A 70,174-nucleotide genomic window follows, 5' to 3' on the forward strand; every position below is an offset into this window, starting at 1 on the left:
TAGACACATCGGGTCTCTCCAAGGCATGGTGGGGGGAGGCGATATTGACAGCATGTCATGTCCTGAACCGAATCCCCACAAAGAACAAAGAGATAACTCCATTTGAGGAATGGGAGAAGAAAAGGTTAAAAATCTCTTATCTGCGAACATGGGGTTGTTTCGCGAAAGTCAATGCTCCAATTTCAAAGAAGCGGAAGCTTGGACCAAAGACTGTGGATTGTGTTTTCCCGGGATATGCTTTTCATAGCATTCGCTATAGATTCTTGGTTGTAAAATCTAAGGTACCTGACATGCATGTCGGTACGATCATGGAGTCGAATGATGCGACTTTCTTTGAAGATATCTTTCCCATGAAGGATATGGCTACCTCATCTAATCAGGAGATGCCTAGTTCATCGAATCAGGAACCAGTTACAATTACCAAACCTGCCATTTCAATAGAACACTTTGAAAGTCCTGTGGAGGAGAACAATGAAGTTCCTACTAGGAGCAAGAGAAAGAGGATTGCAAAGTCCTTTGGTGATGATTTTCTTGTGTATCTCATAGATGACACTCCCAGTTCTATTTTAGAGGCCTATGCATCTGAAGATGCTGACTACTGGAAGGAAGCGGTTCGTAGCGAGATGGGTTCCATCTTGGCGAATGAAACTTGGGAGATAACTGATCGTCCTTATGGGTGCAAACCTATAGGATGCAAATGGGTATTCAAGAAGAAGCTTAGGCCTGATGGTACTATTGAAAAGTACAAGGCTCGGCTCGTGGCAAAGGGTTATACCCAAAAGGAAGGTGAAGACTTCTTTGATACTTACTCACCTGTGGCTCGACTGACCACTATTCGAGTTCTACTTTCACTAGCTGCCTCACATGGTCTTCTCGTTCATCAAATGGATGTTAAGACTGCTTTCCTAAATGGAGAGTTGGACGAGGAAATTTATATGGAACAACTAGATGGGTTTGTACTAGATGGTCAGGAAGGAAAAGTGTGCAAGTTGCTAAATTCTTTGTATGGACTCAAGCAAGCACCCAAACAGTGGCATCAGAAGTTTGAAAGAACTTTTACAGCTGTAGTCTTTGTTGTAAACAAAGCTGACAAATGTGTGTACTATCGCCATGGTGGGGGCGAGGAGTTATCCTTTGCTTGTATGTTGATGACATACTGATTTTCGGAAAAAATCTGAATGTTATTAAGGAGGTCAAGAATTTCCTATCTCACTGTTTTGAGATGAAGGATTTAGGAGTGGCTGATGTCATTCTGAACATCAAGTTGTTGAGAGACGATGATGGTGGGATTACATTGCTTCAATCTCACTATGTGGAAAAGATATTGAGTCGCTTTGGCTATAGTGACTACAAGCCCTCTCCAACACCATATGATGTGAGTGTGTTACTTCGAAAGAATCGAAGAATTGCTAGAGATCAATTGAAATATTCTCGGATTATTGGCTCACTTATGTACTTAGCCAGTGCTACAAGACCTGGCATCTCTTTTGAAGTTAGCAAACTAAGTCGGTTTGTCTCAAAACCAGGAGATGTGCATTGGCAAGCTCTAGAGAGAGTTTTGCGTTATTTGAAAGGCACTGCAAATTATGGAATTCACTACACCGGGCACCCAAAGTTGCTTGAAGGGTATAGTGACTCAAACTGGATCTCAGATGCTGATGAGATAAAGGCCACGAGCGGTTATGTATTCACTCATGGAAGTGGCACTGTTTCTTGGAAGTCTTGCAAGCAGACCATCTTAACAAGGTCAACAATGGAAGCAGAACTCACATCACTAGATAGAGCTATGGTTGAAGCAGACTGGCTTTGCCGGCTCTTGAATGACTTGCCGGTTGTTGAGAAACCTGTACCGGGTATCCTTATGAACTGCGACAATCAAACTGTGATCACAAAAGTGAGCAGCTCAAAGGATAACATGAAGTCATCAAGACACATTCAGAGAAGGTTAAAGTCTGTCAGGAAAATGAAAAACTCTGGAGTTATTGCATTGGATTATATCCAAACGTCTAACAATCTGGCAGATCCTTTTACTAAGGGTCTATCACGTAATGTGATAGATAATGCATCGAGGGAGATGGGTATGAGACCCACAATATGAGTTGTTCATAGTGGTAACCTATTCTTTGTGATCGGAGATCCCGTGAATTAGATGTGGAAGACAAGCTGTTGGTCAACTAAGAGGAGAGTATCCTTACTATTCCCAATACCACTCCATGAAGATGCAATACTCTCCTAATATGCATGGCAGGTTGATATATATCTTAATGTGTTCTAAGTGGCTCATTAAAGCAGAGATGTTATCCTGTAGAACATCTTTTGAAGAACACACCTATATGAATATGATTGTCAAACGTCGCAATCTATGAGAGTAGGGTTCTCTCTAGTAAACTCATGAAAGGTCACGGAGTATGACGTATAAGCTCCACCCGCGGGGAAGACCCACGGTAGCCACGTATCGGTCAAGACTTTATGTGAAGCTAGATTCGTAGAAAACTTGCAGTTCAAGGCCCAGTCCACTGTTCCAGTTGCTTACTAGTGTAGCATAGAGTTCTAGGTGGAAGTTCAACTTAACAGTCTCCATTGCAGTACCGGTATATAAAACGGTGTTTTGGAACCAAAGGCAATTTTTGTTTGCCTTTGGGATCTGGTGGGGGATTGCTGGAATTTTGTCTATTTTGGGCCTAGCCCAATAGCAGTTTCAGAAATTCCTAATAAATCCTAGAGTCCCACTTAGCCCATTTTTGCAAGGCAATGGATACTACTAAAGTTTAGTCCCACTGTCAGTGTCAAAACCAGCGGATCTCGGGTAGGGGGTCCCGGACTGTGCGTCCAAGGCGGATGCTAACAGGAGGCAGGGAACACGATGTTTTACCCAGGTTCGGGCCCTCTTGATGGAGGTAAAACCCTACGTCCTGCTTGATTAATATTGATGATATGGGTAGTACAAGAGTAGATCTACCACGAGATCAGAGAGGCTAAACCCTAGAAGCTAGCCTATGGTATGATTGTTTGTTGTCCTACGGACTAAAACCCTCCGGTTTATATAGACACCGGAAAGGGCTAGGGTTACACAAGATTAGTTACAAAGGAGGAGATATACATATCCGTATTGCCTAGCTTGCCTTCCACGCCAAGTAGAGTCCCATCCGGACATGAGACGAAGTCTTCAATCTTGTATCTTCATAGTCTAACAGTCCGGCTGTCCGGAGACCCCCTAATCCAGCACTCCCTCAGTAGCCCCTGAACCAGGCTTTCAATGACGATGAGTCCGGCGCGTAGTATTGTTTTCGACATTGCAAGGCAGGTTCCTCCTCCGAATACACCACGGAAGAATTTGAATACAAGGATAGTGTCCGACCCTGCAAAATAAGTTCCACATACCACCGCAGAGAGAATAATTTTTTCGCAAATCTAATTTGCTGACTTGTTTTGGCAACACGACATTATGTCATGGCCCGGCGATTATTCGAACCGTTTCCTTTAACTAGCCCCGCACATAACGCGAGGCAGTTTTTTGACACGTCTCGTCAAAGCAGAGATCATGTCCCCTTATCACGGGATTCTCATCAATACGGGTGTGGGTAACCCAATCACGCCATCGATTACGGCGCTTGGGGGATAAGCAAGTTTTACCAGGCTAGTGGGGACGCATAGTTTCGTCCGCCCATATAAAGGGATAAGGATTTACCTTTTCATCCACGCCTTCTTCCTCCTTTGCTCATCCATTTTCGCACACTCGAGCTCCAGCGCCCAAGTCTGCATTTCCCACCTCAACCCTCTCCAACCATGTCCGGAGCCGGAGGCAGGTGGATGGTCTCCTCCGTCACGGAGGGACACATCAAGAAGCTGAGGAGAGCCGGATACCTGCCCGGCGACATCGCTCACCGGCTCCCAGAAGAGGGGCAGCTCATCCCCACCCCCAGGCCCCATGAGAGGGTAGTGTTCCTTACCCATTTCCTCCGCGGACTGGGATTCCCTCTCCACCCATTCGTCCGGGGGCTCATGTTCTACTACGGCCTGGATTTCCACGATCTGGCCCCGAACTTCATCCTCAACATCTTGGCGTTTATCGTCGTGTGCGAGGCCTTCCTCCGCATCAAGCCCCACTTCGGCTTATGGCTGAAGACCTTCAATGTCAAGCCGAAGGTAGTGAGCGGCCGCCAGGCAGAGTGCGGAGGCGCCATGGTGGGAAAGATGCCCAACGTCACATGGCTCGAGGGCTCCTTCGTGGAGACCATAAAGGGGTGGCAATCGGGGTGGTTCTACATCACCGAGCCGCGTGACCCTAAATGGGCAGCGGCCCCCGAGTTCCGATCAGGCATCCTCATGCGGCTCACATCCTGGCAAGAGAAGGGTCAGTCCTGGGGTAGTTCGGAAGAGCTGACCGGACTCCAAACGTGTATTCAAAACATGGTGAACAAGAAGCTTAAACTTGTCAACATAGTCAAAGTCATGCTCATCCGCCGGATCCTCCCGTGCCAACAACGGGCTTTCAACTTGTGGGAGTTCGACCCAGCCCAGCACCGAACTCTGAATAGGCTCTTCGACACAACTCACAAAGATGCCTGGAAGGTGCTATTCAAGAGCGCCGAGGTTCCCCCTCCCACTACCGAGGACCGCGGATTCTGCGCGAAGCGCCAAGCCAGCGTGGTAAGCTGTTTTACCTCTCACAGGATACTTGTTTTCCATAGTTTGATTCTATGCGGGATCTAAGCTCTCGTACCTTTGACAGGACTGGCAGGAGACAGCTGGACAGATCGACTGTCCGGCTCCTTTGCCCGAAGGCCCAGCAGATGCTCTCCTGGCGAAGATGCTGACTCCGGCTCCTTATACGGTGCCGGAGAAGACCAAGAAGGCCAAGGGAGCCCGAAAGAGTTTCCGATGCCAGGCGTCATCGGACTCACCGTCTGATGACTCTATGGCACACTCCTCCCCGAAGATGAGGAGGCAGAAGAAGATGCTCCCCTCCAGACGGGGGAGACAAGAAGAGGAAGGTCGCCCCAACTGGGGAGGCCGAAGGGTCCAAGAAGGGAAGGACTCTCCTTCCGGACAGTTCTACCACCGCCGCCGACGGCGAAGACGAGTGGCTGCCCAGGGCCAAGCCCCTGGGGAAGTCGTAAGTATTCGGATACTAGAGTGACTCATAGCATTCCTCTGTTGCACTGCTTCCCCTAACGCCGAATATGATTATGCAGGCCGCCACGAGCCCGTATCGATGTATCGTCGGACGGCTCCCTGGGCTCGTCGGATATGGATAGCGATCCACTTCCGACCGCCACCTCCCCTTACCCTGCGGACGACGCCGAGGTATTGTCTCACGAGGCACCGGGCCGAGGGGAGACAATTCCGGAGGCACCTCAAGACGACCTTCCGGACTCCGGGAGCAGAGGGGACAGGGCCCCTGAGGGCTCCGAATTCGGCCCTCAGCCCAACACCGCGCCGGAACCTCCAGTGGTTCCGGACTCGGGCAGGCAGCCTTCTTCCAAGAGGGGCAAGACGCCTGTACCGGTGACCTCTGCCCATCCAGAGGCATCGGACAATCTGCTGGAAGCGCTTCGCAGCGCTTCCATCGACGAGGAGCACCGTACTATTATGAGTGCGGTGGTCCAGAAGGTTCAGTCCGCCAAGCGCGGACTGACTGAAGCCTGTGCCAGCCTTCTAACAGGCTTTGAGGTAAGTGTTTAAAATATAGGAAAAATATTACCGCATAGACAGTAGCCCCTGATGCTCTATTCGGTGTTCACAAAGAAAAGCCGAACAGAGGATCAAACAATATCGCAGGAGTTTAATATAAGTATGTTAATATGCATATGCAGGCTTCGCTGCTGGCATCTGCCGCACTGACTACGGAGGTCGCCGTACTGAAGCGGGACCTTAAAGGGTCCCAGGACGAGCTCGGCCTTGCCAAGAGGCAGCTCGAGGAGAACAAAGGTAAGTAATACCTAGTTTATGGATATGTATAAAAAGAATGCAATTGCAAAATGACAGGATCATCATGAATTTGCCAGGGGCCACGACCGAAGTGGCGACCCTAAGGCAAGCTCTATCCGAGGCCGAAAATAAAGCGGCCAAGGAGCGCACCGAGCGGGAAAGGCAAGAGGCTCGGGTGGGCGAGGTGCAGCAAGAGCTCCAGGCTCTCGTGACGAAGCATGAGGCGTTGGAGCTTGACTCGAAGACGCGAGAGTCTGAGCTTGCCACGACCCTCGAGAGCGCAAAAAGTGCCAAGGCCGAAGCCCAAAAGGCCCTCCAGGAGATTGACGCGGTGAAGAAAATAGTGGCGGGTAAGGCATTCTATATGCAAAGCAAGCATGTGAAAGTAAATTACTTATTACTTACCCGAATCCGGAGCTCTCCAGGAGCATTCACAGATTTGCCCCGCAGCGTGTCGGATGCCGCACAGTTTTACCAGGCCGGGGAGGGAAGCTCAATGGAGAAGCTATTCTGGTCTCAGTATACTAGGACCGAACACCCGGTGCCTATGAGCGACCAGCTGAAGCAGCTGGTCGAGCTACACAAAGTGGCCGAACAGGCCATGAAGGGCTTTATAGTCCGGTTGTGGCCTGGCGACGCTCTTCCGAACAGCTACTTCGGCCTGGTGAGGTGGCTTGTGGACGCCTGCCCACGGCTGGAGGTCGTCAAGCGGTCTGTCTGCATCGAAAGTGCACGCCAGGCTTTCGCCCGCGTGAAGGTGCAATGGGCCAAGCTAGACGCCGTGAAGCTGATCAAGGAGGGACCGTCGCAGGGCAAGGAGCATCACACCCCCGAAATTTATTATGAGGGTGTCCTGAAGGGTGCCCTTCTTGTAGCGGACGAATGTTCAAAGGATGTAATATTTGAGTAAACTTGCTCGTGTGATCCTATATGATGAAAACTTGTTTCATATGCGCTATGCAATGCTTGTTTGAATTTAAAATATTACCTTCTATTTGGCTGTTTATCCAATCTGAGAGATGGCTAGTCCTTGGCTTCTGTCCCCATGCCGCGAGTGCTGGGGTGTTCGGGATAAACCTGAGCACTCTTGTTCCCATTTTTGGGTCCTTCAAGGGAGGTGCTTAGCACAGCGAACAAGGCAACCGGACTAATAATGCTTTATCACTCTCACTTAGCCATAGAATTCTATAATTTTAAATTTCGGCGAAGCCCCTGGTATTTGGAAGGCCGAATTCGGGCCGCGATACACGCCTTTAAGCCGGACAGGACCGGCTCCTCGCTCTAAGCGGCATAAGTCTTTAGGGACTCGAAACCTCGCCGAACAGAGAGCAGTCTCTCGCCTTATCATGACAGTCAGTTTTAGCTTTCTCTACTGAGGTGCTTAGCCCAGCAGAACCGGGGCACAATCGCAGTAGTTCTCCTAGTGCCACCTTAGCCGATAGAGCGGAACGTAAGGTACCAAAACATAGGAGCCGGGCAAACCCAACATTTGACCAAAGACATGATTCGGAGCTGATGCATATAATGCTATAAGTTCGGGGTGCCGCACTTGTGAAAGTGTTTGGACTTCTCACACCATATTGTGGGGTACTTAAGCCCCTGGTGTGTTGGCCGTACCAAAGTGTACGGTTGCAAGGTGTCATTAATGAACACATATATATAAAACAAGAACGCAATAATAGTCGTAATGTTATGCATTGTTTATTCAAAGAGGTGCGTTAAAGCAGAATGATACAGATAGTGCGATAAGCAAAAAGTAGGACTATGTCCCTTCCAAGGGCAAGCTGAGGAATAGTATTAAAGCAAATATTTCACTCGTTATCGTAATCCACCTGGGAGTTCCATGGTGTGACGTAGCTTTCTGCCTCTCTTGGTTGCTGCATCATGTGTTCGGCAATCATGCTGCCGGACAAGGTTTCCAGAGATTAAAGTCTTGAAAGAGAAAAATAACAAAGCGGGAAGCCCCTAGTGTGGTTTAGGCTGCGTCTTGGAGCATGCCGTAGTTGTGCCCCCCTCCCCACCTGTGCCCATGGTATTTCTAATGCGTAATTATGTACGCGTGGCAAGGATTTCGCCGTTTGGCTGGGACTGGGGTGGGGGCCGCATTGCTACGCGAGCTCAGATCATGCCAGGCGGTCTAGTTGCCGATTACTCCGAGCGCGCTTGAAGGTGTCCGGGTCTTGAAACGTCGAACTGGTGGATTGCCTTGAGAGGTTGCTTTGCGCTTCTGCTGCGAAGGCCGCAGTGTGCTCCTCCGTTCGGAGAGAGCGCTCTGTGTTTCCATTAACTGTAATAACCCCACGAGGTCCTGGCATCTTGAGCTTGAGGTATGCGTGATGTGGTACCGCATTGAATCTCGCAAATGTGGTTCGCCCGAGCAGTGCATGATAACCATTGCGGAACGGGACTATATCGAAGATTAATTCCTCGCTTCGGAAGTTATCTGAGGATCCGAAGACCACTTCCAGTGTAATTGAGCCTGTGCAATGGGCCTCTACACCTAGAATGACGCCTTTAAAGGTCATTTTTGTGGGTTTGATCCTTGAGGGGTCTATACCCATTTTGCGCCCTGTGTCCTGATAAAGCAGGTTCAGGCTGCTGCCACCATCCATAAGGACTCGAGTGAGGTGAAATCCGTCAATGATTGGGTCTAGGACCAGTGCGGCGAATCCGCCATGACGGATACTAGTGGGTGGTCCCTGCGATCGAAGGTGATCGGACAGGAGGACCATGGGTTGAACTTTGGCGCGACTGGCTCCAACGCATATACGTCCCTGAGCGCACGCTTCCGCTCCCTCTTGGGGATGTGGGTTTCCTATATCATGTTCACCGTCCGCATTTGTGGGGGGAACCTCTTTTGTCCTCCGGTGTTCGGCTGCCGGGACTCTTCCTCGTCATCGCTATGTGGCCCCTTATCTTTGTCTTCGGTAATTAACTTGCCGGCCTGCTTGAACACCCAACAACCCCTGTTGGTGTGGTTGGCTGGCTTGTCGGGGGTGCCGTGTATTTGACACGAGCGATCGAGTATACGGTCCAAACTGGACGGGCCCGGAGTGCTTCTTTTGAATGGCTTTTTCCGCTGACCGGGTTTAGAGCCTTTGAATCCGGCATTGACTGCCGTATCTTCAGTATTATCGCTGTTAATGCGGCACTTATGTTTGTTGCGACGTGACCTGCTATTGCCGTCCTTGGTATCCGAAGTACCATGGTTTTTTGACGTATTGTTACTGAAAGTGCAACTATCCCTGGGTGGTTTTGGTAATTCCTAACAACATATAGCTCATTGAGCTAACATTATTCCAAGATTAATATTTCAGGAAAAGCTTAATGAATGGCATGGCATGGATGAGGAAAGTGGATCCCTCAAAATTCTAAGGACAGAAAGTTTGGCTCAAGCTTCAAGATCAAGACTCTACATTTTATATTTTAGTGATCCAAGATCACATTGAGTCTATAGGAAAAGCCAATACTATCAAGGAGGGATGAGGTGTTGCTTAATGGCTTGCTTGCTCAAAGTGCTTAGTGATATGCTCCAAAATCCTCAACTACTCTCCCCATCCACATATGACCTAAACCAAAAGTCAAACTCGGCCCCACCTATTCTTTCTATCCGGCGCCATCGAGTTTCAAATGTCATAGCCACTGCCACAAACCCTAGGCAAATCGGTCTCACCGATAGGGATCTCGGTCTCACCGAGATGGGATTGTAATATCTCTGTTTCCCTTTGTAATGTTTCGGTCTTACCGAGATGAGCGACCGGTCCCACCGAGATTGCAATGTAAACTCTCTGTTTCCCTTTTGTAACATTTCGGTCTCACCGAGATGAGCGAATCGGTCCCACCGAGTTTACCTGACCAACTCTCTGGTTAGCTTATTACCAAAATCGGTCCCACCGAGTTTGTGTAATCGGTCACACCGAGATTACGTTATGCCCTAACCCTAACCATATCGGTCCTACCGAGTTGCATCTCAGTCCCACCGAAAATCCTAACGGTCACTAGGTTTACTGAATCGGTCTGACCGAGTTTAACCATTCGGTCCCATCGAGTTTGGCAAATTGTGTGTAACGGTTAGATTCTGTGTAGAGGCTATATATACCCCTCCACCCACTCTTCATTCGTGGAGAGAGCCATCAGAACATACCTACACTTCCAATACACATTTTCTGAGAGAGAACCACCTACACTTGTGTTGAGGTCAAGATATTCCATTCCAACCATATGAATCTTGATCTCTAACCTTCCCAAGTTGCTTTCTACTCAAATCTTCTTTCCACCAAATCCAAATCTTGTGAGAGAGAGTTGAGTGTTGGGGAGACTATCATTTGAAGCACAAGAGCAAGGAGTTCATCATCAACACACCATTTGTTACTTCTTGGAGAGTGGTGTCTCCTAGATTGGCTAGGTGTCACTTGGGAGCCTCCGACAAGATTGTGGAGTTAAACCAAGGAGTTTGTAAGGGCAAGGAGATCGCCTACTTCGTGAAGATCTACTGCTAGTGAGGCAAGTCCTTCATGGGCGACGGCCGTGATGGAATAGACAAGGTTGCTTCTTCATGGACCCTTCGTGGGTGGAGCCCTCCGTGGACTCGCGCAACCATTACCCTCCATGGGTTGAAGTCTCCATCAACGTGGATGTACGATAGCACCACCTATCGGAACCACGACAAAAACATCCGTGTCTCCAATTGCGTTTGAATCCTCCAAACCCTTCCCTTTACATTCTTGCAAGTTGCATGCTTTACTTTCCGCTGCTCATATACTCTTTTGCATGCTTGCTTGAATTGTGTGGAGATTGCTTGACTTGTGCTAAGATAGCTAAAATCTGCCAAGAACTAAAATTGGGAAAAGGCTAGATTTTTATTTGGTCAAGTAGTCTAATCACCCCCCTCTAGACATACTTTCGATCCTACAGTTACTGCGAGCCAGCCAGCTGTCTTCTCTCGCACAAAAGCGGGTCATGAGTGTCGTAAGGGCTGCCATAGATTTCGGCTTTTCCTGACCAAGGTGCCGGGCTAGCCACTCGTCGCGGATGTTGTGTTTGAAAGCTGCTAGGGCCTCTGCATCCGGACAGTCGACGATTTGATTTTTCTTTGTTAGGAACCGAGTCCAGAATTGCCTGGGCGATTCTTCTGGCTGCTGAATTATGTGGCTCAAGTCATCGGCGTCTGGTGGTTGCACATAAGTGCCCTGAAAGTTGTCGAGGAATGCGGCCTCCAGATCTTCCCAGCAGCTAATGGACTCTGCTGGCAGGCTATTAAGCCAATGTCGCGCTGGTCCTTTGAGCTTTAGTGGGAGGTATTTGATGGCGTGTAAGTCATCACCACGGGCCATGTGGATGTGGAGGAGGTAATCCTCGATCCATACCGCAGGATCTGTTGTGCCGTCGTATGATTCAATATTTACAGGTTTGAAACCTTCTGGGATTTGATGATCCATTACTTCATCTGTGAAGCATAAGGGGTGTGCGGCACCTCTGTATTGGGCTATATCGCGATGCAGCTCGAATGGGTCTTGCCCGCTGTGTTCGGCCCGGCCGAATTTACTTTTACTGTATCCGGCGTGACGTTTATCGTCTCGCATAGTGGCGCGCCCTCATGATCCGTAGATCGATCTTGCATGTTTTGCTTTGTCCTCCAATACGTCTCGCAGGTCTGGTGTGTTTCCCCATGCTTTTTTATTTGAATGGAGTCGGGGTGCCGGCTGAGCTTTTGGCTGGAATGCCTCTCTATCACGGCCACGAGGTGGCCGATCAGCCGCGTCATATGCTTCTTCCTCTAGTCGAGGTAGCAACCTGCATTTTGGGTAACTCTTGGAGGGCGCTCGAGTTTATATTCCTCGGCCATGAGGAATTCAGTCCATCTGTCAGCTAGCAGATCTTGTTTAGCTTGAAGCTGCTGCTGCTTTTTCTTAAGGCTATTTGTCGTGGCCATAAGCCAGCGCTTGAAGCGCTCTTATTCGACGGGATCCTCTGGCATGGCAAATTCGTCATCGCCGAGGCTTGCCTCGTCTTCGGAGGGGGGCATGTAATTATCATCCTCCGCTTCTCCATCTGCCGCTCTCTCAGGAGGGCTGGCTCCTCCATCCTCCTGCTCTAACTCTTGCTGGAGGGGGTTGTTGTTGTCTTCGGCACTATCCAGAGTGTTATTACCTCCTGTGCCGGTATCACCACTTTTGCTTTGGCGGGACTTAGAGCGGCGCCGCTGACGTCGGTGCTTGGGTTGCTTCTTGGAGGGGTCATCCTCCGCTGTCTCGTCGCCATTGCCTTCTTTGGGTGTATCCACCATGTATATATCGTATGATAAGGTGGCTGTCCAGTGCCCTGTGGGCAGTGGTTCCTCTTCGTCTCCCACATCGTCGTCCATACCGTCGATGTCTTCGGAGTCAAATTCGAGCATGTCGGTTAAGTCATCGACAATGGCTACTAAGTGGGTGGTGGGTGGGCCGCGAATTTCTTCATCGTCCGCATCCCAGTCCTGTCGGACATAGTTCGGCCAGGATCCTCCTGACAAGGAGAGAGACCTTAATGAGTTCAGTATATCGCCGAAGGGCGAGTGCTGAAAGATATCCGCAGAGGTAAACTCCATGATCGGCGCCCAATCGGATTCGATAGGAACGGGCGCAGGCGGTTCGGAGTCCGTGGCCGGAGAAAGATCTAGCAGTTTAACAATACGGCTCTCGTGCAAGGTAAGGTCGATGTTCGGCTCGATCGCCGCTGAGGGTAAGGCCTCCGTGGCGGGGTCCATCCACCCGTCCATGGACGGCGCAACTGGCTCCGAATTGAGGGTCGGAGCGGCTGCCGGTGCGATCTCCTGAACACTGTCTGATGGTAGAGCTAAATCGTACTCATCGTGACCGCCTGACGCACAAGGCAGAGGCTCGAATCCGTCGAAGATCAAGTCTCCGCGGACATCGGCCGTGTAGTTTAAGCTTCCAAACCTAACCTGGTGGCCAGGGGCGTAGCTTTTAATCTGCTCCAGATGGCCAAGCGAATTGGCCCGCGGTGCAAAGCCGCCGAACACAAAGATCTGTCCGGGGAGGAAAGTCTCACCCTGGACTGCATCGCTATCGATGATAGTAGGAGCCATCAAGCCTAACGGCGACGACACAGAGGAACTCTCAATGAAAGCACCAATGTCGGTGTCAAAACCGGCGGATCTTGGGTAGGGGGTCCCGGACTGTGCGTCTAAGGCGGATGGTAACAGGAGGCAGGGAACACGATGTTTTACCCAGATTCGGGCCCTCTTGATGGAGGTAAAACCCTACGTCCTGCTTGATTAATATTGATGATATGGGTAGTACAAGAGTAGATCTACCACGAGATCAGAGAGGCTAAACCCTAGAAGCTAGCCTAAGGTATGATTGTCTGTTGTCCTATGGACTAAAACCCTCCGGTTTATATAGACACCAGAAAGGGCTAGGGTTACACAAGGTCAGTTAGAAAGGAGGAGATATACATATCTGTATTGCCTAGCTTGCCTTCCATACCAAGTAGAGTCCCATCCGGACATGAGACGAAGTCTTCAATCTTGTATCTTCATAGTCTAACAGTCCGGCCGAAAGATATAGTCCGGCTGTCCGGAGACTCCCTAATCTAGGACTCCCTCACCCACATTGCTAGTTGAGTGGGAGTTGGACCTCCTTATAAGGGAGGTTCTTTCCCCACTTGTATGAGCATGAGAACAAGAGGGATATCCACACGCGCTCCTCCTCCGCCGCCCGCCTCGCCACGCCACGCCTCGTCACGACGTGCCGCGGGTTGCGGGAATGAGCCGAGCCAATATCTAAATTTTTGCCACGCACTATGGGTATACGAAAGGTCACACGGAAGCTGAAAAGATTTTTGCGAAAGTGGAGTTCGAATGCGAACGGTGCAGCCCTTCGGCTGCTGGCTGTTCGCTTCGGCTCCGTCTCTTCGTTTCACCTCCCGTCGCTACCCTCTCGCCTCCTTCTCTTGTGCCTATAAAAGGGAGGTCGCTCCTCCCAGAGAGACGCACCAGAACCTCTTCCTCCTCTCGCCACAAGTTCCTGAGCACTGCGTTGCTGCTACGATCTTCCCCATCCCGGCTTGCGGCGTGCACCGCAGGTCGGGACAGTAGGCCTCCGAAACCGCACCTTTTGAGTCCTGTACGGGAGAAGGGTGATAAGGTTTTTGGAGAGCGCTCAGCGCGACTACTGGCTGCTTCATCACGGACGATCCGGTCGCCGACGACTACTTCCCCGACGACGACTTCTTCCCCGACGTCCACGATCTCCTCGACGACATGGAAAGCGAGGACACCGACCCCAAGTCCAGCACTTCCACTGCTGCTGTCTCGTACGTGTTCTTACTCTTTCTGTTAGATGTCATGACACAGTTCTTTGCTCTACTTTCCGTCCTACATGTGTTAGGTTCTACTTCATATATGCAATTTCATCTAGTGTCTGTTCTAGATGTGTTTAGTTCAAATTCATATATGCAGATGCTCTTTACCTTCTCTCTGTCCGAACGCTAGATGTGTTTAGTTCAAGTTCATATATGAAATTCTCTTTACCTTCTCTGTGTCCGAACGCATGACTTGTTTTATCTCTACTATATTAGTCATGCTTTATTTAGTATTTCTGTTAATAAAATCATTCGGTAAATTGCTCATATTTCCAACACAAGTGGTGCGGTGATAATGAATTTGAACGCGAGAAATAAATGATTTTGAGTCATGCCATTTTATCTACGACTAGACGTAGAAATTATGAAGCAGATAGTTTTGCTAAATTTTCTCTGTACCTAGATTTGGTAGGCATGTGTGGCTTGGCTACGCACATGATTCTGTAACAATTCCTTTGACCATTGTTGTCGAATGAAGTGGGATGAGGCTTTCTCAAAAAAAAAATGTACCTGATGCAACGAATGGAATAGAGTTACTTACTTGAACACAATCCCCTAAAAAACTTACATTTTTGCAAAAATGAATCAGATCTATTATAAAAATTCATCAGAAATAAAAAAGAACTTATTTGAACACAATGTTTTTCATCTTCCTTCTCTAACAAAAAGAGTTCGTCTTTTGCGGGGCTCACAAATAGTTTGTTTCCCTATTTTGCAAGGGATGAACCAGTAGAGAAAGACAACGTTGGACTACTTAGATTATTACACAGCCAATGGCCCGTGGAAGTGATATATATGTGGTCACTGGCGGAGCTATGTGTTGGGAAAATGGGTCATGGCCCGCCCAACACATAGCAAATACAATGTAGGACTGAGAGTAAACTAGGTCATGTGGGTAAAAATAGTTGGCTTCCTTTGTGCCGGCCCATCCAACTTTTCTTGCATAGCTCCGCCACTCTATGTGGTCATGCATGCACTTCTATTATACCATACCATCACTCTAATAGCACAACAAAACATGACCAGCAATGAGTACAAGTGGCACAGAGTGCAGACTCAAAACTCCAGGAAATGATGACAACGAAGGGTGAAATTGTTTCAGGAACAGGACAAAATTATTCAGAATACAATGATCTAGATATATACATAGCCGCTTATATGGCAACCTCATCAGAAAAATGGACATAAAGATCTTCCCATAACCAAGCAGCACATACACTTGTTGGTCAAAACTATCACATATACAACCCATTATTCAACAAACAGGACACAATTATCCAAAATATCATAATTGAAAAAATACAATGATGTAGATTTATGAATAGCTGCTCATATGGCATATCCCAGTCTTAAACTACAAGTATATAGATGGCGCCAAAGTGTACAATTGTTCAAGGAACAGGACAAAAATTATCCAAATTGTTATGAGTCAAACTACAAGTATATAGAGATACGCGTAGCTGCTCAATATGGCATATCACAGTCTCAAAACTCCCCAGAAGGATAAAGGGCCCAAAGTTGATTAAAACCACATCATCTTCTACCCATCCATGCCCTCGAATCTCCGGCATCTCGTCTTGTTTCCTGCAGTATGCTCAATATACCTAAAAACCTCTGCATTTCGGCAGGAGGATGGTATCCAGAGCGCTGCAAATAAAGAGCAATAGCCAGGGTTACTTAATAAACTTTCAACATATACAATGACCACAATACAGCAAAAATGCAATTTACTCTGCTCTCAAGACAAGACAGTAAAAATGCAATTTACTCTGCTCTCAAGACAATACAGCAAAAATGCAATTTACTCTGCTCTCAACAGGACAAACAATATGTGGTGATACAAAGAAGGCATAATAATTGCAGTACCGCTAACAAGTGTTTTCTGAAAGCACAAGATGAAGAAACTCTTCTTCCACAGATCCAATCGGTGACAGAACTTCCCAGGAGGAATTCAATGGCTGGCTGTCATTCATCTGTCCAAACAAGTTAGTAACTGAGAGAGAATATGTGGGCATGCAACAGGACACTGGATGAATGTCTATCGTAGCACTTCAAATATTGAGTTGTTTTCTGAAGATTCAAGACGATAAACTTCATTCAGAGATACAAGAAGTTGTGGAACTTCCCAGAATTTGTTCCATATGCCAAGGCCACATGGAACATTTGAAACACCTGCAAGCAAAGAAATGGAGGAATTTCATGCTGAGGTAGCTTCAATCTGTAGCTGCTTCTCATGCATTTCATCAAACACTTGACAAACGCACCAATTGCCTTACCTTTGTCCATAGCCACGAGGAATCCCACGAATAGGAAGTAGGCGAGGATGATGCTGATCTCGTCGCGTGCTTGGCTTTGTGAAGGTTGGAGGCTCCATCCGTGGAGCAGTCAGCTGCAGCCGCCGAGGAAGACCAGCGATCAGCGCAGGAGGAAAGCGAGAACTCTGGCCGGCATCTCGCCGCTGCGCTACTTCTGGTCCCTCTCCGGGGCTCTTCCAGCTGCGACTCGTGCGCCGGCGCGGTAGCAGAGGTCCGCGGCCACAAGCCCACAACGGTCGCGATGCCGAGGTAAGGTAAGGATGGCACCCGGCGGCGGGATGCCGGTGCAGACGCGCCACCGCGGGGGACGCCCTGGAGAAGTTCGAGGCGTGGGGTCCAGGCCACCGACGAAGAGGAGGAGAGACCGGATACGGTGCGTCGCTGGTGGCTCCGGCGGTTGGACCACGGGCGGCGGCGGCGGCGGTTACGAGTCGAACTCGGATTGCGTGGTTTCTACGCGACGGGGTTTCGGGGGTCGATCTATATCAGCCGGGCTGCGGGGATAGATCGCACTTTTCCTTCGATCCGACGAGCAAGCCGCCTCCTTGATTGATCACGCGCGACGTTCTCCCGGCGACCTAACAACCCGGCGACGGCGAGCAAAGAATCCGGCGAGCTTCTCTCCTTTTTTTCCGATCATTTGAATTTTAGCATCGCAATTGTTCTAGTATTACTTGTTTTGTCTGTGCAATCACTTGGTCTCTCTGTTCTTTGCTGCGCTCTTTGTTTTGCAGAGATGGCTAGCCATGTCGCTGCGACTCTGCCGCCGCTGTTACCTACCCCGGCGCGCTGCCTCCTCCTGACGCCTCCTCCGGCGGTGTACACGGCTCGTGTAGAGCTGGACACCAAGAAGCAGCAGCCTGGACGTGCCTCTATGAGCCGAAGCTGGATCAGAGACAAGATCGACCTTCCCGGACGTGCTTCCCGGAGCTCCAGCTGGCTCACTGACAAGACGCTCCGCCGTGTCGGGACTTTGAACGGCGGCGTCGAGCGCTTCGCCCGCGGGGAGATGCCGAGGGAGAACTGGAAGAGACCGGCGAACCGTACGCCATCAGTCGACCGGTGCGAGAAGAAGCTGAGGCCTCCGACCGAGATAGTGGCAGCCTCGGAGGCATCACTCCTCGTCGGCCCGGCGCCGTCAGTCGGCCGGTTCGAGAAGAAGGAGACGCCTATGACTGAGATGGTGGCAGACTCGGTGGTGGCATCCTTCGATGGCCCTGCTCCGTCGATCGACCTGTCGGAGAAGAAAGCAGAGCCTACGACTGAGATGGTGGCAGACTCGGAGGCGGCGACACTCTTCGCTGGTCCTGCGGCGTCGGTTGACCGGTCGGAGAAGAAGCCAATGCCGCCGGCCGTGGTGGAGGCATCACCCTTCGCTGGCCTCGCTCCGTTGATGTACCGGCCCGACAAGAAGCCGAAGGCTCTGGCTAAGATGGAGGTGGACTCGGAGGCATCCTTGTTCGCTGGCCCGACATTCATGGTGTCGCCGGACCCGAGCGAGCTGCCCATGCCGACCTTCATCATGTCGCCGGACCCGAGCGAGCTGCCCATGCCAACCTTCCTCTATAAGCACAAGGTGGCTAAAGTGTTAGCTAGACTAGTCGCTCCGATGCTCATTGATCAGCAAGAAGATTGAAGCCGCTTTTAGTATGTAGTAGCTAGGTGGAGTATACTGATCAGCAAGATTGAAACTGTTTTCAGTATGTAACTAGGTGGACATGATTAATACAATTGCCACCATTTATTCCTGAGGTTGGCACTGATCTTATCTGCGGTGGAATGAAATGATCGTGTTCTGCAAATAAGCGTCAGTCGACACGGCATACTGTGCAAAGTGCAAACAGAGACATTCTCGCAAACACCTTCAGGGCGTGAGTACGACAGGCTCCTTCCAGGGCCAAGCTCTGGGCCAGGCACCTTGGGCCGCGTCGCCATCCTTTGGATGAGCTCCGTCCAACTGCTTCATCGCCTCGGCTGCATATCTGTCTCTCTCCCTCCGGCGGTGCTGCTGACCCGGCGCATCTGTCGCCGCGTTCCTCCCCGCCGCGTCGGCGTACAACCGGCGGCTCTCCCCGTCGCTGCGGCCCCCGGCTCACCCGCAGGCGCGTCTCACGTCGCCCAGCGGCCAGATCCCCCCCAACGCCGCCGACCGCCGCTCGCCCTCCTCCCCATCTTCAAGCTCTGACCCGTGGCAGTGCACTTCAACCTGGGGCCAACGACCCAGCGGCCTGCGGCAGCGGTGGCTATGGCCGGCTGCTGCTGCTGCTAGGAGCCCGGCCCGCAGCCACAATAGCACGCCGACCAGCCATCATGTCTGTTGAATCAATGTCTCTCACTAACACTGGGAAACCGAATTATGCAAGTGGAAGGTGAATTTTCCACATCTCCTGACACAGCCTTTACGCCATCCCAATACAATTCTATTCATATATGATTCATGCCATGTTGGAAGTAGGAAATGAAGTTTAACATTGTCGAGTCAGCGCAGCTTATTGTAGGAAGAGGAGATACGAAATTTAACATTGTCGAGTCAGCGCAGCAGATTTTGGAAGAGGGGTAGCTCAACCAGGCATTTCTAGCCAACCACAGTACCTTGCTTGACCTGCTTGAAATCCCCCAACTTATGGACATATTTGTTTTGTATTTGAAGTTGATTGATATTTTTATATGACATTTGGTGCTCACATATGCAAAATTTTCAGGTTCCATGGTACATCTGCTGTCACATGATCTTCTTGATGCATATTCACAATCAAAAATAGATTTTGTGCCTACTTGCTTTCTTATGCACCGTGCTGTTAGCTCGTGGGAGAATCAGTAAAAATAATTCTGACATGAAACTGTATATGATTGTTCTGAAATTAGTGGTTCCACGGTGTCTATATATCTAACGTATTTACTTTAGCAGTTCAGGAGGATGCTTTTGGGCGATACACCCTACTTATGTAGGAAGAAATGAAGTCAGCCTGCACCAGGGGTGCACTTGACAACAACAGGGACACAAAGTTGGTCTGATTGACAAGGCTTCTGGTTAGCTCTTTACACATGGTAATTTAAACATCTGAAAATCAAGATTTATTTCTGGTTATCACTAAAGAGAAGTATTCTTGCTAAATCAGCTTTAGCTAGGAGAGAATGGAAAAAAATGTTCTTTACCTAATCAGCTTTAGGCAGGAGAGACTACAAAGGAGACGAAAAATGGCATTTTTGTCATAAGATATCATTGGAGCGCCTCTTGTGTGCTTTCCCTGTAGATTCCCTTTGCTGGACTGCAGAGTCAAATGTTCTTATTTTCTAAACTCGATATTTACAAATATTAACCATTTGTGAGCAGTGATAACGGTTACATGGTTTTAGCCAAAATGTCTAGCTAAGACTTTCTGATCATATAGGACTCCTACTACAAAGAAAACACAGAAGGCGGTCATAAAGATGATGGCCTCACTACCAATCTGTTTTATGGGGTCAATGGAAACTGAACTTGCTTTTGCCGAACCACAATGGTTTGCAACCATAGAGCCACACAGTTTGGGGTTTCCACCAAAGCTAGAATCCGGAAACGTGCTAAACTGGCCCGCGTTTGGAATAGTGCCTTCCAGGTCATTATTAGAAATGTTGAATCTGGAAAGGAAGTGCAGATTGTTCAATGCAGCTGGAATCTTACCAGTGAGATGATTACCGGACAAGTCGAGCATCTGCAGGTTCGTGAGGTTGCAGATCTGTTCTGGTATCTCTCCAGATAATCTGTTGGAGCTCAAGTTAAGTGAAAATAGTCCTTGTAACTGACCGATCTCCTCCGGAATCATACCAGTGAAATTATTCATGGCTAGATTAAGCTCTTTAGGAAAAGCACTGGGCGTGAGGTATTGCAGAAATTGGTTCTTGTTCCAAACAGGCAGCTCAAAGAATACCTTTGGTGCAGTACTATCTGATTCTAGCATTGGCATCTCCATTAAAGCACTTGGAATTTCCCCTGTAAGGCTGTTGTTTGATATATCTAGAGAGAAGAGAAATTTTAGGCTGCTGATCCATTCAGGTATGGGCCCAGTTAGTTTATTGCCTTGCAAAAATAGCATCCCCAAATTCGGTAGCTTCGATAACCAATCAGGTATTTTTCCAGACAATGAACAATGATTTATATAAAGAACCTGGAGATTCTTGAAACCATCAATGCTGACATCCTCTGGCATGGTCTCATGCAGGAAGTTGAACCCAAGATAAAGGGTGGTGAGGCTCCTGGAACTGCTTAGGATCCGAAGTGTTCTTGTGATATTTGTAAGAGAGTTATTAGCAACTGATAGGAATGACAGGGACTTCAGATTGCCTATTTCTTCTGACAATTGACCATGGAAAGGATTGTAAGATAGCCGTAGTGCAGTCAGCTTGCTGCAGGAGTATATGCTTTCTGGAACTGTGCCGGTGAAGTTATTGGAAAGAAGATCTAGTTTTTTTAGATTGGACAGACTTACGAAGTTGACCTTGGTAAGTTCTCCGCTAAATTGGTTTGCCTGGAGGTCAATTGTTACAAGATTTGTGCAGTTGCTTAGAGCTGCTGGCAGCTCCCCTGACATGTTGTTGTGTTCCAAATGCAGCTCCTCCAATCTCTTCACGTCACCTATAGACTCTGGAATATTGCCGCTGAGCTCATTCCCCCCAAGATCAAGGGTGACCAGATTTGTGAGCTTGCTGATGCCATCAAGAGCTCCTTCTAACCTATTGTTAGGCAATGAGAGGTGCTCTAACGAGATTACCTTGAAGAGTTCATCTGGAAGTGTACCACTGAGGTTGTTGTAGCCAGCACCAAGCAATTTCAGCGCCGAGCAATTACTGAGCCCTGGAGGGATGTTTCCACTGAGTTGGTTGAAACTGAGCTCAAGCACGGCAAAAGATGGGGCGCTAAAACATGGTGTAGTTGGTATCTGACCAGTAAACCTGTTGCTGCTGGCATTAAGAACGACCAGGCTCTTCATCGCCTCCCATGTTGTGGATGGAAAACTGCCTGTAAACAAGTTGCTTGAGATGTTGAGTACCTGCAGAGGCCGCACAGGGGTTGAAGATGGCAGCTCACCCAGGCCTCCTGTCAGGCGGTTGAAGCTGACATCAAGAACAAGGATGCTGCTGGATGATATTAACTCTAGTGGCAAGCCACCGGACAGCGAGTTCCGGGACAGGTTGAGGCGCAAAAGCCCGGTGAGGTTGCCAAGGAACGGCGAGATGGGCCCCTCGAGGCCTCGAGAAGCCAGTGAAACATCAGTAACCTTCCTATCTTGGTTGCAGGTGATCCCTTCCCATGTGCAGCAGTCAGTGTCGTGCCGCCATGACGCCGTGAGGCCGCCGTTCCACGATAGCACGGTGAGGAGCTGGAGAAGGGAGCTCTTCTCCTGCTCGATGCAAGAGCTGGTGGGAGAGACCAAATAGAGCAGCAGCACCAGAGCCAAGCTAAATGGAGGCATGCTAAAATTCTTGGTGTGCTTGTTGTATGAAATGTAGTGGCTGCACGGTATTGTGGTGAAACTGGCAATGGCCTAATGAAGAAAGAGCGTGCAAACGGAACTGTGTTACAAATTATTCTGTTTGTGACGTACAGAAGCATGACAGCAGACTTTGAAGATTGCAACTGCACTCGTACTCCACTTTAGGATTTTGTGAGAGCTCCGGAGCTACTCAAGTTCTTATTGCTTTGTACAAAAAGTCCACCTCACAGAGTCACAGTTTCCCACTTGGAAGGAGACGATCGTCAGTTGACGGGCATGTGTCTGTGAGCGCTTACGTAGAAGCTCATCTCTGATTCTCTTCTTTTGAGTTATAATTATTTGACATCAACCAAAATCTCACTAAGACGACCAAATGGGTGAAGGTGGACTTTAGAAGGAGAAAGAAGGCCTCGAGGAGGGAGAAGAACCCTTTGGACATGGAATGAGAGTGGCTGGAGGCGATTTCAGAGTCAAATAAAGGTAAAGTCAAAATTATTTGCTCCAGCTTATTCTCTCAACTTCAATAGAATGCTGCTGGATTCTCGTGAGGCCGCCATCCCGAGAGAGCCCGGCGAGGAGCTAGAGAAGGGAGATCTTCTCCAGCTCGGTGCAGGAGCTGGTCGCAGAGACCAAAGAGAGCAGCAGCACCAGAGCCAAGCTAAATGAATCCATGTGTTAAAATTCTTAGTGTACTTGTTGTGTGAAAAATAGTGGATGCACGGTGTCGTGGTGAAACTAGCAACGGTCTAGTGAAGAAAGAGCGTGCGAACGGAACTGTCCATTCTGAATATTTTTGTTTGACAGTTTCCTGAAACTGTACATTCCGAAAACATACTAAACTGCCATTTCCTAAACAAAAAATAAGAGCTGTCCATTCGGATTCTGTCAGTTTTGTTATATATTTTCTGTTTGAAATTTTCGGTGATGTCATTATGACGCGGCCTATTTTTTTTTTCTGAGCTGCTAATAATATGCAGTGTTAAGTCGAGTGTCGAGTACCGGTGTCTCACTGGTAGTCGAGTGGCTAATAATATTTTGTGTCAAGTAGAGTGTCATTGTATTTCAATGGAGTGCATATATGTCATGGATCATTGTACAGGTGACTAATAACATTTCCTATTAAATCAAGCGTCGATGCTATTAAGGTTTGCTGCTACTCAGATGCAATCTTCTCTTACAAATTACTCTGATCATTATGACGTACAAAAACATGACAACAGACTTTGAAGATTACGACTGCACGTGTACCACTTTACGACTTTGTGGAGGTCTCGAATTCTTACTGCTTTGTACAAAAAGTCCACCTCAAATTCTTAGTATTGCTTTGTGCAAAAAGTCCACCCAAGAGAGTCATTGTTCCCCACTTGGAAGGAGATGGTCGTCAGCTGAGGGGCATGTCGTTTTCTTTGAAGATTGTGATCTCATCAAAAATTTCATTGTAAAAAGACAAAACAGGTGAAGATGAACTTCAGATAGGGAAAGCAGGTCTCGAGTAGAGAGATGAACCCTTTGCACACTGGCTAAAGGCGATTTTAGTATAAAAAAGGTAAAGTAAAAATAATTAGCTTATTCTCTCTACTTCAATTGACCGCTGTTGGATTTAATATATTTAGTATGACTTGGTGATCAGAACACCTATCAGTATAACTTCTAAAAGGTTATTAAAAAGGGGGTAATTTTAATGGGCATGTGTTCTTTTTCTAGGTTGTAGTTGGACTGGGCTTAGTTGAGGTAGCTCATTTGAGAGTGTCATGCTTTGTCAATATCTATTGCGGGACTTGTCATTTTTTGTTACTAGAGCTATCAATCTCTCAGTTAAACAACTTGCCGGGAACACAAGACATCAATCTCAATCTCTCAGTTGGTATGAAATTCTAAATTATTTTTGACTTCTACATGCACATATGTGGTCTCTAGGTTAAGATATGTACAGTTGAGTTAGTCTAGGTCAACTCCCAGAAGTTCATACAACAGTGCAACTAGCTTAGGTTAGCGAGAAAAGGTTCATACCAACTTTTCTCTAGCTCAGCTGGGCTAAATACAAGGCAACCAATTTGTATATACACTTAATATTATAGGGGTGTATATCATTGCGTGTAAATGCACACTTGTGTCATATCTTGGAACCAACTTCATTAGTTTAAAAGTAAAATAAAAGAATTTTTATGTGTATACTCAAAACACTAGCACTATTTGCAAAGCTTGTAAGCCTATTTTTTATTAGTAGGAAAAAAGCTTGTCAGAAACCAATCATTTTCTTAAAAATCGAAATTGATCATTTGTGGACGACCAAAAGGGACATATACAATAAGTTTGGCTAAGATAAGTTGCCATGCAAATGTTGTTAGTCACACTCCTACAATATCATATTGTATGCTGGCTGGCAATCCCCCCGAGGATATTGTTATGCTGGCTTGGCAATACCCCACTAGTGCAGAATCGGGCAATAGCACCGGTTCGTAAGGCTCTTTAGTGCCGGTTTGGTAACCGGCGCTAAAATGTAGGCACTAAAGCCCCCCCCCCCTTTAGTACCGGTTCAGCACGAACCGGTGCTAAAGGGCAACCACGTGGCACGAGCCAGCTTCGGGGGCAGGGAGACCTTTAGTACCGGTTGGTGTCACCAACCGGTATTAAAAGGTTGGGGGGGTTTTGGGTTTATGATTTCTTTTTCATTTAATTTTGTGTTTTCCATTTAATTATTTTTCGTTTGCTGGTATTTTACGATACTACATATTGTACACGTTATGCATATATATAAATAGAATTTCTAGTAGAACCGATCATAATATATATATATATATATATCATCGAATGTCTCACAACCACCATTAATTAATTCACACATAGGTGCCTTCAGAGCCAGTGGCATTAGCCTAGCTAATTGGTGCCTTCGGAGCACGATAACAATTGGAAGTGGTTCATGGGGGCGGTAGCGAGTAATAGTATTCTCCTTTAGGATCTATAACCTGGTCGAGCAAAAATCCCGATATTTCCTCTTGAATTGCTTCTATGCGGTCCTGTGCTAGGAGCTTGTCCCGCACCTCTTTGAACTGTTAAGAAGGAGATCAATATACATGTGTATTAGTTGTGTGACTAGATATCGATAATGGTGTAAAAATTGTGAATAGTGTTCTGACAATCGATATCGTACTCACTCCTGTCTTTGAGATTTGCTCCTTTCGTACGCCATCATGCGAATGTTCTCGCAAACGTAGTATGCACATAGATCATTCCCCGGCGCCTGCTTCAGGACCTTTACGAGAATAAAATTTGATCAGATAATAATTAATCAAGCATGATAATTAAAAAGATGGCAGCTAGCTAGTACTACTTAATTACTTACCTTGGGTCGATACCATTTCAGATTTTGTTTCCATGGGCCTGGAGTGGCCCTGATGAACTTTGCCCAAGCCCTGCCCGCCGACAAAGAAAATGAATAAATGGGTTATTAAATAGTTATTATCAGGAAATAACGAACTAATTAAATAGGCCGAGATATAGTTAATAATGATTGAAATTATCTGTTGACTATCCCCTTCACGATGGTGTAGTCACTTGCTTTCTTAAGTAGTGAGTCTAGTACTTCAACTGTTCCTTCATCAATTTTAATGATTAACAAGATCCAGTGAAATCTGCATGCACACACGTTTGCATGTCTTAATTAAGCGGGTATATGTAAGCAAAAACATGTAGTTATAGCTAGTAGGGAAAAACAGAATTTGTAGTACAAGACAATGTGACTCACTGGAAGTTGTAAGGAAGTAGTATATCTTCATTGTATTTGAGTTCTTTGAAGAACTGTAGCATGCTTTCCTCTACACTTTTTTCGTGATATGGATCTATTTTCCATGTGTATTCATTAATGGTATTTGGGTCAACGAACCCAATGCCATAGCGTCCACCTTTTTTCATTTCATAAATCTTCATCCTGCATAATATCACAGAAAAAAAATATAGTGAGGATAATTATAGGTAATGATTGATCAAAATGATCACTACAGCTAGTTTGAGACTTAAATTACAGAAAGAAATCACGTACAGACAATAGCAACTGACGATAGATTTGTCGAGTGCGTCTTTATTGTATAGCTGAAATAGTTCTGAATACTCAACGGTCATAGCTTTCTCATGGTAGTAATGCTCCTTGTTGACATTCACCATGAGGGACTCTCGATTGAAAATCTTGGTAATGTCCATGTACCATTGATGCAATTCATACATTCTCGTTGGGAGCTTATTGACCTCCTCTGGCTCGACCAAAGGTTGGCCCCGAGCATATTTCCGTTTTATTTCCTCCTCTCTAGTCGGAGACATGGGCTCGATATCGAGGAGTTGTCCAACAGTGATCCCGATCGATTCAGCCTGCGCAATATGCCCCTCGGTTATTACCACATCGCCCACCCCGGGAACGTTAACGGTTTGCCCACAATAATATTGGGCGCGCCTACTCTCATGTGTTGTTGGCACAACAAGCGGGGGGATTGATTGCGCCGCCTGTTCTCCCAGCTGGGGAACGGTTTTACCGCTCCTTTTGCTAGCTGATTTGCTCGAGCTCGAGCTCGCCTCTTTCTGTAGACGTGCTCGATTTAACTTCTTGATGTGGCGCTCATAGTCTGTGTCAATAGGCTTGGGAGCTGGTGCTCTAGCCATACGAATGAAGTGGTCAATCTTTTCCACAGGCACTTTCTTCCTTGGCGGCGGTGGCGGTTTTGGTGCAAAATGGGCTTCCACCTCGGCCTTCGATATGGCTACGTTTTCCTCCTCGGACTTGTCGTAAGGCCTCTGCGGAAGAGGCGCGAGGCTTGGACCATATTGAAATCGCTTGCCTCCGTCTGTACCTCCAGTACTACCTCGACTTGTACCGCTACGTACCATAGCTGAGGCGGCTCTCTTCCGTGATTGCTGAGGCGGCGAAGACGGCTGACGTGGCTGAGTTGGAGGAGGAGGAGTGGCCTGAAGCTGTGCCAGACTTGGAGGAGGAGTGGCCTGAAGCTGTGCCGGACTTGGAGGAGGAGTGGCCTGACGCTTTGCCGGACTTGGAGGAGGAGGAGTGGCCTGAAGCTGTGCCGGACTTGGAGGAGGAGTGGCCTGACGCTTTGCCGGACTTGGAGGAGGAGGAGTGGCCTGAAGCTATGCCGGACTTGGAGGAGGAGTGGCCTGACGTGTTGGTGGACTTGGAGGAGCGGGAGTCTGCTGACTCGGTGGCGGACTGCGACGAGGAGTCGGATGACGCGGTGTCGGTGGCCTTCGAAAGATGATGCAATCCTTTCTCCATAGGATGATACGATGGTTGGCCTCTCCTAATGTGTGCTCATCGTCACCTCCAGGAATGTCAAGCTCTAGCCCCGAATATTGGTCCACCACCTCATCAACCAAGACACGAGCATAGCCCGCTGGAGTCGGGTTGCAATGGAAGGTTGCCTCGGGGGGATTTGTAAAAGTAAGGGCGTCCGCCACCTTCATGGATATGTTCTTCATTTTAACCCATTTGCACCGAAACAAAGGGATCTTCAAACCACGTCGATAGTCAAGTTCCCATATGTCCTGTATATAACTATAATATGTTTCCTTTCCCGTCTTGGTTTCTGCATCAAAGCGGACACCACTGTTTTGGTTGGTGCTCTTCTTATCTTGGGCGATCGTGTAAAATGTATTACCATTTATCTCGTACCTTTTGAAAGTCATTATATTCGAAGATGGTAACTGGGACAGCAAGTACATGTCATCTTCAATAGAGGTGTCATGCATGGTACGTGTCTGCAACCAGCTGGCGAAACTCCTGGTTTGTTCACGTGTAATCCAGTCATCAGACTGCTCCGGGTGTTTGGAGCGTAGCAAATTCTTGTGTTTATCCATATACGGAGCCACCAAGGCGGAATTCTGTAGAAGTATGTAGTGTGCTTCAGTGAGAGAATGTCCGTCCATACATATTATTTGTTCCCCTCCTAGCGTGCCTTTTCCATCTAGTCTGCCCTTATGCCGCGATTCAGGAATACCAATCGGCTTAAGGTCAGGAATAAAGTCAATACAAAACTCAATGACCTCCTCATTTTCATGGCCCTTGGAGATGCTTCCTTCTGGCCTAGCACGGTTATGAACATATTTCTTTAAGACTCCCATGAACCTTTTAAAGAGGAACATATTGTGTAGAAATACAGGACCCAAAACGTTAATCTCTTCGCATAGGTGAACTAGGACATGCGTCATGATGTTGAAGAAGGATGATGGGAACACCAACTCGAAACTGACAAGACATTGCACCAAATCATTCTCTAACCTTGGTATGATTTCTGGATCGATTACCTTTTGAGAGATTGCATTGAGAAATGCACATAGCTTCACAATGGCTAATCGAACGTTTTCCGGTAGAAGCCCCCTTAATGCAACCGGAAGAAGTTGCATTATAATCACGTGGCAGTCATGAGACTTTAGGTTCTGAAACTTTTTCTCTACCATGTTTATTATTCCCTTTATATTCGACGAGAAGTCAGATGGTATCTTAATACTGAGCAGGCATTCAAAGAAGATTTCCTTTTCTTCTTTGGTAAGAGCGTAGCTTGCATGACCCTGATGTATGCCGTCTTTTCCGTGCATACGTTGCTGGTCCTCCCGTGCCTCAGGTGTATCTTTTGTCTTCCCATACACGCCCAAGAAGCCAAGCAGGGTCACACAAAGATTCTTCATCACGTGCATCACGTCGATTGCGGAGTGGACCTCTAGGTCTTTCCAATAGGGCAGGTCCCAAAATATAGATTTCTTCTTCCACATGGGTGCGCGTCCGTCAGCATCATTCGGAACAAGTTGTCCACCAGGACCCTTTCCAAAGACCACCTTCAAATCCTTGACCATATCATGTACATCAGCACCAGTATGGTGGCGAGGCTTCGTCCGGTGATCCGCCTCACCTTTGAAATGCTTGCCTTTCTTTTTTACGGGATGCCTGCTCGGAAGAAATCGACGATGTCCCAGGTACACATTCTTCTTTTAATTAGCCAAATATATACTGTCGGTATCGTCTAAACAGTGCGTGCATGCGCGATATCCCTTGTTTGTCTGTCCTGAAAGGTTACTGAGAGCAGGCCAATCATTGATGGTCACGAACAGCAACACCTTTAGGTCAAATTCTTCCCCCATGTGCTCATCCCACGCACGTACACCTGTTCCATTCCACAGTTGTAAGAGTTCTTCAACTAATGGCCTTAGATACACATCAATGCCGTTGCCGGGTTGCTTAGGGACTTGGATGAGCACTGGCATCATAATGAACTTCAGCTTCATGCACAACCAAGGAGGAAGGTTATACAAACATAGAGTCACAGGCCAGGTGCTATGGTTGCTGCTCTGCTCCCCAAAAGGATTAATGCCATCTGCGCTTAGACCAAACCATACGCTCCTTGCGTCATCTGCAAACTCCTTCCCGTACTTTCTTTCGATTTTTCTCCACTGTGACCCGTCAGCGGGTACTCTCAACTTTCCGTCTTTCTTACGGTCTTCTCTGTGCCATCGCATCGCCTTGGCATGCTCTTTGTTTTGGAACAAACGTTTCAACCGTGGTATTATAGGAGCATACCACATCACCTTGGCAGGAATCTTCTTCCTGGGGCGCTCGCCCTCGATATCACCAGGGTCATCGTGGCTGATCTTATAGCGCAATGCACCGCATACCGGGCAAGTGTTCAAATCCTCGTACTCACCGCGGCAGAGGGTGCAATCATTAGGGCATGCATGTATCTTCTGCACCTCTAACCCTAGAGGGCAGACAGCCTTCTTTACTTCGTACGTACTCTCGGGCAATTCGTTGTCCTTTGGAAGCATATCCTTTATCATTACCAGCAACTTTCCAAATCCCTTGTTAGATACACCATTCTCTGCCTTCCATTGCAGCAATTCCAGTGTGGTGCCCAGCTTTTTCTTGTCACCTACGCAATTCGGGTACAACAATTTTTTGTGATCCTCTAACATGCGCTGCAACTTCTTCTTCTCCAAATCACTTGCACAGTTTCTCTTTGCATCGGCAATGGCCCGACCTAGATCATCAACGGGCTCATCCGATGCCTCTTCTTCAGCTTCTTCCCGCATTGCCGGCTCAGCTTCTTCCCTCATTGTTGTATCATCGTATTCAGGGAACCCATGGCCAGGATAGCTGTCGTCGTCCTCTTCTCCTTCATTGTCTTCCATCATAACCCCTCTTTCTCCATGCTTGGTCCAAACATTATAGTGGGGCATGAAACCGGACTCAAACAGGTGGACGTGAATGGTTCTTGACATAGAGTAATTGTGACCATTCTTACAGCCAGCACATGGACAATGCATAAAACCATCCGCTTGCTTGTTTGCCTCAGCCGCAAGCAGAAAAGTACGCACGCCATTAATGAACTCGGGAGAGCATCGGTCATCGTACATCCATTGCCGGCTCATCTTCAATACACAGCACCAAAAACATCAAATTAATACAATACATAAAGTTCATACATAAAGATCATACAACACTTAAATGCAACAAAAAAATAACTCTCTAGCTAAAGAATTTAAATGCAACAACAAATGCGATCAAGATCGCAACTGAGGTAACAATTGATCCAACAGCATAATGATACCAAGCCTCACTATGAATGGCATATTTTCTAATCTTTCTAATCTTCAAGCGCATTTTCTTCATCTTAATCTTGTGATCATCAACGACATCGGCAACATGCAACTCCAATTCCATCTTCTCCCCCTCAATTCTTTTCAATTTTTCCTTCAAATCCTCGTTTTCTCTTTCAACTAAATTTAACCTCTCGACAATAGGGTCGGTTGGAATTTCCGGTTCAACTACCTCCTACATACAAATATTTATGTCAACTTGATGGGCATAATTTGTCATAAACACGAAATGCAATGAATAGTTTTAAAAGAGAATATACCACATCCGAATCATAACCCGGACGAGGGCCGACGGGGACGGATATCAAAACCATGGCACTATGTATAACAAACAACGTATGGGTAAGATAATTATACGAGTAACTATATATCCAAATCACACAAACATCAATTTTTTATATGAAACTTCATGAACAAGAGGCTCACCACAAGGTGGTGCCGGCGACGGGACGTTGCGAGCAATCGACGGTGGTTACAATGGAGATTTAGAAGGTACTAAGTAAACCACACCTACATATGCAAACTAAGTGTTATTTTTGACCTCAAATTGCATATAAATCAAATACTAGCACATATATATAATTCCTCCCAAATTACTAAACTAAAAAATCAATCACTATATAAAGCATTGCACGAGCTAATCTAGCAATGAGAGATGAAAGGAAAAAGTTGCTAACCTTTGTGATCATTTGAATGGATGGGGGCCTTCTAATCTTGGGCAAAATGTGTGATGAGCTTGAGAGGAAGAGGGAAAAGAACAGAGAGGAGAGGAGAAAGAGGAAGAACACAGCGAGCTCGGGTGGACGAAGGGTCTATGTAGGACGACCTTTAGTACCGGTTCGTGATACGACCCGGTACTAAAGGTGCTGGAGGGGCCCCGGACTAACAACATCCTGCCACCACTCACTTTAGTACCGGTTCGTGGCACGAACAGGTGCTAAAGGTTCGCCACGAACCGGTACTAATGAGAGCGGCCCGGCTAGCCGTTGGAACCGGCACTAATGTACACATTAGTGCCGGCTCAAATTCAAACCGGCACTAATGTGCTTCATGTTTGACCCTTTTTCTACTAGTGCCCTAGGCTTCATTTGGTTCATAGGATAGAATTATCGTAGGAATAGGAATTTTGTAGGAAATGAGATGACATGTATCTCAAATCCTATGAGTAGGAATAGGAAACGAGATGTCATTTGGTTGACACCAAAGGAAATTTTCCATTGAGTCTAGGCTCATTTTTATTTTCCTATGAAATGTGGAGAATAGGAACCAATCCTATATAGGAATAGGAATCCATTCCTATGAACCAAAGGGCTCTAAAGAAAAAAAATCCTATAAGAATCCTATCCTCTAGAATTCCTATGAAATTCCAACAAACCAAAGGAGGCCTAGAGGTTTTGCTACCATTGTAGCTGCTCATTGTAAGCATCCTATTTGAGTATGAAAGTTCCTTTCCCAAAAAAAAGAGCACGTACAATTTTGTCCCTTTTTGGAGAATCCAATTTTATTCCTTTTTGAGGGACATGCACAAATTTATCTCTTTTTTTTGAGAAATAATTTTATCTTTTTGTAGGCATGTAGTACAATTTTATCTTTTTTTAGGGGAATGCAGTACAATTTTATCTACATTGAAGCATCTCTAAGCCCACCCAATTTGAAGCCCAAGATGAAGCCAGCCCAAACTGTTATCTGCAAGCCAACCCAAATATTGCACCCATAAGGCCCAACGTCGAGTTCTGCCCAACTCAGTGCGCCGGCGTCTCGAGGCTTGGCCGCACCGCCGCACTGGTGCTCCCGCAGTCCCACTTCCAGTGGCCAGAGCCCAGAGGCCAGGCAGAAATCGAACCAAGCCTCCCCCTCCCGGAGCTCCCCGGCGAGGGGGATGCAGCGACTCGCGGCGACCCGGCGTGGCGGCGGGCCGGCTGCTCCAGGTTCGCTAAGCGCGCTGGAGGACGGCGGCATGCGGCGGCTCGTGTCCCGCCTCCGTTGGTCCGAGGAGGCCAGGCAGGCAGGGGATGGGAGATTCGACCAAGGCCCGGCGTACCGTGAGCCCTTCACCGAGGTATTATGGAAACCAGGGAGCAGCTGCTTAATTCCACATTGTAGTGCTAGCTTCGTTGACATTTCTGAATTTTTCTCTAAGTGCGTTTTTTTCTCTCTGGATAATTGCGACCCTGGGTTGGAGTTAGATGGCTAGACTGCAAAGCGAGTCTGCAAATAGTTACACAATTTTTTCTCTCGGCGCATGTTTTTCTGCATCGAGCTTTAGGTTCCTTCACTGCAGATTGCTGGACTGCAAATAGTTACAGATTTCAGTTTGCCAGACTGCAGATTGCTTATGTGCGCGTTGGCGATTTTGCTTATTATATGTCCTCTGGTCAACTACCAAAAGAAACATTCATCACCCTATGCATAGGTATCAAAGTAAATACTGGCAAATACTTTGGTCGATGTTGGTTTTCAGTAATGAAAATCGGAAGGGGGAAGCCCTTCTTTGATAAAAAAATCAAAGTAAATACTGAACAAATAGTTACATGGAGTACAATGATGCTCACTGTTAACGTTGCTCACTTGCTAATCATGTTTCTGTTACATGGAGTACAACAATGAAACGTCACTAACTCAAGATAGCAGGTTTACAAGGGATGTTGTTCTTGCTGGGGCTGGAGCCACTGACATGGTCTTGCTGAACTGGGAACTACTTGAGATCACGTAACGGTTTGGGCAGTGATAGCAGTTACAAGGTTTTAGCCAAAATATCTGGCTAAGACCATCTGATCATATAGGACTCCTACTGCAAAGAAAGCACCAAAGGCGATTGCAAAGGTGACTTTACGGCCAATCTCTTTGCTGGTGTTGATGAACTCTGGACCCGCTTCTGCTGAATCACAATGGTTTGCAATCATAGGACCACACAATTTTGGGTTCCCATCAAAGCTAGAATCTGGAAACGTGCTAAGCTGGCCCGCAGTTGGAATATGGCCTTCGAAGTCATTATTAGAAATGTTGAATTTGGAAAGAAAGTGCAGATTGTTTAGTGCGGCCGGAATTGTACCAGTAAGATGATTGCTGGACAAGTCGAGCATCTGCAGATTCGTGAGGGTGCAGATTGGTTCTGGGATCTCTCCTGATAATTTGTTGTAGCTCAAATTAAGTGAAACGAGTGCTCTTAATTGGCCCATCTCCCCCGGGATCACACCAGTGAATTTATTGACGGCTAGATTAAGCACTTTCGGACATGCACCAGCATTGATGTATTGGATAAATGGACTGAATACATAAACAGGCAGCTCAAAGAAGGCCTTTGCTGCAATCTTATCTGATTTTAGCATTGGCATCTCCGCTAAGGCAGTTGAAATTTCCCCTGTAAAACTGTTGTTTGATATGTCTAGATGGAAGAGAAAGTTTAGGGTGCTAATCCAGTCAGGTATTGGCCCAGTTAGTTGATTGCCTTGCAAAAATAACATCCCCAAATTTGTGAGCTTTGATAACCAATCAGGTATTGTTCCAGACATTGAACAATAACTCATAGAAAGAACTTGAAGATTCTCAAAACCATCAATGATGCCATCCTCTGGCATGGTCTCATGCAGGAAGTTGAACCCAATAAAAAGGGTGGTGAGGCTCCTGGAACTCTCAAGGATCTTAAGTGTTCTCGTGATATTTGTAAGGGAGAGGTTAACAAGTGATAGAAAGCAGAGAGACTTCAGATTGCCTATCTTTTCTGACAATTGGCCATGGAAATGATTGTAAGATAGCCTTAGTGCAGTCAGCTTGCTGCAGGAGTATATGCTTTCTGGAATTGTGCCAGTGAAGTTGTTGAAAACAAGATCTAATTTTCTTAGCTTGGACAGGCTTACAAAGTTGACTTTGGTAAGTTCTCCGCTGAATTGGTTTGCCTTGAGGTCAACCGTTATGAGATTTGTGCAGTTGCTGAGAGCTGATGGCAGCTCCCCTGACATGTTGTTGTGGCCCAAATGGATCTCTTCCAATCTCTTTAGCTCACCTATGGAATCTGGAATATTTCCACTGAGCTCATTCTTCCCAAGATCAAGGGTGACAAGATTTGTGAGTTTGATGATGCCATTTAGCGCTCCTTGTAACCGATTGTTAGGTAACGAGATGTACTGTAATGACCTGGCCTTAAAGAGTTCATCTGGAAGTGTCCCATTGAGGTTGTTGTAGCCAGCACAGAGGAATTTCAACGCCAAGCAATTACCGAGTCCTGGAGGGATGTTTCCACTGAGTTGGTTGAAACTGAGTTCAAGCACAGCAAAAGATGGCGCGCTAACACAGGGCGTAGTGGGTATCTGCCCAGTGAAACTGTTGGTGCTAGCATTAAGCACGACCAGGCTCTTCATCACCTCCCATGTTGTGGATGGAAACCTTCCTGTAAAAAAGTTACTTGAGATGTTCAGTACCTGTAGAGGCCGTGCAGGGGTTGAAGATGGCAACTCACTCAGGCCTCCTGTCAGGCAGTTGAAGCTGACATCAAGAACAAGGATGCTGCTGGATGACACTAATTCCAGTGGCAACCCACCGGACAGCGAGTTCTGGGACAGGTTGAGGCGCAAAAGGCCAGTGAGGTTGCCAAGGAACGGCGAGATGGACCCCTTAAGGCCTCGAGATGCCAGCGAAACATCAGTGACCGTCCTATCTTGGTTGCAGGTGATCCCTTCCCACGTGCAACAGTCAGTGTCGATTTGCCATGATGCTGTGAGGCCGCCATCGCTCGAGAGCCCAGTGAGGAGCTGGAGTAGGGAGCTCTTCTCCTGGTCTGTGCAGGAACTGGTGGGAGAATCCAAGCAAACCAGTAGCACAAGAGCCAAACCGAAGAAAGGAACGGGAAAACCGTTCCTGTGTGAGTGACTGAGTGGATGCATGGTTTCCTCGAGAATCTAGCTTGGAAACCACAGGCTTAAGCTTTTGTCTGTCAGGATGAAGTGCCAAACTATCTGATGAAGAAAGAGCGAGACGGGAAAGGAACAACCTGCTCTGTTCTTTAGTTTGTTTGATCCGGTCTGGTTGTAGTGAGCAGTGATGAAAATAAAATTTGGGTCAACACCTCAACGGTTAGCTGATGTTGCATATCTAATGTGGTTTATTTGTAAGTTTGACTTCCGAGGACGTTGATGTGTTAATACTTAATCTGACCATTTCTCCTACCAGTTTTGCTATGCCTGAGGTACTGACATTTGGTGGCAGAAGAGAAAATTCACCTTGTGATGATCCCTATTTTTTGTTGGCAGATTCGCGAGATGTGATCTGTGATGGACGCATTCGCGTACATGATTTGGAGAAGAGCACATGAGGTAGGTGAAGGGGTGTTTACTGAACATTTTTTGCATTTTCTTACAATTTTGATTTGCATTATTAGGTTGATGGAATAGGTGCAGTTATAGTTAAAATACCTATCAGCAGTAAGTGGTCAGTACTCACTACAGTTGGTTGATGGAATAATTTGTTGTAACTACGATCAGTAAGTGGCCACTGGCCAGTGCAGTTGGTTGATGGAATAATTTGTTAGCGATCATCATATGGCCTCGACTAGCTCTTCAAGTGTGCACATTCTCAGCATCCAGCATCCCTTCACTTGCGTTGGCAGGGTGTATGCCGTGCGAGCTAGCTTGGTCAAATGATTTACCCAGAAGTCTTGTCCTATCTTCCTAGTTTCATTTAGTCGGTATCAATTCATACATAAAGAAAAGATAATGCAGAAGCTATGCACACCTACCCACAACAGCAACATCATGTATGTAGCAGGCCTACAGGGGTTAGATTGGGTTTGACTTGAGCAGGTCAAAACTATTTTCCTACTTATTTGTCGAACAGCTACATCCTTTTCCTTAAACCGGGTGCAACTGAATCAGCAGGAGGTTGAAATTCTGTGGCATCTAATCTTTACCATGCACAGTAAACAAGTGGTGTATGTTGTTCTCTTTTCCAATTATTGGATGAGAAGCTGTGCCATTTCATCTAATCTGTAATAAAGGTTTTATTCTTTTTCTAAGACTTAACAAGAATCACTGTCACTTACTAGTTTAATCAATAATTAAGGTATCCACGTCATGTGCACTATGTCATTTTCTTGATATTTTGATCTTATTATTATACAACAACCTAAATTCTTTAAAGCAAAGCTTTGCTATTTAGAGGTCTTGAGCACACACCCTTACGAGCCGTCCGATCGGGATCCCGATCGCCAGGTGTTCCGTGGTCGGGTTTTACGGAGCGAAGGGAAACGCGAACGAACAACACACAGCGGAAGTGGGCCCCAACCAAACCCACACTCTCACATCCACAAGCGCACGCCTGTTTCTTCTCCCAAATCCACCGCTGCGTTCGTCGATCCGCGGCGCCGGCCGTGCCGCACTCCGCGAGCGCCTGCTTGTCTCCCCAGCCAGCGTCAGGGGCCAAGGTGACAGATCCACAGGCTTCTCCCCCGCCCCAGATTTTCGCTCGCCGAATCCGTCGGCTCCTTGCTGCCGTCGTCTTCGCGGTCGCCGGGATTCTCGACTCCGGCGACCTCCTCCCAGCCTCCCGCGACAAGGCCGTGTCCGTGTTGGCCGCCTTCGCGTCCTCCGAAGGCGAGCGCGCACCCATCTCCATGAGGAAGGCGAGCGCGCACCACCCCCACGCTCCTCGTTCAGTGGCGCTGGCACCGACGCCGTTGTAGCGGGCCTCTTCCTCTCAAGCATCTCACCGCAGGCCACATCAGGGATGGCCTCGACCTCCTGCTGCTAGCTGCTGGTGCACCTCCTTCTCCCTACTGCTATCTCCTGCTGCATCCTACAGCTGCCCCAGCTCCGATGTCTGAACTTTTACTTGTGACCGTGTACAGGTGCTGGCTGTAGCTTGAACTGGAGGTCTGGAGCAGAAAAATTGCACCGAGGTAGCAGGTGGATGATGGTGTTGGTGCCTTTCTCTTGAATTGTTGCTGGTGATGGCTGCAATTTAAAGGAGTATTTTTTTCCTTTCTCTCCTTCCATTTCTGTAATTGTGCTTCCCCTATGCGTGATGATGTTTCTTAGCACAAGGTGCATTGGCTTGGGTTGATCTGCTGTGATAGTTCGGAGAGATGATAGTAGCAAGTATAAACTCTCTACTATGATTATATTCATAACACATGGCAAAAAAGAGACTGCATTATTAAGTAATCTGTTGTTTCGTTATCATTCTAATTCTTTTTTAGCCACTATACATGTGTCATGTATGAGAACTTGATATATATTTGCTTATCTGTGTCCAAGTGATTACAGCATATAATAAAGCGGGGAACACAAGATTTATATTGAGCATTGTTTTTAAGGCGGTAAGGCGACCTAAGGCGAGCACCACCTGCTCTAGCGCCTAGGCGACGCCTAAGGCGGGCATATTTGTAAGGCGCTGCCCGGGCGCCTTATCGCTTAAGCGTCGCCTAAGCGTCCAATGCAGGACGCCTTAAAAACAATGATATTGAGCTATTATACTCATTTCTTTTATTGGACTTGCTCAAACTTGCATGATTTTTTTGTTAGTAGTTGCCTTGTTCCTGCTATTGGACTTGCTTAATGGGTCGACGGGCTGTTTGTATCCACTATTTTATTTTCTTCGGAAAGCAAGCTAATGAGTTGGCTGCAGAATCTATGGAAATTGTCTACAAACCCAGTATGAGTTGCTGCCTTTTAATCCCTTCTCTAAAGAAAACCTGGTTTGCTTGGATATAGTATGCAATTTGCTTAGATTAGAGCACAACTTGCCTGCAATAACTAAAGCATTTGTCCATGGGACACAACACAACTTGATGTTTCGCATAATATAGGTCCACATTTATTTGCCTGAAACTTGTATGCAAATTGCCTACAAACCAAGTTGTAGTTGCTCCTGACTTTCGCTATTTATTTTAATTCGGCTAGCAAGCTGATGAGGTTGCTACATTATCTATGGAAATTGCCTACAAACCCAATACGAGTTGCTACCTTTCAATCATTTTTTATATGTGGTGCATATACTGGTTAGTAGTCTCCATGTGTTTGTTATTTTTTCATAATAATTGCCTCAAATTTTGTATGTAGTTGCCTCAAATAACACATGAACCTTGCTCTTCATTTATTTTCCTTCACATTTCATAATAATTGGGGTAATTTTATACTTGAAGTTTAAATGTGACAACACATTATCATTGTATGTTTTATCTCTTGTTTTGCTACATTGGGATTTTTTTAATTGGGGGTGCCGAATGGGGGTATTCTCCCCCCTGTTTTTTACAGCCACGTGCTTTCATTTTTGAGGCGCCTCATGTCAACGACAACACATGCCTCAGATGATTTTGTCCATGATGATCTGGGTACGTTAACAACAACATATGCCTCAGATGAGTCATGTTTTTGTTATTTTTCGGTGCGCATTGGAAGGCGATTCGCCTGTTTTTTGGGTTTACTTGCCTGGAATTGGTATGTGAGTTGCCAGTATCCGAGAGACGATATCCAGAAAGTCATCTGAATGCACTCTTTTTCTTTTTGTGTAGTAGGAACTAATGGATGAACCAAGCAAAAATGGCATTCAAGAAGATCATTATGCAGAGGTGTGTCCGAAAAAAGATTCAATAAACTTGTTGTGTGTTCTTTTAACTTGTTGCGTGTTCTTGTTGCAGGGCCAGAGAAGCACACCCTTTATTGGGTACCAGCGTTGAGGAAGAAAGGAGATTGCTGCCAGTGGCAAACGTCTGTTGGACATCAACAACAATTCGAGTGTTTCCACATATGGTGATTGAAATTCTAAGAAAGACACTATCGTGGAACAACCATCAAAAGAAAAATGTCAAAAGACCGGATCTAACGAGGTAATACACAGTTGCTTCACTTTTGATCAACACTTGCCCAAGTTCTGATGTCAAGTTGCCTAACTGTCCAGGAAATACACATGTTTCATTTGTTGTTGTATTTTTCTTCTAGAATAAGAGAACAGGGCATCGCCTGCAAGGCTTTTCAAGCTGAATAAACTTCTTGTACCTGTTCAACAAGGCCAAGCTCAAGTCACTTTCAGTCAATTTCTGACACCAGGTACCATAAATCTATCTCTATATGACAACCGTTGTTGCATAGTAGTAATCCTTTCTTGCCTAACCTTATTTTTCTTCAACCATCTTTTTTTACATTCATTTCTTTCTTTCTTAATCATGACATGTAAGTTGCCTAAACATATCACCAAAGTTGCCGAAAACACCGGAAATTTTGCTTCAGAAGAATACCCATGCCAGTTTCATGTTTGATTCACAGTACTACTGAATTTGCACAAAACAAGCCCTAAAACTTTGCCTACCATTGTTTTCTTGCAACCAGTTTTGTTACACATCATTTTCATCCTTTGCTTAAACATAACATGTAAGTTGCCTAAAACATACTCCGTCCATCCGAAAAAGCTTGTCCCTCAAATGGATGTATCTAGCGCCAAGTTAGTGCTAGATACATCCATTTGAGAGACAAGTTTGGGACAAGCTTTTTCGGACGGAGAAAGTAGCACTTAGCTGGCTAAAAACATCTGGAGTTTTGCTTCATAATACCCATACCGGTATTTCTTGCTTCACATTTGTCCTAATTTTGCCCAAACAAACCCTCAAACTTGCCTACCATTATTTTTCTTCAACCAGCCTTTTTTACATTGACTCCCCACCCTTTTTGCTTAATCTTAACATGTAAGTTGCCTAACCATAACACTTAACTTGCTTTAAACAACCAGTTGTGGCACAACACTCCTGGATTTGCCCCAATAGGGCTTGAAGCTTGCCTAAACATCTACACGCACCTTGCTTACGATCTACAGTTGCTCAAAACAGGCCAAGCAAGTTGCTTTACCAGCAAACATACTTGTGTTTCTACCAACTTATTAAGCAGAACAACAAATCCATCAAAGCAATTGGGCAAAAAATCTGACATTTGCAGTAATTAACAGCACCTATGCAACTTTGTATTTCTGTTTTTTATCCAGTACATGTTCTTACACATTTTTTTGAACTGCAGCCTTGTGCAGATCATGGGGAAAGGGAAAGGAAGGCTTGTGTTCTTCAGTAACCCAGGGGACAAGGATGAAAGAGGCACACAATCATGGGGAAAAGTGAAAGCTAAATCTGACCTTTTTCTGTGCTTTTTCTACCCTTAGTCAATAGGAATTGCCTGGAGAACAAATCCTAAACCAACCACCATTGGAGGATTGTGGAGAGTTTTCTGTATCTGGGAGTTGTCCCTTTGTGGGTTGGGAGAGAATAAGATGGGGCTGGGCGATTTGGTGGGGAGACGCCCAGGGGGTGGAGGAGGGAAACACGTGGGGAGGGAGGATCAGGTGAGTTCCGTGGCTCGATGGTGCGAGGAATCGGGAGCGGGGGCCAGGTACTTTCCTATCCTAGACAGGGGGGACAGAAAATTACTATTTTGGAAGGGCTGCTAGGGAACGCTAGGGAGCAGCCGGCTGCTCCCTAGACGCGTCCATACAACAATAGGAAACGATCCCTGTAATACATGTCAAGCTGCAGAAATAAGGGCCTCTCCAATCTATGGGCCTTTTCTTTTTTGAACGGTAGAGAGGCATGATTTTTCCATGTGGTAATGTGAATGTCTGGTCATGTCAGAGCTGTGAAGACTTGCAAAGTTGCAAGTCAAGCAGAGCAGACATGCAGCAGCATCAATAATTCACCCTCCACTCATTGGTGGGTCCGAGCAGTAATTTCTCTTGCGCAGGGAGACCAATAATTCACCCTCCACTCATTGGTGGCTTGGTGTTCCTGTTCCCTCTTCCGGTCTTCCCCTCCTCGGTCACTCCATTCAGACTTCCAGACACGAGAGCGGCCTTCCTGCACGCAGCGGCAGATGCACGCAGCGCATCGACGGCGGCGGCGCGCGAGGTGATGTGTGCAAAGAAAACGTGAAAGTAATTAAACGGGCATACATTCGATGGATACACGCAAATACAGCGCACACGTCGCTTTCGGCGGGGTCGCCTCGTACTGTTTTACCGTACGCGGGGGCCAGTCCGCTCAGAGCGTGCAGGGCGGTACATTATTAATTTTAACAGGCGGGCCCTGGCTAGGTGGAGTGTGACCAGGTTCGGCCCTTGTCCTACGTCTAGCATGGGGTTCCTTTTCACATCTGCGCGAAGGACCGCTACGAGCCGGAGGCAGTGGTGGCGCCCCGTGGTTCGTCATTTTCTGCTCATGGCGATTTCTGAAACAGCAACGCCGGTGAGCGGCGCAGAATCTGGGTGAGTGAGATCTCTATTCCTTTATAATTTTTGCAGTTGGCTTATAGTATACAACTAACGATGTTGGTACGCTCGCCGGTGTTGCAGATCGACGTCGGCGGCCAGAGATCCAGGAGGGCGCTTGGGGGCGTCCATCTCGGGCGGCGGCGTCGCCGCGGCGGCCGCCTCGGTCGTAGGCTCCTCGAATGCAGTCGTGCAAGCGTTCTCTCCTGACATTCGTCCGCCGGATCAGGGGGGCGCGCAGCGGGGGGCAGAGAGGGGTTCTCCTGATGTAGAGTTCTCCGGCGGGTCCTGTACCACTTTCAGCTCTGGTGGAGGCGATGTGGCGTCCAGGAGCGCCGCTGGGTCGGCGCCACCCGTCGTCTCATGTGGCTCGGTATAGTCCTCCCCCCGCTGTGCCCGAGCAGCCGCAAGCACCACCATCAGAGTTGGCTGGAAGCGCAGGTATATCGTTGATGTTCTTACGCTCGTGCGAAAACCATTTTTATTGATTGCCAGGCATGCGTGCATCTAGGCATTAGTTATCTGGCGGATTTCAATCTTTGCAACATCTGACCCAAGACTGGTTTGATTTAGTATATTTTGTACATGCCTTGGTGTCAACTCATGCTGGGGGGGGGGGGGATTTTCTGTAGTTAGATCCAATCATTTTGCCAAATCGTGTTATATGGGATTAATGAAAAAGGCATGAAAGTATGACGATTAAGGCCTTTAGCCAAACATAGCCAGGATAGCAATATATTACCACAAAGTTCCCGAATTTGCAGCTCCCAGGCAACAGCGGTCTTGCTGGAGTGGATGGCCTTGGCAATCGCACTCTGTTCAGTTATAGTTTGGGTTCCACTTTCAGGATGTTGGCCGGACAACGCGCCTGCGGTAGTTTTGATCACTGGTCCGGTAATCTGAATCCAGACTAGTAGGGGCAACCTCGGCGAATTGGCACATTAGTTTAGCTGGGTTTTGTATTTTCCTATCACGAACACATAAGGCTGGGGACATGAGCTGAGGGTGGTTACAAGTAATGCTTAGGTTAACCTAGTTGCCGTGAAAACCGCGAATTGCGTAGTACTAAACTAGTGTCCTTGCAGGGGTTAGTTTCAGGGGGAATGGTGTCCTGTTTTCATTACACTTGCCGTCACACTGGCCATGACTTATTGATTTTTATGAATGAAATGAAAATGCAAAATTGAAATGAAAAATAGTTATCCCCAATACCGGCATGCTTTCGTGTTTTTCTTACTTGTTTTCCTGCTAATGTTGGCAGGGCAAGAGGGCCACAAGGACCAGACGAGCGGTCGGTAGTAGTTGATCGTGTGCCGGCACTAGAGGCTGCCATAAGAGGATTTGCTGACAGGGGGACTGATGTAGTTGTCAACCCCGCGCTTGGCATAATTTTCGATTCTCTGCCAGAGGCGTATGAATTTTACAATCTTTATTTGTGGGAAGTTGGCTTTGGGATTCGTTACGGCAAGAGCAGGCAAAATGTCAATGGGACCAAGTGTATGCAGGAGATCGTATGTGGCTGTGCTGTAAGATACTAACCTGCTTTTGAGAAAGTGCAACTTGTTTTCTACAGAAGGAAGCTGACATTTTTTTTGGGTGAATTTCCTGTTGAAATGAATTGCAGGGCAAACCAGAGAGGGAGAACAGCTCGTCCATGAGGAGCAATTGTGCTGCCATGCTGCGTCTGCACCGGATGGATGACGGGGGGTGGTATGTATCGGAGAACCGTGCTTCTCACAACCATGAACTCCTTCGGACTTGTGCGGAGAAGCTGCACTGGCCATCACACCGGCGCATTGACACGTACACCAGGGACCTTGTGAAGCAGTTGCGGCAGAACAATGTTAATCTGGGGAAGGTGTACAACATCATTGGTAGTCTGTTTGGGAGAATGGAGAACATGCCATTTACGAAGAGGTGCCTTAGAACTTTCTATGGAAAGCTTAGTAGGGAGCAGGCAGATGATGATGTGCGCAAGACTATGGATGCATTCTTCGAGCTGGGGTCAAATGATCCAGAGTTCTCATATGTGGTTGAGGTTGATAAAGAAAGAAAGATAAAAACCCTGCTGTGGACTAATGGTAGAAGCAAGATGCAGTACCACAATTTCGGTGATGTCATAACATTTGACACAACTTACAAGACAAATCTATATGACATGCCTTTCGGGTTGTTTGTGGGGGTGAACAATCACTTCCAGAGCATCATCATGGGGGGGGGGGGTCATGATGAGGGAAGAAACAATTGAGAGTTTTATTTGGGTATTCACCGAGTTTATTAGACTGATGGGTGGCAGGCCTCCAAAAACAATACTAACAGGTTGGTTTACTACCGCACCATTCCCCTGATTTATGTTTTTTTGCATTTGGTATGAAGCCTGATAAGGATTTGGTATTTGCGGATCAAGCGCGGGCTATGGAGGTCGCTATATATAGAACAAACGATGCCTGGTACCACACACCGCTGGTGTAAGTGGCATGTGCTTCGGAAGGCGAAAGAGCACCTTGGGCCGCATTACACGAAACAGAGTGATTTTAGGGCGGCGTTGCACAAGGTTGTCAATGAAATGCTAACTTTCGATGAGTTCGAAGCTGCTTGGGCTGATCTGCTTGACAGATACAAGCTCCACAACAACACCTTCCTGATCCAGATTTTCGAGGTTATGCACAAGTGGGCAAAACCTTATTTTAGTGGCAAGTTCTGTGCGAAGCAAACCAGTATGCAAAGGAGCGAAAGTGCGAACCATTTGTTGAAGGGCTACATTCCCCCGGCTTGCCCCATGAACCTATTTGTGAAACAATACAACAAGTTGCAGTTCGACCGAGAAGCTGAAGAAGGGTTCCAAGAGAAGAGAACAAGGCTGGTATGTGCGACCAGAACTTAACCGTGCGTTACTGTCTTTTTTGCTAACAAGTTTCGGCTGGTTTCCTGGCAGGGCGGTGTAGTTCTCCGATACAATTTTCCTCTGGAAGAGCATGCGAGCCAGGTGTACACCCGGACGATGTTTGAGATGTTTGGTCAGGCTTTGTACCGTGCGGGAAGATATGATGTCGAGGAAGTCGAACGAGGCATGAGGTACCATGTGCGGCACATTGAAGCTGAGAAGCGAGAGAAGTGGTGCCGCGAGATGCATGCTGTCGATGTCCATGAAGGTGGCGCTCGTTACACATGCGAATGCGGCTTGTTTGAGCACATGGGGATGCTTTGTTGCCATGCTATCAAGGTTATCCCTGACTCTACCGCCTCTATGCGAATTCCTTCAATTGAAAAAAAATTGTGACCCATCTTTTTATCTTCATGTCTGAATGTTATCCAACAACCCGACCTGTCTTTACATCCAGGTTCTTCTTCATTTGGGGGTGCGGAAGATACCTAGCTTTCATGTAATGAAGCGATGGATAATAGATGCCCGCGACAACTTGCCGCTTCACCTCATCCATTACCAGAAAGATCAAGGCCCTCCACGGTTGTCATCCTACCGGCATACTTCACTACACCTGACAGCACTCGAGTTTGTGCAGCTCGGTGACAGCAATGTTGATGCATTCGATAGAGCAATGGACATTTTAATTGCAGGCAAGGCTGAACTGACCGTTTTGGCAGCGATCAAAGATGGGAAAAGTTTGGTTGACCAAACCCAAGTTGGAGAGTCAGCCAATCCAACCATGACTATGATGGCAGACGGCGCGCATCAAGAAGATGAGCGTTTTGAGATGTTCATCTCAACTGAATGTGGCCTTGGATCTGTCTCTGTGGGAGGTGATTCCAGGCATCCATTATCCACTTTATTGGCCCCTGATAGGAAGAAGCAGAAGGGTAGGCCGACAACGGCGAGGGACAAGCCTGGATATGAGATCAAATACGCGCGATCAAGATTTTTCACTGTTTGTAGAGAGAAAGGGCACAAGAGCACGACGTGCCCCCGCAGGGGGGACCTTCTTAAGAAACCCCGCAAAATCCCTACATGTGGCAATTGCGGTGTGGCTGGGCACAAGAAAACAAGTTGTTTCAACCCAGTGTTGCCGTTTGTGAAGAGGCCTCGCGATGGACCAGTGGAATGATGTCCATTTCATGATATGATGCAAACTTTGATTGAATCAGTCGAGAGTATTATGTTTTCTGCTTGTTAGGACTGTTGGCTTGTAATTCTAATAAAAGTTGTGCCTGTCTTTGGGGGACTGGACGTAGGTTGCTGTTTTTTAGCTGTTATTTCGGTGTTTTAGTTTCTGAGCCTCAGGATGTGCTGTAGGTTTGTTAACTTTTCAAGTGATGTTTAATTTCAGCTACTTAGGACTCATTTGGGTTTGCTGTGAGGTGGTTTGGTTTAAAAAATGACATGCTAGCTCGCTGTGTGGTTTGCTGTAGATGGAAGCTTGTTTTTGTCATCTGAAATTATGATATGTGCCTACCTTTTGAACAGCTTGTGCAGTCGTACGCATATGCTGGGGCCGTTCCAGAATTGATGGCTCGGGTATGTGTGCAAAGCCGTATATTCGTGCTTGCGGTTTTTCAAATTTTGAATTGTTGTGGGGCTGGGGGTGTGTGGGGGGGAAAATAGCCAGTGGGCTATTTAAACCAATCGCTGGGTGATGCTGGTAGGCAGCTCTTCTCCACCGGTCGACCTCTTCCTCACTTTGGTTCTCCTTCCTCGGTCATTCAGACTCCCAGGTCTGCATGGTTCCCCCTGTAGCTTTCTCCTCTGTAGTTGGTTTCAGCTGCCTGCTTCGCTCACACGTTCGGTTCCAGCGCAGGGCGTCGGTCCTGAGAGCACGCGGGCTGTTGAGGCGCCAACGCAGGGCAGTCCCTGCACTGGCTAGCGCGGCGACGAGCAAGGTGATATATTCATCCACTGCTACACAAAAAATGCCTGAATCGGAAAAAAACATCTTCTTCTGAGACACATTTTCTCCAACACTTTTCCATCTGCATATAAACTATCAGTATTTGCTATGTTTTCTGTCTCCGTGCTAACGAGTAATGTTTCCATTTTTGCATGGGCCAGGGTGCGGCAACCAACATGGTGTACGATCAGGTCGGGGACCACGACCCCCTCATCAACGTAGGCGGCGGCTTGCGTGTGACCTGCTCACAAGCAGGGGATGCCTCGTCCGGTGTGTATGACGAGACCGCTGCGTTTAACCCTGATCGAGACGTAGATGAAGCGAGCAGCTCTGGCTTAAATGCTCATGTTTAGTAATTTAGGATCTTGTCTTATGTGTGTGTGCTGTTTGTATGTCGGACTTTAAGTTTGATTTATCCGAAAAAATGTGTTGTACGTCTGTTCTGGAATAAAATGTAGGTAAATTTCAAATATACTCCTCGATGGAAACATGCTACGAGCAACTCTTTCAATGCGACCCAAACGGACTGCGCTTTTTTCTATTTTTTCCTTCTCGTGTCGGCCGCCCTCCCGCCCTCTCGCCGTCCGCTCCGTTTTTTTAGAAAAAGGGGCTGCAGCCATATAATGCCTGCGGCGCGGGTCGACGCCGATAACCAATGCCGAAAATCATGGTTATTTGGAGAAACACCGTAAGGGTCGTGCGGGCCATCGTGCCCCCCGTGGTCATTCCAGCACGCATGTCGGCATACCGAAAGGGTGTGTCGGCCTGCATCATTTCGAAACACGCCCTTCTACAGTGACGGCACGAGTGTTGAGATCCGCCTTCGCGGTCTCCATGCTCTGGCCCCGTTGCGGCATTTGGGTCGATGGGGGGAGGCGCGGGACGTGGTTGGCCCCACCACGCTCAGGGGTGGCCGGTGTAGCGTTGACTAGGCCATGCTAGCGAGCAACTAACCCTAGCATGTACAACGCCTCCCTCGTGCCGCCGCGGAATGGGCACCCTTGACGTCCAGGTGCACGGCGGTGTCGACGGCGGCCACTGTTATGGCTTCGTTCCCCGCGTCCGGTGCGTGCCTCAGGCACTTCCTCGTCACCGAATTGGCATATCTCATGCCGGACGAGGCGAGGTTGGTGAGGCTGGCGGCGGATATGAGGTGGTCATTCATGGATCTGGGCGGGAACGGGGAGTGCGCGCGAACTGGATGCTTCCGGGGGAAATGTATGAAAATGTTGGAGGCTCATCTCGTGCCCGCGCCGCAGCAAGTCCGGCTCAAACGTGAAGGTTCGCTTTCGTTTGGCTCGGCACATTGCACCGATTTCCCTGTCTACGCCGACCCAAACGGACGCGTACGGACGAAATGTGTCGCCCGGTTATAGTTTTTCTAATCAAGTGCGTGTGCGCGTCGATCGATATTTATCTCGCACGGTGATACGGTGCAGACACATGCATGCGCACCATGATGGCATTTTCGAGCATCTATTCTGCTCTCCCGCAACAGCTACGAGCAGCTACTCCACGTACTGCGCGACCGTGACGACTAATTAGACGCTACCGGGCCCGGTATGTCCTTGCGTGCAGATGCGCCTCCACAAGCGAAGTAATGTGGGATCAGTTTCAACGCGTGCTCTCGTCTGGACGCCTCGCATCGCAACGATTGTTTGTGCTGTTTTAACTGGCGGCTGCTTACTACGTGTGTGTTGCTGTGAGCGTTTCCACCTACTGCCGCGCCTGGACTCGTGTATTTTTTGTAGTAGGGGAGGAAATGGATTGATGATGCACTTGTGTGGTTGGGCAGGCGTAGTAATGCAAGGTTCCTTGCCATGCATGACAAATAGTGTTCGGACACAAATCTTCTCGCTCTGTCGTCTTCCAAAAGCCACGTTGCTAGCGCGTCTGCTGCAAAAGCAGAGGAGGGATTATACGCTGCAACCCCGTCCCCAGGAGCTTCACTTCTCGTCCGCAACGCTCTCCTCCACCCTCGCCCAGCCTGCTCGCTCCCCATCCCACCGCCGAGGAGTACTCCGTCAAGATCCAAGTGCCAGGCCGATGAACGCAAGGTATCGTCTTTCGCCTCACCACCTCTATGTTGGCGCTGGCTTGCTCGCTCCCACATCCGTTCTGACTGGTTCGTGCACGCTTGTTCGCACGTGCAGTTCTTGTTTGCTGCCATGTCGCGTCTTGGGACGCGCTCGACCGGCGCCGCGACCGGCAGAAGCTCTACGGCTGTGCCAGGCACGAACACTGCTTCCCTCGTGCCGCCGGTGGGCGCAGACGACGATCCAAGCAACAAGTCCAATGCAAACTGCGGCAAGATCCAGGTTCGTAGCTACCTAGCCCCTAGGATAGTGAATGAAGTCGTTGCCGCCCTGACGGAACCACAAAAAAAGCTTTTCGTTGAGAGGGGCCTTGGCGCCATGCTGTCACTCCCTGAACTTGTGAACATAGACCATCAGTACAGTTTCTGGAATGCTACTAGGATAGATCCGGTTAGGAAAACAGTCAGGCTCGGTGATGGCAGTTCTCGGCTGGTGACGGCTAACGCTGTTAGGGATGTAGTAGGTCTGGGGACGGGTGACAGGGAGATTCCCTTCCCCCATGAGCCTAGCTGCGTCGATCGTGATATCTTCAGGGACGTGTGTGCCGGTTTGGGACTAGATGAGACGCTGGATAAGATAAGCTTGCAAATGCTGCGGTCCGTGCTTGCTTCCCCAGGTGATCTAAGTGTCGATTTTGAGTCCAACCGGCAATGTGCTGCATTTGTTCTCCTTTGCACTGCTTGCTTGTTCAATCCTAGAGTGAATCGGAAGGACGACCCGATCAGCCCGGAAGTGTTCGTTGCTGTGCGTGATCCATCGAAGATGTTTGAGTTTGATTGGTGTGGATACATAAAAGCTATTATCATGGCTGGTGTGACTAAGATGCACGCTGATCTCAATGCTGGGGCGACGATGGTTCAGTTGCAAGGGTTCCTGATGGTTCCTCAGGTACCCTCATCTCACATACTATGTTTCATATACATTTGCCGCGTTTTTTGCATACCTATCCCATAAGGCTGAATTGTTGCTTTCCATCCTGTACTGTCCCAGGTAATCACATTTGATGCAATGGTGGCTGGGCGGGGGTTGCAACCGGGGCACCCCCGCATAACATTGTACAAGGCTGAGGACTTCCAGCTGCTCGCTGGTTTGGATGCTGATCGTGGAAGTATTGGTGGACACAGGCTATACGGCAAGGCGAGGGTGAGTAGACACTTACTGTCATATGGGGTAGCTGTTTTGTATCAATATGAATTCTGCACATATGCTTGCCCCCGGGTGTTGTATTATCCCTATTTGATCCACATTTCCTTGCCAAATAAGGTCTGTCGGTGAAGGTGTCGCCATAGGGGACTCGGCGAACCAGTGGTTGCCTCCTGTTGTGGACGTTGACGCTGCTCCAGTTGTTGCCCCAGCTGAAACTGTCGTTTCACTGTCTGAAGTGGCCGGGTGGCAGACTGAGGTACAATCTATGGCACAGAATCGTATATATTTTGTTGCTGGCGTGTCTTGCCGCTCCCTACTATGCATAATCACTAATGGGATGAGCTACTTTGCCCCCAGGTGGTTGACTATTTGAGTGCAGTGATGAATGCACACATCTCGTCTGTTACTGAGGAGAATATGAACTTGAGGAACCATGCTGAGTCTTGCATGACCAGCTTGCTTGCGATGATTGACAGTCGTAACGCAAACAATGTCAACTCCTGTAATGAGATGATCGTGTGTGCGGTTTCAAAAGTAGCTGATTTCAAGCTGAGGGTAGCTGGTGGTGAGATTTCCTTTGTTAAGAGTCATGGTGAGACTTGCTCCTTTGACATCATTTTGATATATTCCATTTCAAAAAAAAGGTTTGCCTAATGGTTTCGTTTCAGATTCTAACACGGGTGCTTTGCCTGATGTCAAAGTGAAAAGCCATGTACCAGAGGCAGAAGGTATGTGTGTGCTGTTGTCAGCTTTGTGTGGGTTAAGTTGGTTATTTGTTGTGATGGCTTGTGGCAAACCGGCATAAATTTTCCCTTGTGACAGGTCCATCAACTTCTAGGCTCGTGAACCCGAATATTAGGAAGCGGCTTGGCACGGATCTACTATCAAGCTTGGGTGTTGCCGCTGGTGAGTCTATTAGTTTTTTGATATCTACTTGCTAAAACATGCTATATGAGAATGTCAGCCAGTAGGGGTGGTCAAGCGTGCATTTTTATGTGTGTGTAGGTGTTGTGCACGCTCGTGGAAGCGCGGGTGGTAATACTGGGCAGAGCGATGTGATCCCTGATGCACGGACGCTCTTTGGACCGTTCCCAAGCCCAGAAAGCCTTGACTTGAACTGTAGGGCATCATTGAGGGAAGTTGGTTCAACCAGTGTCGGAATTGGTAAGCTTCCAACTGGATAAACTTCTCTGAGTTCCTGTGCAGCAAAATGTATAAAAAACAAGCTAATTCCTAACTATTATTTTGTTACTGAGGGGCGGGGTGTTACTGTCGCTGTCTATTTTGTAGGGAATGTGGCCAGGCGCCTTGATTTAAATTTGGCGAATGACGTTTGTGATTTCATAAATGGGACACCATTTGTTGGACCGATGAACCCTATGCCCGTCGACACAAATTTAACCATTGGTCCTTCCCCATTCAGAGAACCAACTGCAGTTTTGCGCCCCCCCCCCCGGTATGTGGCCCTCCCTCCCCGACCATGTCTCTATCTCCCTATTTTATTATGAATTATTTGTTTTCCACCCAAGTGATTGTTATGGTGGCTTTTAATCCCCTGTACTTACCCCCTGTTTTCATGTGTGTCCAGCACTCACGCAGAGCAATTTGTTTGGGTGGTTTGCTGTAGCTCCGCCAAATAAACGCCCAAGGATGACTACTGACTACTCGATTGCAAACCCGGTTGGAGTAGCTGTTTCTGAGATGGAGGGGCGGAGAAGAGATGAGCTTTTCTATGCAATGGCCATGGATTCATCGGTCAATGATTTATCTAGGTACGTGCAAACATGGTGGACACTTGTTTCGACGTATTTGTTGATCGGATAACCAGCGCGTGTGTGCACACTGCGACAATCTGCATAACATGAACGTAATGGATTTTGTTCCGTGTGCAGGGTGTGGTTCAAGCATGGGCGCCCATATCTCATTGAGATGACTGGTGAGGAGGTGCTGGAAGAGTTCTGCGTCGATAAAACACTTGCCCAAAAAGGCCTTGACTCCATTCTGCGTTTGGGGATCTGCCCCCTGGCATCTGGGAGACTGATCATTGGGCCTGATTGGGCGGTGAGTGTGTGTCCACATCAATTAACTTGTTTTCCTTGGCTTTGTTTAGTAGCAGTTGTCTGGATGAAGTGTAAATGTTTTCTGCTTGTAGTTCAAAGTTTCATACACTAGGGGGCACTGGAGGAGAGCGGATGTCCACGCAATGTTTAACCAACTACCACCGGGAGTCAAGTGCGAACTGGTTAGTGATCAGATTTTCCCCTTCCATATAGTGGATGTGTTGCATCAAGCACCGCCTTTTCGTAGCTATCTTGTTGGCTTTGTTAGTCTAACTGAATCAACAAACAGGGGCTGGTTGTGGTGTACCTTGGTCAAGGGTGGAGTCTGTATGTCTTTGACATGCTGTGAAGGGTTCTTCATGTAATTGATCCGAACATTTGCAAGCCTACTGAGAGCCAGATGAAAGCAAAGCACTTGCGGAATGCAGAGGAGCTATTGGATGCATTGGTGAAGTGTGGTGACATGTTCTGGGGGGAGGGAAAGGTGCCACACAATGGATGGTCTTATTGTTTCCATGCTACGTGCACCTATGAGAGGTCAGTTTTGCTTGCCGCAAAACAATTTGTTCCTTTTCTGCCTTCATATGTTCTAACAAACTAGTTTTTTTGTGTTGGGGTTCAGCTCTGACACGGCTATGCAGGTTGTGCACCACATAATCAACTTTGTCCCTGGGCAGCATCCGATGAACTTGACTGCGGTGCGTAGCTGCAAATTATCTTATGGTGGGGCATGAAAAATGTTTTGGTATGATGTTTCGCTTGACCTTTTTGTTCTATCGCAGTCTTCTTCAGTTGCTCTCAAGAAGAAGCTTCTTCGGGCTATCCTCACGATGGTGGGTAACACTGGCAGCCTACCCCGCCGTGTTGAAGCATGATTGTCATCCCAAAAGCCCTGGGTAACCACACAGATTAATTCTGTGCCCCTCCATATATTGCAAAAGCAGGGACTTTATCTTAAGTTGGTCACCGTATGTTTGGTGTATCCTCCCCTTCAGCTACTAGATGATTGTGGTCCAGGAAACATAAGATATTATAATATTATCAGTATTGCCCAGTTCCTATCCAAGTTGGGCGGGTGTTTTAAGTATTTGCGAACCTATAATATTGTAACTGTTTCAGTGCGGAACGGATAAAACCATAAAAATATTTAGCGAGTTTGTTGCTTCTTTGCTACCTGTAGTGTTATGATTTTGTTTTTCCAATTTCTGACTGGTAGTTTATTGAGACAAGTTGGTGGGCGACATTGCTGAATAGTTCAATACGGTGGTTGTACTTTCAGCTCATACTGGTTATTTCCTGTCTTTGGTTAAATAAGGTGGCTGTAATTTCAGCTCGTAAGGATTGATAACAATTTCAGATCGTCCATGGGGGTCCTGCTGTGGGTGACAAGTTTTCGAACAGATTGGGTTTGTTTGTGCCTTTTTGATATATGTAATTTGATATATAAAATTCTGCCTGGGTGGTGGCAGGGCCATAGTTGCCGGATGGTGTACAGTGCCCGATTCGGGCCTTGTGGTGGCACTAACGTATTTGCCGGATGAGGCACAGTAACCGCTTCCATCCCCAGGCGGTTGTGCTTGTGGCTGGTTATGTGCCCACTTCGCTCATTCTGGTGCAAGAAAAAAATGCGCGAATGTGGAGTTTATTGTGCCCACTTCACTCATTCTGGTGCGGGAAAAGTGCGCGAATGTGGAGTTTAATGGAAATGACATGTTGGGCAGACGACAAAACTTTTGGCGGATTTGCACTTGGCTTAAAATTACATGGCTGTCCTGGGGGCATCTTCCATAGTTCAATTATTCTACAACGGAGAAAAAATATAAGTTGGTTCAGTACCTAGAATTAGGTCATCTCCTGGATGGTGGTTCTGTTGTGTAAAGTGACCAGATTGCATTGTAGTCAATGAAAATCTCAAAAATTACCAAATTGTTATTGTTTGCACGCTGCGATATTCAGGGGAATGTAAATGTTGCTGATTACAAGAAAATATAGTTAATAGTAGATACATAATGAGCGACCACTAGACACTTGTTCTACAATATTATCCAGTGCCGTCCTAGATACATTATAACTAACACTCTTCGGCACAACTAAACCCCTAAGTCTTTCATCGTCTCATTCAGAGCGTCGGCGACGGTGTCGAGTCCTTCTAGCTGCAGAGGGACGGTGTTGCCTTCCATGTGGATCAGCTCGATGAGGAGCGAGCCCCTTTCGTTGGCAATAGCTGCCTGTATATATGGCCAGTCATGTAATTAGATTTGTCTCTCTAGATAAAGTTGTCTATTTAGTGTGAATTGTTCAGAAGTACTGACCCTGCTAAGTGGTTTTGCCAGTGAATTCACTTTGAATTGTCTTAGTAGGTGGACGACACACAGGGCACTCTCTGGCCTGTGCACAAAACGTGTTGTCGAGAATCATAAAAATGGCTAGCGGTCAGGAAGAAAGGATCACATGGTTGACAAACAAAAATGAACAAGTGTTGGGTAGTAGTTGTTGGAAATATGCCCTAGAGGCAATAATAAAAGGATTATTATTATATTTCCTTGTTCATGATAATTGTCTTTTATTCATGCTATAATTGTGTTATCCGGAAATCGTAATACATGTGTGAATACTTAGACACCAACATGTCCCTAGTAAGCCTCTAGTTAACTAGCTCGTTGATCAACAGATAGTCATGGTTTCCTGACTATGGACATTGCATGTCATTGATAACGAGATCACATCATTAGGAGAATGATGTGATGGACAAGACCCGATCCTAAACATAGCACAAGATCGTATAGTTCGTTTGCTAGAGTTTTTCCAATGTCAAGTATCTTTTCCTTAGACCATGAGATCGTGTAACTCCCGGATACCGTAGGAGTGCTTTGGGTGTACCAAACGTCACAATGTAACTGGGTGACTATAAGGGTATACTATGGGTATCTCCAAAAGTGTTTGTTGGGTTGACACGGATCAAGACTGGGATTTGTCACTCCGTATGACGGAGAGGTATCTCTGGGCCCACTCAGTAATGCATCATCATAATGAGCTCAAAGTGACCAAGTGTCTGGTCACGGGATCATGCATTACGGTACGAGTAAAGTGACTTGCCGGTAACGAGATTGAACGAGGTATTGGGATACCGACGATCGAATCTCGGGCAAGTAACGTACCGATTGACAAAGGGAATTGTATACGGGGTTGCTTGAATCCTCGACATCGTGGTTCATCCGATGAGATCATCGAGGAGCATGTGGGAGCCAACATGGGTATCCAGATCCCGCTGTTGGTTATTGACCGGAGAGCCATCTCGGTCATGTCTACATGTCTCCCGAACCCGTAGGGTCTACACACTTAAGGTTCGGTGACGCTAGGGTTGTAGAGATATGAATATGCAGTAACACGAAAGTTGTTCGGAGTCCCGGATGAGATCCCGGACATCACGAGGAGTTCCGGAATGGTCCGGAGGTGAAGAATTATATATAGGAAGTGCAGTTTCGGCCATCGGGAGAGTTTCGGGGGTCACCGGTATTGTATCGGGACCACCGGAAGGGTCCCGGGGGTCCACCGGGTGGGGCCACCCATCCCGGAGGGCCCCATGGACAGAAGTGGGGTGGGGAACCAGCCCATAGTGGGCTGGTGCGCCCCCCTTGGCCCACCCCCTGCGCCTAGGGTTGGAAACCCTAGGGTGGGGGGGGGGGGCGCCCCACTTGCCTTGGGGGCCACTCCACCCTTGGCCGCCCCCCCCTAGGAGATCCCATCTCCTAGGGCTGGCACCCCCCTAGGGGAGCCTATATAAAGAGGGGGAGGGAGGGGCAGCCGGACCCTTGAGTCTTGGCGCCTCCCTCTCCCCTGCTACACCTCTCCCTCTCGCAGAAGAACGGCGAAGCCCTGCTGCGGTGACTGCTGCATCCACCACCACGCCGTCGTGCTGCTGGATCTTCATCAACCTCTCCTCCCCCCTTGCTGGATCAAGAAGTAGGAGACGTCACGCTGACCGTACATGTGTTGAACACGGAGGTGCCGTCCGTTTGGCGCTAGGATCTCCGGTGATTTGGATCACGTCGAGTACGACTTCCTCATCCCCGTTCTTTGAACGCTTCCGCGCGTGATCTACAAAGGTATGTAGATGCAATCCGATCACTCGTTGCTAGATGAACTCATAGATGGATCTTGGTGAAACCGTAGGAAAATTTTTGTTTTCTGCAACGTTCCCCAACAGTGGCATCATGAGCTAGGTCTATGCGTAGTTCTCTTTGGACGAGTAGAACACAATTTGTTGTGGGCGTAGATGTTGTCAACTTTCTTGCCGCTACTAGTCTTATTTTGCTTCAGCGGTATTGTGGGATGAAGCGGCCCGGACCAACCTTACACGTACGCTTACGTGAGACCGGTTCCACCGACTGACATGCACTAGTTGCATAAGGTGGCTGGCGGGTGTCTGTCTCTCCCACTTTAGTTGGAGCGGATTCGATGAAAAGGGTCCTTATGAAGGGTAAATAGAAGTTGACAAATCACGTTGTGGCTTTCACGTAGGTAAGAAAACGTTCTTTCTAGAACCCTATTGCAGCCACGTAAAACTTGCAACAACAATTAGAGAATGTCTAACTTGTTTTTGCAGCAAGTGTTTTGTGATGTGATATGGCCAAAGTTGTGATGAATGATGAATGATATATATGTGATGTAGTTCATGCTATTGTAATAGGAATCATGACTTGCATGTCGATGAGTATGACAACCGGCAGGAGCCATAGGAGTTGTCTTTATTTTTTGTATGACCTGCGTGTCATTGATAAATGCCATGTAAATTACTTTACTTTATTGCTAAACGTGTTAGCCATAGTAGTAGAAGTAATGGTTGGCGAGCAACTTCATGGAGACACGATGATGGAGATCATGGTGTCATGCCGGTGACAAGATGATCATGGAGCCCCAAGATGGAGATCGAAGGAGCTATGTGATATTGGCCATATCATGTCACTATTATTATTTGATTGCATGTGATGTTTATCATGTTTATTGCATCTTGTTTACTTAGAACGACGGTAGTAAATAAGATGATCCCTCATAATAATTTCAAGAAAGTGTTCCCCCTAACTATGCACCATTGCGACAGTTCGTTGTTTCGAAGCACCACGTGATGATCGGGTGTGATAGATTCCAACGTTCACATACAATGGGTGTAAGACAGATTTACACATGCAAACACTTAGGTTGACTTGACGAGCCTAGCATGTACAGACATGGCCTCGGAACAAAGAAGACCGAAAGGTCGAGCATGAGTCGTATAGAAGATACGATCAACATGAAGATGTTCACCGATGTTGACTAGTCCGTCTCACGTGATGATCGGACACGGCCTAGTTAACTCGGATCATGTTATACTTAGTTGACTGGAGGGATGTCTATCTGAGTGGGAGTTCACTGAATGAACTTAATTATTATGAACTTAGTCTAAAAAATTTACAATATGTCTTGTAGATCAAATGGCCAACGTTATCCTCAACTTCAACGCGTTCCTAGAGAAAACCAAGCTGAAAGACGATGGCAGCAATTATACGGACTGGGTCCGGAACCTGAGGATCATCCTCATAGCTGCCAAGAAAGATTATGTCCTACAAGCACTGCTAGGTGAAGCACCTGTTCTCCCTGCAGAACAAGACGTTATGAACGCTTGGCAGACACGTACTGATGATTACTCCCTCGTTCAGTGCGGCATGCTTTACAGCTTAGAGCCAGGGCTCCAAAAGCTTTTTGAGAGACACGGAGCATATGAGATGTTCGAAGAGCTGAAAATGGTTTTTCAAGCTCATGCCCGGGTCGAGAGATATGAAGTCTCCGGCAAGTTCTTCAGCTGTAAGATGGAGGAAAACAGTTCTGTCAGTGAGCACATACTCACTATGTCTGGGTTACATAACCGCTTGACTCAGCTGGGAGTTAATCTCCCAGATGACGCGGTCATTGACAGAATCCTTCAGTCGCTTCCACCGAGCTACAAGAGCTTTGTGATGAACTTCAATATGCAGGGGATGGAAAAGACCATTCCTGAAGTATTTGCAATGCTGAAATCAGCAGAGGTAGAAGTCAAAAAGAAACATCAAGTGTTGATGGTGAATAAAACCACTAAGTTCAAGAAAGGCAAGGGTAAGAAGAACTTCAAGAAGGATGGCAAGGGAGTTGCCGCGCCCGGCAAGCAAGCTGCCGGGAAGAAGCCAAAGAATGGACCCAAGACCGAGACTGAGTGCTTTTATTGCAAGGAAAGTGGTCACTGGAAGCGGAACTGCCCCAAATACTTAGCAGACAAGAAGGCCGGCAAAACGAAAGGTATATGTGATATACATGTAATTGATGTGTACCTTACCAGTACTCGTAGTAGCTCCTGGGTATTTGATACCGGTGCAGTTGCTCACATTTGTAACTCAAAGTAGGAGCTGCGGAATAAGCGGAGACTGGCGAAGGATGAGGTGACGATGCGCGTCGGGAATGGTTCCAAAGTCGATGTGATCGCCGTCGGCACGCTACCTCTACATTTACCTACGGGATTAGTTTTGAACCTCAATAATTGTTATTTAGTGCCAAGTTTGAGCATGAACATTGTATCAGGATCTCGTTTAATACGAGATGGCTACTCATTTAAATCCGAGAATAATGGTTGTTCTATTTATATGAGAGATATGTTTTATGGTCATGCTTCGATGGTGAATGGTTTATTCTTAATGAATCTCGAGCGTAATGCTACACATATTCATAGTGTGAGTACCAAAATATGTAAGGTTGATAATGATAGTCCCACATACTTGTGGCATTGCCGCCTTGGTCACATAGGTGTCAAACGCATGAAGAAGCTCCATGCAGATGGACTTTTAGAGTCTCTTGATTACGAATCATTTGACACGTGCGAACCATGCCTCATGGGTAAGATGACCAAGACTCCGTTCTCAGGAACAATGGAGCGAGCAACCAACTTATTGGAAATCATACATACTGATGTGTGCGGTCCAATGAGTGTTGAGGCTCGCGGTGGCTATCGTTATGTTCTCATCCTCACTGATGACTTGAGTAGATATGGGTATGTCTACTTAATGAAACACAAGTCTGAGACCTTTGAAAAGTTCAAGGAATTTCAGAGTGAGGTTGAGAATCAACGTGACAGGAAAATCAAGTTCTTGTGATCAGATCATGGGGGAGAATACTTGAGTCACGAATTTGGCACACACTTAAGAAAATGTGGAATAGTTTCACAACTTACGCCGCCTGGAACACCTCAGCGTAATGGTGTGTCTGAACGTCGTAATCGCACTCTATTAGATATGGTGCGATCTATGATGTCTCTTACCGATTTACTGCTATCATTTTGGGGCTATGCTTTAGAGACTGCCGCATTCACTTTAAATAGGGCTCCGTCGAAATCCGTTGAGACGACACCGTATGAATTATGGTTTGGGAAGAAACCTAAGCTGTCGTTTCTAAAAGTTTGGGGATGCGATGCTTATGTTAAGAAACTTCAACCTGAAAAGCTCGAACCCAAGTCAGAAAAATGCGTCTTCATAGGATACCCTAAAGAAACTATTGGGTATACCTTCTACCTCAGATCCGAAGGCAAGATCTTTGTTGCCAAGAATGGATCCTTTCTAGAGAAAGAGTTTCTCTCGAAAGAAGTAAGTGGGAGGAAAGTAGAACTTGATGAAGTATTACCTCTTGAACCGGAAAGTGGTGCAACTCAAGAAAATGTTCCTGAGGTGCCTGCACCGACTAGAGAGGAAGTTAATGATGATGATCATGAAACTTCAGATCAAGTTGCTACTGAACTTCGTAGGTCCACAAGGACACGTTCCGCACCAGAGTGGTACGGCAACCCTGTCTTGGAAATCATGTTGTTAGACAACGGTGAACCTTCGAACTATGAAGAAGCGATGGCGGGCCCGGATTCCAACAAATGGCTGGAAGCCATGAAATCCGAGATAGGATCCATGTATGAAAACGAAGTATGGACTTTGACTGACTTGCCCGTTGAGCGGCGAGCCATAGAAAATAAATGGATCTTTAAGAAGAAGACAGACACGGATGGTAATGTGACCATCTATAAAGCTCAGCTTGTCGCTAAGGGTTATCGACAAGTTCAAGGGGTTGACTACGATGAGACTTTCTCACCGATAGCGAAGCTGAAGTCCGTCCGAATCATGTTAGCAATTGCTGCATTCTATGATTATGTGATATGGCAAATGGACGTCAAAACGGCATTCCTTAATGGTTTCCTTAAGGAAGAATTGTATATGATGCAGCCGGAAGGTTTTGTCGATCCTAAGAATGCTGACAAGGTGTGCAAGCTCCAACGCTCGATATATGGGCTGGTGCAAGCATCTCAGAGTTGGAACATTCGCTTTGATGAGATGATCAAAGCGTTTGGGTTTATGCAGACTTATGGAGAAGCCTGCGTTTACAAGAAAGTGAGTGGGAGCTCTGTAGCATTTCTCATATTATATGTAGATGACATACTTTTGATGGGAAATGATATAGAGCTTTTGGACAGCATTAAGGCCTACTTGAATAAGAGTTTTTCAATGAAGGACCTTGGAGAAGCTGCTTATATTTTAGGCATCAAGATCTATAGAGATAGATCAAGACGCCTCATAGGTCTTTCACAAAGCACATACCTTGATAAGATATTGAAGAAGTTCAATATGGATCAGTCTAAGAAGGGGTTCTTGCCTGTGTTGCAAGGTGTGAAATTGAGCTCAGCTCAATGTCCGACCACGGCAGAAGATATAGAAGAGATGAGTGTCATCCCCTATGCCTTAGCCATATGTTCTATTATGTATGTCATGCTGTGTACCAGACTTGATGTAAACCTTGCCGTAAGTTTGGTAGGTAGGTACCAAAGTAATCCCGGCAAGGAACACTGGACAGCGGTCAAGAATATCCTGAAGTACCTGAAAAGGACTAAGGAAATGTTTCTCGTTTATGGAGGTGACGAAGAGCTCGTCGTAAAGGGTTACGTCGACGCTAGCTTCGACACAGATCTGGATGACTCTAAGTCACAAACCGGATACGTGTATATTTTGAATGGTGGGGCAGTAAGCTGGTGCAGTTGCAAGCAGAGCGTCGTGGCAGGATCTACATGTGAAGCGGAGTACATGGCAGCCTCGGAGGCAGCGCATGAAGCAATTTGGGTGAAGGAGTTCATCACCGACCTAGGAGTCATACCCAATGCGTCGGGGCCGATCAAACTCTTTTGTGACAACACTGGAGCTATTGCACTTGCCAAGGAGCCCAGGTTTCACAAGAAGACCAGGCACATCAAACGTCGCTTCAACTCCATTTGTGAAAATGTTCAAGATGGAGACTTAGATATTTGTAAAGTACATACGGACCTGAATGTAGCAGATCCGTTGACTAAACCTCTCCCTAGAGCAAAACATGAACACCAGAATTCCATGGGTGTTCGATTCATCACAATGTAACTAGATTATTGACTCTAGTACAAGTGGGAGACTGTTGGATATATGCCCTAGAGGCAATAATAAAAGGATTATTATTATATTTCCTTGTTCACGATAATTGTCTTTTATTCATGCTATAATTGTGTTATCCGGAAATCGTAATACATGTGTGAATACTTAGACACCAACATGTCCCTAGTAAGCCTCTAGTTAACTAGCTCGTTGATCAACAGATAGTCATGGTTTCCTGACTATGGACATTGCATGTCATTGATAACGAGATCACATCATTAGGAGAATGATGTGATGGACAAGACCCGATCCTAAACATAGCACAAGATCGTATAGTTCGTTTGCTAGAGTTTTTCCAATGTCAAGTATCTTTTCCTTAGACCATGAGATCGTGTAACTCCCGGATACCGTAGGAGTGCTTTGGGTGTACCAAACGTCACAACGTAACTGGGTGACTATAAAGGTATACTACGGGTATCTCCGAAAGTGTCTGTTGGGTTGACACGGATCAAGACTGGGATTTGTCACTCCGTATGACGGAGAGGTATCTCTGGGCCCATTCGGTAATGCATCATCACAATGAGCTCAAAGTGACCAAGTGTCTGGTCACGGGATCATGCATTACGGTACGAGTAAAGTGACTTGCCGGTAACGAGATTGAACGAGGTATTGGGATACCGACGATTGAATCTCGGGCAAGTAACGTACCGATTGACAAAGGGAATTGTATACGGGGTTGCTTGAATCCTCGACATCGTGGTTCATCCGATGAGATCATCGAGGAGCATGTGGGAGCCAACATGGGTATCTAGATCCCGCTGTTGGTTATTGACCGGAGAGCCATCTCGGTCATGTCTACATGTCTCCCGAACCCGTAGGGTCTACACACTTAAGGTTCGGTGACGCTAGGGTTGTAGAGATATGAATATGCAGTAACCCGAAAGTTGTTCGGAGTCCCGGATGAGATCCCGGACATCACGAGGAGTTCCGGAATGGTCCGGAGGTGAAGAATTATATATAGGAAGTGCAGTTTCGGCCATCGGGAGAGTTTCGGGGGTCACCGGTATTGTACCGGGACCACCGGAAGGGTCCCGGGGGTCCACCGGGTGGGGCCACCCATCCCGGAGGGTCCCATGGACAGAAGTGGGGTGGGGAACCAGCCCATAGTGGGCTGGCCCACCCCCCTTGGCCCACCCCCTACGCCTAGGGTTGGAAACCCTAGGGTGGGGGGGCGCCCCACTTGCCTTGGGGGCCACTCCACCCTTGGCCGCCGCCCCCCTAGGAGATCCCATCTCCTAGGGCCGGCGCCCCCCTAGGTGAGCCTATATAAAGGGGGGAGGGAGGGGCAGCCGGACCCTTGAGTCTTGGCGCCTCCCTCTCCCCTGCTACACCTCTCCCTCTCGCAGAAGAACGGCGAAGCCCTGCTGCGGTGACTGCTGCATCCACCACCACGCCGTCGTGCTGCTGGATCTTCATCAACCTCTCCTCCCCCCTTGCTGGATCAAGAAGGAGGAGACATCACACTGACTATACGTGTGCTGAACACGGAGGTGCCGTCCATTCGGCGCTAGGATCTCCGGTGATTTGGATCACGTCGAGTACGACTTCCTCATCCCCGTTCTTTGAACGCTTCTGCGCGTGATCTACAAAGGTATGTAGATGTAATCCGATCACTCGTTGCTAGATGAACTCATAGATGGATCTTGGTGAAACCGTAGGAAATTTTTTGTTTTCTGCAACGTTCCCCAACAGTAGTTTGGCTTCAACATGTGTACCTTGTGAATGTTGTGGTAGACAATAGAGGTGTCTTCTTCGTCCATGAATGTCTGCTGTAGTGCCACTCGGTGAAGAATTCTTCAATGCAATCAAAAAGAGCGTCATGTATCTTGTCGGCCGCGTACATAAGGCAAGTTTTCCTTGTTGTGTCCTCTGTCTGGTATGCCATTGGGTCCATTATGGTTATCACGTGGGCCATCATGTCCCAGTTGAAGCAGCACCAACCATGTTGCATGACGGCGGGGATTGTAACCTGTTACATAGGGTGAGAAAGATGGAAGTTAGGCGTATGTCAAGCGTCAGCATTGCTTGGGTTCTGATGCAGTTCTACCCACTATAAGAAAAGAGAAATTTGGATGAAAACAACTGTGGAGACATTACCATCCGACAGTTTGCGATGTTGCACTTCACTTCATTTTCGATGAATTGCCTTTGTATTGACATGATTCTTGTGGTATTTTCCCTTGCAATGGCGTGACACTAGCATGTCACCCAATATAAGAAAAAAAAAGGTTAGGATATTTCTAGAACTATGGCAAGAAAGTGGGCAGTGTGTTGTAGTTGTGATTTCATACCGCAAAATCAGGCTCGAGGAGCAACCGGTAAAGTTCGTCTGGGCTGGCACGGTGTGCATGTGACTCCATCTGTCCAATTCACTGGACAATCAAGGACCCAAGCTCGTGGTCCAATTCAGAACAATCGCATATTTGTGACTTGATGGCATTGCCGCTGACTGCAATGATCCGTGGGTCAGGGTGTGAGACCCAATCCCTGTGAAAATGGCATCGGGGGGAAACAAGTCAGCTTAATCTACTGGGCGCGGCAGGGTCGTCGCGCCCTCCACACTTGCTTATCTTTGGAAAGTACCTAGTATTGCTTACCTTGCTAGGTCATAGGGTGTTCTTGATCGCATCCATTCTCTGATGGCTTTTAGGACGCCCGGCCCGTGTGTGCGCACCAGACGGTTGCTCGACCATGGGTCTTTGGTGAAACCGGTGTGGGTAGCTTTGATCTTTGTTACAGCCATGTCGTTGACTTGACCAAAGACAATATGTCCCTTGTTGTCTCCAATCTCATCATTAAGCATCATTAGCTGGCCCACTAGGTGGTCTGAGTGTGTCTTCGTCGCCAAGGTAGGTGAAATCAGAGTGGCCTTTCCATCCTTCTTAATAGGCGTACTGGCTTCGTTGTGTCCGTCTATGTCCAATTCGAATGATGGTGCGTCTGCGAGCATTGGTGATTTTATTGCCCTAGTGTACTTGCATGGACAACCTATGAGAACTTCGTATTATCAATGGAGGAAAACATTGGCAACCTATTACCTGGCGCGTCGTCTGCCCTTGCTCGCTTTTGGCCCCTAGTAGGTGTTGTGGACAATTGGTCGGCGGTGGTCAAGACCACTGGTTTGGCGCGTTCAACGGGCGTCAAGGATGGAGATGACAACTCCAGCCTTCGTCCAACTATTTGATGTGCGAGTCTGCTCGGTGCTTCTGCGTTGTGTGAACCTGCATAAACAACACAGTTTAGTTCAGGCTGTGTGGAAAAAAGGAAAGCTATTTTAGAGTCATCACGGCCGGGTGTGTGTGTGTGTGGGGGGGGGGGTTGGGTGGAGAGTACCTGCACCACTAACGCCTGGTGCGGGTTTGACAGCGCGATAAGATGCATTGGGTGCGGGTGTTGTCAAATTTGGTTTGACAGTGTACACTTGTAGCAGTTTTTTTGTGAATCGAATGTTCTCATTTGCAATGTTCCTTCTCATTTCATTTGCGATATGCACACACTTTGCGTTGTGCTCTTTAAGTGCCCATCCTAATGGAGAAGCGGCCTGCAAAATGTAGGCAGATGTTAGGTTGTTGTGTGGAGGTGGCCCGCACCAATCCCAGTCTAAAACAAAGATTTTTTTTGTCTTTGGTATGTGGTGAGTGTGGATTGTGTCTCACCAGCTCTGGGTTTTGCATCTGGATCCAGCGAGCGTAGTCGCCGGGGCTGAATTCGATGCTGCTTTTATGTGTCTGTGGAAGGTTGCTTGTGTCCGCATTGGTATACTCTCCCCGTCAAGTGGTCTCTGGGTTATGACTGACGAGTGCATACTGATTTGCTGAGCCTTCAGCCTTGTGCTCCATTGCTTTCTTCTTGCCATGCTTCTTGTTCAGCCAGTTGTGCCATGTGTAGCACATGGCATTCCAGTGTCTTGCCTGCATAAGGTTGCGCGTAGTTTAGTATGTGCCGCGCTATCATAGTTGTGGTTAAACATACATAGTTGTTACCTCAGGGACTATGAAGATTGTTCTCCCTAGCTTTCTTGCTGAGCACACGAGGATCATCCGTTTCAGGGTCTCCCCGTCGAATAATTGTATCCATGGCATTGTCGTTTGCTTCAAGTTCATCATGCCCAGTTCGACATTATCTAGCACGAACACCTGTCAACATGAAAAGCACATGTTGATTATGTTAGTGCAGAGCTTCAAACAAATCGCCAAAAAGAGCATTCTGTAACTTTGGGGGTTTTATTTTAGTGAATTTGGCCTATCCAACTGTGATTTTGATGGATATACCTGAAAGAAAAGGTGACACCCAGAGAGGTGGTTGGGTGTTATGTTTGCATCTGTTTCCAACTTCAGTTTGCAGACTGCTTCTAGTAAAAAAATTGAATGAATATTTGCACCAATTGAATAGGGAGATGTTTTCCGCATCCTTGATGGCGCCCCAGTAGTCGATGGTTGAGTGATCATGTTTGGTGCACGGTGCGAACAGACTGCCCATCACAAACACAACAAACGCCATCTTGAAGGAATCCTTTTCTAGACGGCTGGATAGTTCGTTTATTTCCTTGCCGATGAACACTTCGAGCGAACTTAAGCTGCGATCAGATTTCTCTGTCCACCCTATAGAGTTCCTGATGAACTCGATTGCTTCAGATGTGATGTCTGCATCTTTCCCATGGATGTCTCGTTGACCACATGGGATGCCAAACACTTTGTGGAAATCCTCTGGATAGAAAGTAATTGGTGTTCCGCCGTCTCTCAGGATGATGCAATGCTCTTTCACACCCACCTTGGTCATGAGGAACTTGCTGAACTTGAGATTGATTTTCTGAATCATGGGGATACGCAGTACACCCTCGAAGCCAATCTCCTCAACAAGGAATCTTTTGTAATCTGATAATGCAGCAACGACCTCTGTTACTTTCTGAATAGCTATCCTAGATGTGTGTTTAGTGGACCTGCTTGTCGATCCCGACGGAGCTGCTGCTTCTATTTCTTCTCCATCTCTTTCCATTGTGGGCGGGTTCTGGATCTGCCGTCTGACTTGCTGTTCTCCTTCTTCCATCGATCTGTGCGAAAACCTGCAGGGGAGAAGGCACGGGGGGAGATGTTTCAGCTATAGTTTGATTGCTGTGCCGATGACCTCGGAGATGTGGTTCAGAACTTACCTCGCTGCGCGGCGAACCCCCGGCTGCTCCGTCGCCTGAATCCGCCGGCGAGACCCTCGTTTCTCTGTTTTGCTAATGGATACTGCTTTCGATCTGCTGTGTCTGTGCGCGTGCGAGGGGTGCGTGGCGTGTGGGTACAGCGTCTTAACTCTCTACGGCATAACGTGGTTGGGGGTTGGGGGTTGGGTTCTACCGTGTATAGCACTTGCCCCCCCTACGCACCCGTGGGTTCGCTTTTTGCCGGTGGGAGCGTTGGAATTTTTGTCTCTGCACGTCTTGGCTGATGCGTGTGGTGCACGCCGCACAGGTGATCATTAGCTACATATGAATTTATTTGCCGTGCGAGATTACAAATGTTTGGACTGCACCGTACTATGGCCTCAATCAAACCTAGTAAACTACATAACCCATGCTGTCAGGGAGAAGAAATTAAAAATCTTAATCAGGTCGCGCTCCGTCATGGCATCTGGTACGCCACACTGCTCAGTACTGCCCGCCGGCTGACTTGGCAAGCACCACGAAGAGCATTAGCAAGCAGATCATCATGGTGTTCATCACCACGTTGCGTATGTCGTCCATGGCACGGCCCATTCCGAACATGACGTTGCTCCCTCCTCCGGTGGCCTCGATGAGTAGGTTAATGCCAACCCCGGTGATGTAGAATGCGTATTGGTCCTCCCATAGCCAAAAATCGCAGGGGCCTCCGTCCTGCGCGTGGTTACAAAACTGATCAGGGAACAAAAACAGTGGAGTAATATCCTACTGCATGTGCGTTATGTGATACTTACTGCCTGGTTCGGGCACTTGTAGAACCGGATGCCCGGGTTACGATCCGTCCCGGACATGAACCACCTGGTCCTCGTCCCGGTGCACCTTGGGCACATGATCAATGGCAGCGGCGGGGGAGGTGCCCGGAGACGCCGCGCCGACGATGAACTGCTCGACATCTTGGCACAGTGGCGGGGGGTGGATGGGAGTGAGAGATGTTTGTGCGTGCTTGACTTAGGCCGTGCGCTCGCTGGTTCCTGTCCAGCAGTTGCATGGTCTTTAAATACATCGAAGCCAAGAAATGTTTGGCCTCCTTTGGTTTAGAGGAATTTCATAGGAATTCTAGAGGATAGGATTCTTATAGGATTTTTTCCTTTAGAGCACTTTGGTTCATAGGAATGGATTCCTATTCCTACGTAGGATTGATTCCTATCCTCCACATTTCATAGGAAAATAAAAAAAATCCTAGACTCAATGGAAAAATTCCTTTGGTGTCAACCAAATGACATCTTGTTTCTTATTCCTACTCATAGGATTTGAGATACATGTCATCTCATTTCCTATAAGATTACTATTCCTATGATAATCCTATCCTATGAACCAAAAGAGGCCTATACGTTATACAGTGTCTCATGCAACGGTAGTATTCCGTCCTCCTCCCTGTGATGTACAGTCATACGAGCAGCAGCTTGTCAGACTGATCTGTCAGGTTGGTCCATCTAAATACATGAATACGAACCATGCCGCTCTCCCGTTTCTCTATATATGCCAAGTAGCAAGGCAGCTCGCCCCGCATCGCGACGCTCTGCCCACCGTAGATGCGCTGCGTGCATCTGTCGCTCGATGCAGCGATGCACTTATCTTCCAGACACAGCCAACTTCACTCCATTGGCCAGCCTGCTCAGCTCCCCTGATTCCGTTCGTCACCGCCGCTGCTCTCCTCCTGTAGTTTGCTCCCCCCACCTATGCCGGCGCAGCGGCTCCCGACGCCAATCATCTTTGTGCAGGAGCAGCAGGTACGTACACTGTGACTATAATCTAGATGTATAATGTATTCCCCTTCACGGAGATGTGTAGTGTACTGAACTTGGTTGCTCTGCCTCCAGATGCAGATGGGTTTTGCAGCTTGTAGAAGCGGGGGCTGAAGGCTGGTATTCCATCCTCTCTGATTCTGTCCAGCCGCACCTCTCTGGCATTCTTCCGCAAGATCTGAAGGCCCAACGCCTTGTGTAAGTGAACCATTCTGTTCCTCTGGCCTCAGGCAGCGACATTACCAGTAGTGTTGCTGCTGCTTCTTTTCCCCCTTTGCTATTTGGTAGTGACTAACTGCAAGAACATTCCTATTGATGCGTGCAGCTTGCAGCATCTCAACACACTCACCAACAGCGTGAGGATGGCCACCGCTATCAGTGCGGCAGTGTGGGCATTGCGCAAGGCGCTGGCTCCCGTTACGGATGACTTGCTCAAGGATTGGGCGGCCAGCGACAGTCTCGGCCCCAACATCACCGCCCTCAAGATGGAGCTGCTGCGCGCACAGGGGATCCTCTATAACGCGCATGACAGGGAGATCACCAACCCTGCGCTCCAGGACCTGTTGCACATGTTGCGGCAGCTGGCGGACGGGGCCGAAGACGTGCTTGACGAACTGGACTACTTCCGCATCCAGGACAAGCTCGACAGCACCTACCATGCAGCTGATAAGCATGCCGGTGGCTGCACCCATGGCCTCGCTCTGAACGCGCGGCACACTGCCAGAGCCGTTGCCAACAAATTCAAGTTCTCCTCGGGCGGCAACAAGCAGACACCAAAATTGAAGTTTGATCGTGTGGATATGTCTAAAAGGATGGCAGACATTGTACAACAGCTGGATCCTATATGTGCTAAGGTGAAGGAAATCCTTGATCTAGAGCTTCGGAACCTCAAACCTGCCCAAGGCAACAGACCCAAAACCACGTCAGCAATAATAGAGCCAGAGTTATTCGGGAGGAATGTCCAGAAAAAGAACATTGTGGATGACATTACCCATGGAAAATATTATGCCAATGGACTTACTGTGCTTCAAATTGTTGGCCCAGGGGGTATTGGAAAGACGACTTTCACACTACACGTATATCAAGAGGTGAATAGCTTGTTTGATATTATGATTTGGTTATGTGTTTCTCTTAATTTTGATGCAAATAGGTTGACACAAGAGATTGTGAAAAATATCCCCAAAGTTAATGATGAAAAAGAGAATGCTAGTGAAGAAGAACTCATCGAACATAGATTAAAGCATAAGAGGTTCTTGCTAGTCTTGGATGATGTGTGGACATATCACGAGGATGAGTGGAAAAAACTGTTAGCTCCGTTCAGAAAAGGAGAGGCAAGAGGTAACATGGTTATTGTCACAACTCGAATCCCAGAGGCAGTAAGAATGGTAAAAACAGTGGATTATTCAATAGAACTCAATCGCTTAGGAACTGAAGATTTTATGCATTTGTTTGAAGCATATGTATTTGGTCACCAACAGCCATGGAAAGACTATCCTGAATTACTTGATGTTGGAAGAGCAATAGTGGGGCATCTGAAGGGTTTCCCTCTTGCAGCAAAAACTGTAGGTAGATTACTGAGAAACCAACTTACATTGGACAGTTGGACAAGTGTTCTTGAAAGCAA

At 47.4% G+C, this 70,174-nt stretch overlaps 5 protein-coding genes, 1 long non-coding RNA gene and 2 pseudogenes across 12 annotated transcripts; 5 read left to right on the plus strand and 3 right to left on the minus strand.

Annotated features, from left to right (window-relative positions):
• Positions 1-15,950: 15,950 nt before the first annotated feature.
• Positions 15,951-22,967, plus strand: LOC125515757 (uncharacterized). Of its 6 annotated transcripts, none has more exons than XM_087526834.1 (4): positions 15,951-20,718; positions 20,813-21,092; positions 21,203-22,368; positions 22,468-22,967. In XM_087526834.1, the coding sequence occupies exon 1, from the start codon at positions 17,347-17,349 to the stop codon at positions 18,244-18,246; it is 900 nt and encodes a 299-aa protein (XP_087382960.1). In that variant the 5' UTR covers positions 15,951-17,346; the 3' UTR covers positions 18,247-20,718; positions 20,813-21,092; positions 21,203-22,368; positions 22,468-22,967. The 6 variants fall into 6 exon arrangements, with proteins under 6 accessions (XP_087382960.1, XP_087382958.1, XP_087382959.1 ...); XM_087526832.1 differs by having other exon boundaries at positions 15,951-19,658; positions 20,003-20,718; positions 21,203-22,967; XM_087526833.1 differs by having other exon boundaries at positions 15,951-19,640; positions 20,003-20,718; positions 21,203-22,967.
• On the minus strand, positions 19,964-22,078 carry LOC125513645 (tyrosine-sulfated glycopeptide receptor 1-like). The gene has a single exon (XM_048678808.2). It carries the CDS (start codon positions 22,061-22,063, stop codon positions 19,964-19,966), a length of 2,100 nt encoding a protein of 699 aa, XP_048534765.2. The 5' UTR covers positions 22,064-22,078.
• Positions 22,968-32,440: 9,473 nt separating the features above from the next.
• LOC125515758 (uncharacterized) lies at positions 32,441-39,288 on the plus strand. The gene is made up of 3 exons (XR_015607511.1): positions 32,441-32,789; positions 37,569-39,053; positions 39,234-39,288. It is a non-coding gene; the product is annotated as an uncharacterized LOC125515758 (long non-coding RNA).
• Positions 33,364-35,964, minus strand: LOC125513441 (uncharacterized). Its single transcript, XM_048678559.2, has one exon. The coding sequence runs from the start codon at positions 35,608-35,610 to the stop codon at positions 33,475-33,477; it is 2,136 nt and encodes a 711-aa protein (XP_048534516.2). The 5' UTR covers positions 35,611-35,964; the 3' UTR covers positions 33,364-33,474.
• A 2,624-nt stretch (positions 39,289-41,912) lies between the features above and the next one.
• On the plus strand, positions 41,913-44,370 carry LOC147964290 (protein FAR1-RELATED SEQUENCE 5-like; annotated as a pseudogene). The gene is made up of 5 exons (XR_015609232.1): positions 41,913-41,959; positions 42,047-42,335; positions 42,810-42,835; positions 43,224-43,488; positions 43,587-44,370. The product of XR_015609232.1 is annotated as a protein FAR1-RELATED SEQUENCE 5-like (transcript).
• LOC125515756 (protein FAR1-RELATED SEQUENCE 5-like) lies at positions 44,331-46,257 on the plus strand. Its single transcript, XM_048681259.2, has 3 exons — positions 44,331-44,825; positions 44,898-45,185; positions 45,304-46,257. The coding sequence occupies exons 1-3, from the start codon at positions 44,406-44,408 to the stop codon at positions 46,021-46,023; spliced, it is 1,428 nt and encodes a 475-aa protein (XP_048537216.2). The 5' UTR covers positions 44,331-44,405; the 3' UTR covers positions 46,024-46,257.
• Positions 46,258-67,234: 20,977 nt separating this feature from the next.
• Positions 67,235-67,737, minus strand: LOC147964291 (uncharacterized). Its single transcript, XM_087526815.1, has 2 exons — positions 67,540-67,737; positions 67,235-67,459 (listed from the first exon to the last, which is right to left on the minus strand). Exons 1-2 carry the CDS (start codon positions 67,696-67,698, stop codon positions 67,235-67,237), a joined length of 384 nt encoding a protein of 127 aa, XP_087382941.1. The 5' UTR covers positions 67,699-67,737.
• Positions 67,738-68,362: 625 nt separating this feature from the next.
• LOC125516608 (disease resistance protein RGA2-like) overlaps positions 68,363-70,174 on the plus strand; it is a 4,076-nt pseudogene continuing 2,264 nt past the window's right edge.

Source organism: Triticum urartu, chromosome 6A, assembly GCF_056163025.1.
Source record: "Triticum urartu cultivar PI428250 chromosome 6A, HENAU_Tu73, whole genome shotgun sequence".
NCBI classification, from domain to species: domain Eukaryota; kingdom Viridiplantae; phylum Streptophyta; class Magnoliopsida; order Poales; family Poaceae; genus Triticum; species Triticum urartu.

What these genes read in the sequence shown, in the direction of transcription:
- LOC125513645 (XM_048678808.2), bottom strand. Translation starts at nt 22,063, where the DNA reads ATGCCTCCATTTAGCTTGGCTCTGGTGCTGCTGCTCTATTTGGTCTCT.
- LOC125513441 (XM_048678559.2), bottom strand. Translation starts at nt 35,610, where the DNA reads ATGCATCCACTCAGTCACTCACACAGGAACGGTTTTCCCGTTCCTTTC.
- LOC125515756 (XM_048681259.2), top strand. Translation starts at nt 44,406, where the DNA reads ATGCCTGGTACCACACACCGCTGGTGTAAGTGGCATGTGCTTCGGAAG. An exon ending in AAGAGAAGAGAACAAGGCTG is followed by an intron (nt 44,826 to 44,897) that starts GTATGTGCGACC and finishes GTTTCCTGGCAG; the next exon opens with GGCGGTGTAGTTCTCCGATA. An exon ending in TTTGTTGCCATGCTATCAAG is followed by an intron (nt 45,186 to 45,303) that starts GTTATCCCTGAC and finishes CTTTACATCCAG; the next exon opens with GTTCTTCTTCATTTGGGGGT.
- LOC147964291 (XM_087526815.1), bottom strand. Translation starts at nt 67,698, where the DNA reads ATGTCGAGCAGTTCATCGTCGGCGCGGCGTCTCCGGGCACCTCCCCCG. An exon ending in ACAAGTGCCCGAACCAGGCA is followed by an intron (nt 67,460 to 67,539) that starts GTAAGTATCACA and finishes AACCACGCGCAG; the next exon opens with GACGGAGGCCCCTGCGATTT.
- LOC125515757 (XM_087526831.1), top strand. Translation starts at nt 17,347, where the DNA reads ATGGCTAGCCATGTCGCTGCGACTCTGCCGCCGCTGTTACCTACCCCG.